The sequence below is a fragment of the Podarcis melisellensis genome (genome assembly GCF_964234715.1).
Source record: "Podarcis melisellensis genome assembly, chromosome: W".
NCBI lineage: Eukaryota > Metazoa > Chordata > Lepidosauria > Squamata > Lacertidae > Podarcis > Podarcis melisellensis.
The window spans coordinates 5,989,794-6,060,849 of record NC_138535.1 but is presented as its reverse complement, the minus strand read 5'-3'; the positions used below and the strand labels follow the sequence as shown (position 1 = coordinate 6,060,849).

General features: G+C 46.7%; 2 protein-coding genes across 6 annotated transcripts; one reads left to right on the top strand and one right to left on the bottom strand.

The window, feature by feature from the left end:
- Window positions 1–41,132: 41,132 nt before the first annotated feature.
- Window positions 41,133–53,474, top strand: LOC309361149 (myelin proteolipid protein-like). 3 transcript variants are annotated; one of them, XM_081896111.1, is made up of 8 exons: window positions 41,133–41,280; window positions 47,129–47,215; window positions 48,901–49,087; window positions 49,377–49,632; window positions 51,032–51,200; window positions 51,813–51,886; window positions 52,480–52,545; window positions 52,901–53,474. In XM_081896111.1, exons 1-8 carry the CDS (start codon window positions 41,277–41,279, stop codon window positions 52,970–52,972), a joined length of 915 nt encoding a protein of 304 aa, XP_081752237.1. In that variant the 5' UTR covers window positions 41,133–41,276; the 3' UTR covers window positions 52,973–53,474. The 3 variants fall into 3 exon arrangements, with proteins under 3 accessions (XP_081752237.1, XP_081752239.1, XP_081752238.1); XM_081896113.1 differs by having other exon boundaries at window positions 41,134–41,280; window positions 49,377–49,533; window positions 52,901–53,472; XM_081896112.1 differs by lacking the exon at window positions 47,129–47,215 and having other exon boundaries at window positions 41,135–41,280; window positions 52,901–53,471.
- A 3,593-nt stretch (window positions 53,475–57,067) lies between these two features.
- Window positions 57,068–62,152, bottom strand: LOC309361147 (ribose-phosphate pyrophosphokinase 1-like). 3 transcript variants are annotated; one of them, XR_014164356.1, is made up of 7 exons: window positions 61,910–62,152; window positions 59,980–60,163; window positions 59,372–59,470; window positions 58,888–59,012; window positions 58,413–58,586; window positions 58,039–58,241; window positions 57,068–57,548 (listed from the first exon to the last, which is right to left on the bottom strand). XR_014164356.1 is itself a non-coding variant. In XM_081896108.1 (7 exons), exons 1-7 carry the CDS (start codon window positions 62,029–62,031, stop codon window positions 57,456–57,458), a joined length of 957 nt encoding a protein of 318 aa, XP_081752234.1. In that variant the 5' UTR covers window positions 62,032–62,147; the 3' UTR covers window positions 57,068–57,455. The 3 variants fall into 3 exon arrangements, 2 of the variants coding, with proteins under 2 accessions (XP_081752234.1, XP_081752235.1); XM_081896108.1 differs by having other exon boundaries at window positions 58,039–58,198; window positions 61,910–62,147; XM_081896109.1 differs by lacking the exons at window positions 59,980–60,163; window positions 61,910–62,152 and having other exon boundaries at window positions 58,039–58,198; window positions 59,282–59,420.
- Between the last annotated feature and the right edge of the window lie 8,904 nt (window positions 62,153–71,056).

Here is a 71,056-nt window from a genome sequence, read left to right as displayed (position 1 = left end):
GGCAAAGCAAAAAGCTTCCATCACTTGCTCTTGTGATCTGCACGCCTAAATAGGACTTGACATCTACATCAAAATGGTTCACTTTCCAACCTCTCTGTGCTGCTATTGCCAAAAACGTTCTCAGAGTCTCTGCTCTTGAGGTTGGCGAATACACTTCCGTGAAGTGTACACCCTTTTTCTGTGTGAATCCTCGCGCCACTAATCTCGCTTTATACTGTGGTTCTCCTGCTTCTGTGGGTTTCAAACGGTAAACCCATCTACAACTAACAGCTTTTTGGTTAGCCGGCAGCTGTGTGAGTGAGAACACACCAAGAGAGTCCATTGAGTTCATCTCCTTCTGCATCGCCTCACGCCATTTGCTGGCTTCTTCCTGAGGCAACTTTTGAACATCCTCAAAGGATTCAGGCTCACATCTAGCCACACCAACCCAGACACTAGTGGCTTCATACCTTTCAGGTGGCTTTCCCTTGGTTGATCTTGCTGACCTCCTCAGCATGAATTCTGGAACTGCGCCTGATTCACCTGGATCAACTCTACTATCCTCTGTGTCAGAAACATCCCCCTCTGACCTGCTGCGCCGTTTCGGGCGTACAGCTGGTTCTGCTGGCGAGGATGGTGCACTCCTTAGCTCAGACTTGACAGAGACCTGTAGAGGGGTCCTGGGACTCCCTTTTGGAGAGCCTGGCACTGGACCCTGCGGCTGTGGACCGTGCACATCAGCAGCAGGTTCAGCCTCACCCTCCTCCTCTTCCTCATCTGAGTCTGATAGAACATCTGGGTTCCCGTGAAGACGTTTCCACCCACTCTGCTCGCAAAACTCAGCACTGCCGCTAATAAGCAGCTTAGACTGGTTGCCAGTAGGGTATGCGAAACACCACGCCTTTGAACCCGGCTCATAGCCCACAAAGATCATCTTCCTAGACCTTGGCTCACCCTTTCTGCGCATGGCCTTTGGAATGAGAACCCAAGCCTCAGACCCAAAAACATGAAAGTAGTGTACTTTAGGCTTCCTCTGATGCAACAAAAAAAACGGTGTGTTGCCTACACTGGAATTGTACACCCGATTTTGCACAAAGCATGCTGTCTTATAACTCTCAGCCCAAAAGCGCTGTGGCAAACCTGAGTCTGCCAGCATAGCGTTTGCAGATTCCTGTAGTGTGCGAAACTTTCTCTCTGCAACTCCGTTCTGTCTGTAGGGGGCAGACAATCAATGATTGATACCCTTCTGCCTGAAAAACGATTGCAGCGCAGAACCTGTGAACTCCCCCCCCCCCCCCCGTGCGCGATCAGATTGAAAGGAAATCACCCTGGTAGAGAACTGCAGCTCTATCGCTGTGATCCAATCCCTGATCAGTGCAGCTGCTTCCGACTTACATTTAAGCGCAAAAACCCAAGAAAACCTCGAAAAATCGTCAATCAGAACCAGAACCCATTTAGACCCAGCTAAAGAAGGTGTTGGCATGGGTCCTGACAAATCTGCATGCACAAGTTCAAAGGGTTTGCTAGTCCTCCACTCTGATCTGGGATATGGGCAAGTTGTGACTTTCGATTGCTTACAGGCTTGACAATCTAGGTATTTGTCACAAACCTTGAACCTACAACCAATGGTGTTTTCGGCAGCTTTTCGCACAAGCGACCATCCAGCGTGCCCAAATTTTCTGTGCCATAAGTGAATACAATCATTGTGTGGTGGGACGTTTGCACACTGCACATGGGCATCTTCAATGGACTCTCCATTAGCCCCATTTTCCACCAGCCCCATTTTTCCACCAGCCCCATTTTCAACAGGCATCTGCACCAGAAAGAGCCTGTCTGTTCTCTCAACGCTGTAGATCTTCTTCCCATCCCTGTAAAAAGAGCACAAATTGTTAGAGAACCGAACATCGAACCCATCATCATTTAGTGCTGGCACACTTAAAAGAGAGTGTGCAAGCTCTGGAACCACAAAAACTTGCACCCAATGATCCAAAAAAGAACAATAAAGAAACCCAGATTCAGTCAATGGTCTCTGAGACCCATCTGCTAATTTCACATAGCGTTTAGTTTTAACTGTCTTGCAGTCCCTCAGGAACTCTCGAGAATTTACGAGAGTGTGGGTGGCTCCCGTATCGATGATTAGAGATAGAGTCTCTCTGGCTGTTTTCCAAAGCTGCCATGGCATTGCTCGCACCCCCACCGGGGCCTCTGCCAGTGTCCTTCCTGGTTGCCATGGCCACAGCCTCCCCCCGATCAAGGCTTTTGCCTTTTCCCAGAGCCGCCGTCGCAGCTGTGAGGTGATAAGACGCCTTGTCTTTGTTTTTCTCCTGGACTGCCGCTTTCTCACGTCGCCGCTGAGAACAGGCCTTGGGAAATTGCTTTGTTGACATTCCACTGCAGCTGGTGTCCTTGGCAGCCTGGGCCTCTAGCGGATGCTTCCCAGCGCTGTTGGACGTCGCAGCAAAGCACAAACAACTTTCGGAGACTTTCGCTTTCTCAGAGCTCTTGGAACGGCTTGCCCCCCCCCACTCTTGGGTGCACAGCAGCCTGAGGAACAGCCTGCCACTGCCTTCCTCCTTTCAGCTCTCAGCTTTTCTCCAGCACACAGTCCATCACACAGACGTGTAGAAGCATCGCAACAGCTCCCCAACACTGTCCCAGCCCCCACTGGGCTTTCTGGGCATCCTTCAGCCCCTCCTGGGCTTCAGCATAGCATCCACAGCTGCTTGCAACATGCAAAGCTGCCTCTGCTCTTTCTCCCTCAGCATAGCAGTAGCTTGCGTGGGTGGGGCCGGCTCCTTCTGGATTGGACTCCAGATCCCTGTGGCGACAAACCACCCCCTGGCTCTTCTTGACCAGGCCTCCCAATTGGCTCCATGCAATTTTTCACCGGGGTAGCTCTCTTGGCTCTGCTGTGCCTGTGCAGCAGTCATTTCCTCCCCCCGGGGCTTCAAACGTACTCACTCTGCCAGCAAGCAGGTCCTCCGAAGCAGCAGCCGTCTCTCTTGGCTCTTGGCTCCGATCACCAGCATCTCCCACTGCCCTTCCTGGCAGGAGATCACAGCAACTCAAAGCTGGCAGCCTTCCTCCCTTCTCACACTTGTCAGGAAACACGTAACACCCATAACCTATGCGTATGAATATAAATCCTCCGTCCAGTCACGCTTCCTCTGGGCAGCTCTGCTTGGAAGCGCTGACCTGGCAGGATAGCAGCAGAGTAAATGCAGCGGTCCTGAGTCCATGTGAGAAAGGGATAAATTAAGTCCAAAGACAGATCGGTTCTTACCTCTAGAAGTGTTTATTTACAAGCCATAAATCAGTCTCTTTCCATCGGAAACCTCCGCCATTCCGGCATCTCTCCGTGCTTCCAAAAGCACACAGATTCACAGCCTCTCCGTTGAGCTGTGTCTCTCAGGCAGAATCGAAAGGAACTCTGCCTACAGGCTGTGACGCACTCCTTTGCGTCAAGCTCCTCCCAGATACAGGACACCACGGAGTTTTAACCCTGCTTGTTCCAAACGCCACACATTTGACTTCAAAAAACGGTCAATGTCCATTTCATTCTGAGGCCCTTGTGCATATAATTGTTTAAAATATTTCTGGAAACAGTCTCTAATCTCATTTGGCTTATAAATGTTCTTTCCTTCCACTTCTAAATTTGTAACCGTATTCAATTTTTGTCTTTTCCTCATTTGCCAAGCCAATAGTTTTCCACATTTATCTGCTGTTTCAAATGTCTTTTGTCTCATTTGTTTAATTTTCCATTCTATTTCTTGATTCATCAGTTCCATGTATTGTGTCTGGTATAATTTAATTTCTCTCAGGATCTCTTGAGATTTTGGTTTTGATCTTAATTTCCTTTCCCCTTCTTTTATTTTTTCCAAAATCTTGTCTTTTTTCTCATTTTGACTTCTCTTTTTAATTGCATTTTGTTGTATCAAAAATCCACGCATAACGGCTTTACTTGCGTCCCAGATTATTCTTTTTTCAACGTTGGTCTTCATATTTATTTCAAAATAGTCTCTCAAAGTTTTTTGGGCCTTTTTATAAACTTCTTCATCTCTAAATAAGGTGTCATTAATCCTCCATCTGAAGGAACCAGTTGCTAATTGTTTCATCTCCATTTTTACTGCGTTATGGTCGGAGCAGGTTTTTGGGCAGATTTCCACTTTCTTTATCTTTCGTGCCAGTCCTCTAGTAATCCAAATTTGGTCAATTCTGGTCCATGTCATCTTGGCTTAAGAGAAGAAGGTTCCCTCTCTTTCAAGGGGATTCTTAGTTCTCCAAATATCAATTAAATCCATATTGTCAGTCATTTCAAAAAAAGTTTTAGGTAGTCTTCCATCTTTAGTGATTGTCTGTCTTTGTGCTTTATCCATATTTGTTGAGACTACTCCATTCATATCTCCCATCAATATTAAATTGTAATCCAGATAGTCCAGCAAGATCTCATGCAACTTCTTAAAAAATTCTGATTTCCCCTCATTCGGCGCATAAATTCCTACGATCAAAATTTTTTCTCCTTGGACTTGAATTTCAATTGCCAATATTCTTCCTTGTTCATCTTTAAAAATAAATTTCGGTAGCAGTTTTTCCTTTGCATATATCCTCTTTTTTTTTACTTTGTCAGCTGCAATAAATTCTTGGCCCAATCTTTTATTCACCAATATTTTCCTATGTGACCTCATCACATGTGTTTCTTGTAGACAAATCAAGTCCAATTGTTCTTTCTTCAATATATGAAAAACTGCTTTCCTCTTTCGGGGCATGTTTAGACCATTACAATTCCAGCTTAGAAGTTGCAGAGCCATGATGGGACTATTTACTTACTCCTGTTGCTCCAAGTAGTTGGTCTTCTTCTATCGGTGGTTTCAATCCAAATGATAAGTTTGAAATGTCCAGTGTTCCTTTTCCTGGCGGCGTCGACTCCCCTCCAGATTCCACCTCCTTCACTAAGTCTTCTTCGTGATCTCTCAAAAACTTGTCTTTGTCACTCACTGTTCTTATTTTTATCTTTCTTCCTTTGTATTTAAAGGATAGGCCTTGTGGAAATTCCCACCTGAACAGTATCTTGTTTTTTTTCAGTAAAACAACCAAGTCTCTATAGTAAGTTCTTACGTCCAAGATATGCTTCGGAATATCTTTAAAAATCTCCACAAAGGAATTTTCTTTTTTTCTTTTTTTTAATAAATATTTATTACAGTTTTCCAATTTAATACAAAAAGAAAAAACAACAAACAAATACACAATTAAAACAAAACAAAACAAATATAATTCCCATTTCTTATTTCCATTACCTTATGTCCCGGATCTCCTCTCACCTCCCCCTTTTGTATTCCAGTTCAAATTCTAAATTCAGCAAATTCTTGTTACGACTTAATATAGCTTATTTTAAATTATTATTCCACCTTTACATTACAGCTGGTAACCATTTAATTTCCATCCAACATCATTCTAACATTCATTAATTTTACAATATTTCTGTAGATAATCTTTAAATTTCCTCCAATCTTCTTCCGCCAACTCTTTTCCCTGGTCTCGGATTCTGCCGGTCATTTCTGCCAATCCCATGTAATCGATCATCTTCATCTGCCATTCCTCCAGAGTGGGTAAATCTTGTGTCTTCCAGTATTTTGCGATGAGAATTCTTGCTGCTGTTGTCGCATACATAAAGAGAGTTCTATCCTTCTTTAGTACCAATTGGCCAACCATGCCTAGGAGAAAGGCCTCTGGTTTTTTCAAGAAAGTGTACTTAAGTATCTTTTTCAATTCATTATAAATCATTTCCCAGAAGGCCTTAATCCTTGGGCACGTCCACCAAAGGTGAAAGAATGTACCTTCAATCTCTTTACATTTCCAACATTTATTGTCGGGCAAATGGTAAATTTTTGCAAGCTTGACTGGGGTCATGTACCACCTGTAAATCATTTTCATAATATTCTCTCTTAGGGCATTACATGCCATGAATTTCAAACCGGTGGTCCACAACTGTTCCCAGTCTGCGAACATAATATTATGTCCAACATCTTGTGCCCATTTTATCATAGCAGATTTAACAGTTTCATCCTGAGTGTTCCATTTCAACAGCAAGTTATACATTCTTGACAAATTCTTTGTTTTAGATTCTAACAATTCTGTTTCTAATTTCGATTTTTCCACCTGGAATCAGATTTTTTTATCCAATTTATAAACCTCCATTATCTGATAGTAATGAAGCCAATCTCGTACTTTACTCTTTAATTTCTCAAAACTCTGTAATTTCAATTTGTCTCCCTCTTGTTCCAAAATCTCACAATATTTTGGCCATTTGGACTCCATATTAAGTCTTTTGAAAGCTTTAGCTTCCATTGGTGACAACCACCTTGGGGTTTTATTTTCCAATAAATCTTTGTATCTTATCCAAACATTAAACAATGCTTTCCTGACAATATGATTTTTAAATGCTTTATGAGCCTTAACCTTGTCGTACCACAAATATGCATGCCACCCGAAGGTATTGTTAAAACCTTCCAAATCCAATATGTCTGTGTTCTCAAGAAGCAGCCAGTCTTTCAACCAGCAAAAAGGCTGCTGATTCATAGTAAAGTTTGAAGTCCGGCAGGGCAAAGCCCCCCCTTTCCTTTACATCAGTTAAAATCTTAAATTTTATTCTGGGCTTTTTGCCCTGCCAGACAAATCTGGAAATATCTTTCTGCCACTTCTTGAAACAGTCCATCTTGTTCACAATTTGCAATGTTTGAAACAAAAACAACATTCTAGGCAATACATTCATTTTTATAACTGCAATCCGGCCCAACAAGTAAAGCTTCAAATTTGACCATGTTTCTAAATCTCTTTTCACTTCTGACCAACATTTTTCATAATTATCTTTAAATAAATTCACATTTTTTGCTGTCATCTTAATCCCCAAATATTTCACTTTCTTAACCACAGTCAAGCCCGTCTCATTCTGAAACCTTTCTTTTTCCATTGATGTTAAATTTTTCTCTAAAACTTTAGTTTTTGACTTATTCAGTTTAAATCCTGCCACTTGACCAAATTCATTAATTAAGTCTAAAACCCTTTTCGTACTAGATTCTGGCTCCTGTAACGTCAAAACTAAGTCATCTGCAAATGCTCTCAATTTGTACTGTTTGGCTCCGACCTGTATCCCTTTGACCAACTGGTCTTTTCTAATCATGTTCAGCAAAACCTCCAAAACCGATATAAAAAGCAATGGTGAAATTGGGCACCCCTGTCGTGTACCTTTTTCTATCTTAAATTCATCCGTAACCACATTATTTACAATTAATTTTGCTTTCTGTTCAGAGTAAATGGCGTCTATACCATTTTCAAACCCTTGCCCTACCCCCATCCCTTGTAAGTTCTTTTTCATAAAGTTCCAAGAAATATTATCAAAGGCTTTCTCCGCGTCCACAAATATAAAAACTGCATTCGTATTTATGTTCACTTCTAATTTTTCCAAAATGTCAATTATATTCCTCAGATTATCAGACAAATGCCTTCCCGGGAGAAAGCCCGCCTGGTCTTTATGAATCTCCTCCATCAAAACTTTTTTCAATCTTCTAGCCAAAATGTCAGCAAAAATGTTGTAATCCACATTTAGTAAGGATATGGGATGGTAGTTCTTGAGTTGAGTCTTTTCAGTCTCTACTTTCGGTATAAGCGTAATATATGCCTCTTTACACGACTCCGGCGCCCTTTTCCCTTCCAAAATCTCATTGCAGACCTCCTTCAAAGGTTGTATTAAGTAGTCCTTCAAGGATTTGTAATACCTGGAGGTCAGCCCATCGGGTCCTGGAGACTTGCCCAATTGCATACTTTGAATGGCAACTTCTATTTCCTGTTCTGATATTTTGTAATTCAGCATCAGTTTACTTTCTTGTGAAATTTTTTGTAATCCATTTGCCTTTAAAAAACGTTCTATGTCCATATCTTTCTGTGGCCCTTGTGAATATAGTTGTTTAAAATACCTTTGAAAACAGTTTCTGATCTCAGTTGGGTTATGTATATTCTTCCCTTCCACCTCTATATTTGTTATAGTGTTTAATTTTTGTCTTTTTCTCATTTGCCAAGCCAAAAGTTTCCCACACTTATTTGCCGATTCAAAAGTCTTTTGTCTCATTTGTTTAATCTTCCATTCTATTTCTTGATTCATCAGTTCCATGTATTGTGTTTGGTATAATTTTATTTCTCTCAGAATCTCTTGTGACTTTGGTTTTGCTCTCAATTTCTTTTCCCCTTCTTTTATTTTCTCTAAAATTTTATCTTTCTTCTCATTTTGGCTTTTCTTCTTTATTACATGCTGTTGAATCAAAAACCCTCTCATAACAGCTTTACTTGCGTCCCAAATCATTCTTTTTTCAACATCAGTATTCATATTTATTTCAAAATAGTCTCTGAGGGTTTTTTGGGCCTTTTTATAGACTTCTTCATCTCTAAATAAGGTGTCATTCATCCTCCATCTAAAAGAGCCAGTCGTTATTTGTTTCATCTCCATCCTTACGGCGTTATGGTCGGAGCAAGTTTTTGGGCAGATTTCCACTTTCTTTATCTTTGGTGCCATCCCTCTAGTTATCCATATTTGATCAATTCTAGTCCATGTCATCTTGGCTTCAGAAAAGAAGGTTCCCTCTCTTCCCAGAGGATTCTTTGTTCTCCAAATGTCCACCAAGTCCATATTGTCAGTCATTTCAAAGAAGGTTTTAGGTAGTCTACCATCATTGGTGACTACCTGTTTTTGTGCTTTGTCCATATTTGTAGATACCACTCCATTCATATCTCCCATCAAAATTAAGTTGTAATCCAAGTGTTCCAGTAAAGTCTCATGCAACTTCCTAAAAAAGTCAGACTTTCCCTCGTTCGGAGCATAGATTCCGACAACCAAAATTTTTTCTCCTTGATATTGAATTTCAACTGCCAAATATCTTCCTTGTTCATCTTTAAAGATTAATTTCGGTAAAAGTCTCTCCTTTACATATATCACAACTCCTCTTTTTTTTACTTTGTCTGATGAAATAAACTCTTGTTCCAATCTCTTGTTAATAAGTAATTTCCTGTGTTGTCTCATTACATGTGTTTCTTGCAAGCAAATCAAATCCAATTGTTCTTTTTTCAATATATGAAACACACTTCTTCTTTTTCGAGGAGAATTAAGACCATTACAATTCCAACTTAGGAGTTGCAGAGCCATGATGGGATTACTTCTCTTCACCTCCCACTGCTCCAAGTAGTTGCTCTTCTTCTGTTGGTGGTTTTCCCTTCTCAGGGCTAGGGAGTCCAAATGGTAAGTTTGCTATATCCAAGATTCCTTTTTCCAGTGTTTTTGGCACTTCTTCTGATTCTACTTATTTTTGAAGATGTTCTCCATAATCTCTCAAAAACTTGTCTTTGTCATTTACTGTTCTTATTCTTATTTTCCTTTCTTTATATTTAAACGCTAGGCCTTGGGGAAATTCCCACCTGAAGAGTATCTTATTTCTTCTCAGCAGAACCACTAGATCTCTGTAGTATGTCCTTATATCCAAGATATGTTTAGGAATATCCTTAAAGATCTCCACGAATGAGTCTCCAATTTCCAAAGTTCTTTGGTAGTGCAGATTTAAAATTTTGTCTCTTTCTTCTTTTGTTCGCAAAGTAATCAAGCAATCTCTTACCCTGTTCTTCTTCTGTCGTGAGCCAATTCTAAAAGCACTCACAATCTTGAATTCTTCCTTCCCCAATTCCTTTTGCCAAAAATCTGTAAATTCCTTTGTAAGAAAGTCCACGAAATTCTCCTTCTCACTTTCAGGCACCGCTCTAATTCTCAGATTTTTCTCCTTAGCCTGTAGTTCTATACAAGACAATGCCAAATCGTGATCCTCCAATTTCTTATATGCAGGTAAAATCTTCTCCTCAGCAGCAGATGCAATCTGTTTCGCTTCCTCAGCTACCTTCCGAGTCGTGGCTGATTCCTCAATTAATTTTTCAATAGATTCTGTATTAAAAGTCACTTTCTTTACCAAATCGTTGATACTTGCTGTATTCACATCAATTTTTGCTGATGCAGCCACAACCTGTTTTTTTGTGTCAACCACTTCTTTTGCTAAATTTTCCAAAGAGTCATTAATTTTGCTAAGTGCTTGGGTTAATACATCGTCAGTTGACATAATTTTCAATTTAGTCTGCGTGGCAGCTGCTCCTCCTGTTACTCCTGGGATTGAAGGCCTTTGCTGATGGTATGTTTTGCCTGATCTAGTATGATGTGTTGAGTCTAATTTTTCTTTACCATCTGCCATAGCCTTCTCATGAGAACTCAAGGTTAAACCCACGCCTGGGAGATTTGTTAGAAGTTTGTTTTGGGGAAAATTTTTTCCAGTGGCGTAGTTGTTATTGCAAGAGAGGAATTTTCCAGTGGCTGTTATTGCAACAATGTCAGTCTCCTCTAGGGGGATAACTTCAGCAACAAATGTAGTCTTTAGCAACAAATGTAATCTTTAAGGAGCCCCCCCAGCCCTTCAAAGCCACAATTTCAAAGTCCCAAATAGCTGCTGTAGGAGCCTAAAAAAGTTACTTAGATTCCGAAGAGTTCCAGAGACACTATCTTTTTCGCAGAGTTACATAGAGGTCTTAACTTTCCCCTTCAAATCAAGCTCCTTTCAAAAGGCAGTCCGTTTCCAGGGCTTTGAGACAGTGGAATTAACTTTCAAACTCCACCTTTCATGCAGGAATGTAGCTTAAATCTTCCCCCCTCCGCTCCTGCAAACTCGGGGGGAGACCACTTTTTGGTGTTGGATTGTAAGTCTTTTCAAAGAAGAATCTTTCAAGGTTTCCGCTTTAAAGGACTCTTTGCTTTGTTCTATCTACAAGCAGGGGGAAACAGACTTCCTGTTTATGCTTTCCCCTTTCAATCTCCAAAGTTTTTTGATAGTGCAAATTCAAAATTTTATCTCTTTCTTCTTTTGACCTTAATGTTATCAAACAATCTCTTGGCTTATTCTTCTTTTGTCTTATGCCAAGCCTAAATGCACTATCTTAAATTCTTCCTTCTCCAAACCCTGTTGCCAAAAGTCCAAAAATTCTTTTGTTAAAAATTCCACCAGATTATCTCTCTCATTTTCCGGAACTGACCTAATCCTTAAATTTCTCTCCTTCCTTTGAAGTTCAATCATAGAAAAAGTCAGGTCGTGGTCCTCCAGCTTCTTGATGACCGGTGGTATCTTCTCTTGAGTGGCAACAGCAATTTCCTTTGCTTCCTCAGCAATCTTTCGGGTTGTAGCCGAGTCCTCCAAAAGTCTTACAATAGTCTCTGTGTTAGAATTCACTTTCCTTCCTAATTCATCAATGCTTTTCGTGTTAAAATCAATTTTTGCAGAGACCTCGGCTACTTGTTTATTAGTTTCCGAGACTTGTTTGCTTGTTTCTGTTCCCTGCTTAGTTAAATGTTCCAAAGATGCGTTAATTTTACTAAGTGCCTGTGCCAGGGCATCCTCTGTTGACATTGTTTTTACTTTTGTTTGAGAGGCAGCAGCTGTTCCTGTGCCTCCACTTGTTGAAGCTCTTCGCTGGTGGGAAAAGTCAGTCTTGTATTGTCTACCGGATCTTAAACTTGCACTTTTTTCTTCTAGTTTCCCCTAATCATCCATAACACTCTCATTCAAAACCAAGGTCACGTCCCACACCTGTGCCTCTGTTTTTAAAGGAATTTTTCACTAGATCTTACTTCAAGTGGCTTAGTTGTTATTATTGCAACAAAGTCTCCACTAGGGGGAAAAGCTCCAACTTCACTTTACAATTTTTAGACAATGTCTCTTCAAAAAACCCCTTTTATTTTCCAATAAGCCACAGTTTCAATTCTGCCTTCAATGCTATTTTGTTTAAAAGTCTCTCCACAAGCAATGTATCTTTACAGAATGTATCTTTTAGCAGAGTTATTACTAGAAACAGTTTCAGAATGCTGACAGCTCACCATTCAGTTTCCCCTCAAGGCAGTCCGACTCCAGAAATCAGGCAGCGGATGTGCTTTTCAAATTTAAATTCATTTCTTCTTGCAGGCATATAAAGTTCAATTTTCCACCCCCCACCGCTCCTGCAAACCGGGGGGGGGGGGATGCTTTTCCAAACGATAAACTCCCAACTTCAGGAAAAAGTTCCCTCTTAAGTTACAGCTTACAGTCACTTTGCTTTAAATTATCTGCAGGGCGGACTTCCTTTTTGTACCTTTCCCGTGCTGGTGCCGAAATTCTTAAAATTTAAGTCCAATTTAATCCCTTAATCCTACTCACGAGTAGTTGTTTTTAAGTCCGAATTCTTGGGAAGAAATCAGCGCTCTCCGATCATGGCGACGCGGCTTCACTCTGCAGGCTGGGTAGACGACCCTCAGCACCGCGCCACTCACCCGCTACCGCTCCACAGCCTTTAAAAAGGCTCCTTTGCGGTTTGGGGGGCGCAAAAGGTGCCCGCCGGGTCTCCTCGTTCACAGGCTTCCGCGCCTGTGACTTTTGGGGGTCCCCGCTTCACCGTAGCTGCGGGACCCAAACCTGTGGAGCAGACTTCCCCCGGAGCTCGGAGGCAAGTCCGCCATTAATCGCTGGCGCTGACCGGAAGTCGCATTGGCTTTTTTAGCTGCCGCATCACACTGTTGGCTCATGCCAAGTTTGTGGTCAACCAAGACTCCTAGAAAAAGAAATAATTGATATAGCAAACTTATCTTTTGGACTGCACAGTCCAAGGAAAGAGGCGCCACCGACAGAACAAGAACAGTTACTCGGAGCAGTAGGATGTAAAGTGAAGTAACCCCATCATCATGGCTCTGCAACTTCTAAGCTGGAATTGTAATGGTCTGAACTCACCCCGGAAGAGAAAAAGTGTCTTTCATATATTAAAAAAAGAACAATTGGACTTGATTTGCTTACAAGAAACACATGTGATGAGGCTACATAGTAAAATACTTATTAATAAGAGATTGGGACAAGAATTTATTTCATCTGATAAAGTTAAAAAAAAGAGGAGTTGTGATATATGCAAAGGAGAGATTACTACCGAAACTATTTTTTAAAGATGAACAAGGAAGATTTTGGGCAATTGAAATTCAAGTTCAAGGAGAGAAATTCTTGATTGTATGAATTTATGCACCGAATGAGGGGAAATCTGAATTCTTTAAGAGGTTGCATGATATTTTATTGGACTATTTGGGCTATAACTTAATTTTGATGGGGGATATGAATGGTGTAGTATCCACAAATATGGACAAGGCACAAAGACAGGTAGTCACTAAAGATGTAAGACTACCAAAAACTTTCTTTGAACTGACTGACAATATGGACTTGATTGGCATTTGGAGAACAAAGAATCCCCTTGGGAGAGAGGGAACCTTTTTCTCTGGAGCCAAGATGACATGGACTAGAATTGACCAAATATGGATTACTAGAGGAATGGCACCAAAGATAAAGAAAGTGGAAATCTGCCCAAAAACTTGCTCCGACCATAACACTGTAAGGATGGAGATGAAGCAAATAACAACTGGTTCCTTCAGATGGAGGATGAATGACACCTTATTTAGAGATGAAGAAGTGTATAAAAAGGCCCAAAAAACTTTGAGAGACTATTTTGAAATAAATATGAAGACCAATGTTGAAAAAAGAGTAATCTGGGATGCAAGCAAAGCTGTTATGAGAGGGTTTTTGATTCAACAGCATGTAATAAAGAAGAAAAGCCAAAATGAGAAGAAAGATAAAATTTTAGAGAAAATAAAAGAAGGGGAAAAGAAATTGAGAGCAAAACCAAAGTCACAAGAGATTCTGAGAGAAATAAAATTATACCAAACACAATACATGGAACTGATGAATCAAGAAATAGAATGGAAGATTAAACAAATGAGACAAAAGACTTTTGAATCGGCAAATAAGTGTGGGAAACTTTTGGCTTGGCAAATGAGAAAAAGACAAAAATTAAACACTATAACAAATATAGAGGTGGAAGGGAAGAATATACATAACCCAACTGAGATCAGAAACTGTTTTCAAAGGTATTTTAAACAACTATATTCACAAGGGCCACAGAAAGATATGGACATAGAACGTTTTTTAAAGGCAAATGGATTACAAAAAATTTCACAAGAAAGTAAACTGATGCTGAATTACAAAATATCAGAACAGGAAATAGAAGTTGCCATTCAAAGTATGCAATTGGGCAAGTCTCCAGGACCCGATGGGCTGACCTCCAGGTATTACAAATCCTTGAAGGACTACTTAATACAACCTTTGAAGGAGGTCTGCAATGAGATTTTGGAAGGGAAAAGGGCGCCGGAGTCGTGTAAAGAGGCATATATTACGCTTATACCGAAAGTAGAGACTGAAAAGACTCAACTCAAGAACTACCATCCCATATCGTTATGAGAGGGTTTTTGATTCAACAGAATGCAATAAAGAAGAGAAGTCAAAATGAGAAAAAAGATAAAATATTGGAGAAAATAAAAGAAGGGGAGAAAAAATTGAGAGTAAAGCCAAAGTCGCAGGAGATCCTGAGAGAAATAAAACTATATCAAATACAATATATGGAATTGATGAATCAGGAAATAGAATAAAAAATTAAACAAATGAGACAAAAGACTTGAATCAGCGAATAAATGTGCGAAACTGCTGGCTTGGCAAATGAAAAAAAGACAAAAATTAAATACCATCACAAATTTGGAAGTGGAAGGACAGAACATACACAATCCAATCGAAATTAGGAATTGCTTCCAGAGGTACTTTAAACAATTATATTCACAAGGGCCACAGAAAGAAATGGACATAGACCGATTTCTGAAGACAAATGGACTACAAAAAATCTCTCAAGAAAGTAAATTAATGTTGAATTATAAAATATCTGATCAGGAAGTAGAAGGTGCCATCCAAGATATGCAAATAGGCAAGTCTCCAGGACCGGATGGGCTGACTTCCAGATATTATAGATCTTTGAAGGAGTGGTTATTACAACCCCTGAAGGAAGTCTGCAACAAAATTTTGGAAGGGAAAAGGGCACCAGACTCGTGGAAAGAGGCGTATATCACACTTATACCAAAAACAGAGACCGAAAAGACTCAACTTAAGAACTACCGTCCCATATCGTTATTAAATGTGGATTACAAAATTTTTGCTGACATTTTGGCCAAGAGATTGAAAAAAGTATTGATGGAAGAGATTCACAGGGATCAAGCGGGCTTTCTCCCGGGAAGACATTTGTCTGACAATTTGAGAAATATAATAGACTTTCTGGAAAAGCTAGAAGTGAACATAAACACTAAAGCCGTTCTGATATTTGTGGATGCGGAGAAAGCTTTTGACAACATCTCTTGGAGCTTTATGAAAAAGAACCTACAGGGTATGGGGTAGGCCAAGGGTTTGAAAATGGTATAGGTGCAATATACTCTGAACAAAAGGCGAAATTAATTGTAAATAATGTGGTTACGGAAGAATTTAAAATAGAAAAAGGGACACGACAGGGGTGCCCAATTTCCCCATTGCTTTTCATATCGGTCCTGGAGGTCCTGCTGAATATGATTAGAAGGGACCGGTTGGTTAAACGTATACAGGTCGGAGCTAAACAGTACAAATTGAGAGCATTTGCAGATGACTTAGTATTGACATTACAGGAGCCAGAATCTAGTACTAAAAGGGTTTTGGAACTAATTCAAGAGTTTGGTCAAGTGGCAGGATTCAAATTGAACAAGTTAAAAACTAAGGTTTGAGAGAAAAAACTTAACATTGATCGAAAGAGAAAGGTTTCAGAATGAAACAGGTCTGACTGTGGTTAAGAAAGTGTCAGGGAACTGCCATCAGAGCAAGAAACAGAGGCAGGGCTCCCGAGCGATGCCGGAGAGGGGACTAGCAGGGGGGAAGGATTTCAGCGTAACACCCATAAAGAAGAGAGGGAGATGGAGGAATTGGTGACAGGGCTCCAAGACCCTTCACCCGAAACTAGTGGAGAGAGCGCTGGGACGCCCCTGCCTTCCCCTTACTTGCACAGACGCGTTCCGCGCAGGGAACATAGGAGGAGACTCGGGGGTCAAACAGCTTTTATGCTGGAAGAGGTTCAAGAGACGCCCACTCTCGGATTCTGCAAGTGACTAACAGGTCACAGATGGCGAGCTCTGACCCTAAGCATGGTTGGGCAAGCAAACTAACTAAACTGAAGGCAATTTACGCACAAGTAACCCCTCACAACCATTACAGCAATCCGAGAGTCATTTACGTTACTTGTATGCAAGCAGTGGAAACATGAGCCAGACTGGAGGCACCGGGGCAGCGGAGCCAGCTGCAGGGGCACAGGACCTAATGAAGAGGAACCAGGAGCTGGAACAGCATGTAGCAATGCTGATGGCTGGACGAGAGGCGCACCCAGGACGCGCAGGTTAGACCCACCCCAGTGGCAAAGAAGGTGCCCGGACTAGTACACAAATTTGGGGGGGAGCCCCAGGAATATAATGGATTCCGAACGGAAATAGAGTACGCCTTGCAGCTGGAGCATGATGACTTTGCTGACGAGGCAGCGCTGGTGGCGTATATCGTGGGGCACCTTGAGGGCAACGCGAGGGAATGGGTTAGACCCCTGATGGCCGCGCAGAACCCCGCCATGAAGGACATTCGGAAGTTTTTTCAGGCAATGGACGCTATGTATTCTAGCCAATTGGGGGAGAGTGTGAACCAAAGGGAGCTGATGAGATGCAAGCAGGGGGACCTTTCCGTTAGAGACTACTGGTCCCGCTTTGCGATGCTAATACACCGGCTCGAATGGGATCTGGATAGCCCTCCCATACGGATGCTGTTTGAGGAGGGGTTGTCCCCAACCGTTAAAGATGAGCTCTCCCGCGCGCCCCGCCCGGAGACTATGGATCAGCTGACGAAAGCTGCGCTGGCGATAGGCGCTCGCCAGGAAGCGCGCGCTTTGGAAAGGCGGGAAGGGAGAGGAGAGCGTTGCCCTGACTACCGCATTCCTGAGATGCCAAAGCACTCTCCCGGTGACATGGTGCCAATGGAAATTGATGGGGCGCGCACCCGCGAGGCTCCGAGCGCCCACCAAGGAGTCAAAAGGGAGGGAAAGGCTGGGAGAAACACCAAGAACTGTTTCCTCTGCCAACGGCCAGGACACTTTGACAGGGTCTGTCCACAAAGAAAGGCTTGGCAAGGGATGGTGGGAGCCGCTGGAAGCGAGGAGGAGGGGGCAGAGGAAAAGGTGCAGGGAAACGCCAGCGCTTGACTGCCCACAGGGGGGCGCAGCAGCCAAGCGAACAGATAACAGAAGTGCCCCAACCAGACCCACCCAAGGCTTCCATAGCGATAGAGGTGGTGCTAGAACTCCCAAATGGACACCCACTCAAGGTGAAGGCAATGCTGGACTCAGGCAGCTCCTGTAATTTTTTTAGTAAGGAGTTTGCACTGGAGCACCAACTCCACCTGCTGCCACTTGATTTCCCACTCCAAGTGACCACGATAGATGGCAGGGAGCTGCTAAGAGGGGAGGTAACACATCAAACCCCACCCATGAGAATGAGTGTGTCCAGGCACACCGAAACCATTGCCTTTCACGTGGCCACACTGGTGGGACCCCCGATAATACTGGGCATGAGCTGGCTGGTGCTACATGATCCAGTGGTGGCTTGGCATCAACGGACAGTCACCTTCGGGTCAGCGCACTGTTTGGAACACTGTCTAGGGGGGGAGAAGCCCAGGGTGAGGTTGGCCAGAGTGGCAGCAACTACACTGAAGCAGAGAGTGGAGGTGCCGCCACAGTACGCGGACTTACAGGAAGTCTTCAGCGAGAGGGAAGCGGACAGGCTGCCGCCACATAGGCCCTTCGACTGCCAAATCAACCTACTCCCTGGGGCGCAGCTGCCGGTGGGTAAGCTGTATGCCATGTCGGACCGAGAGATGCAGGAGTTGCGGGACTTTATTGACAAAAACCTAAAAGGGGGGGGTTATAAGGGAATCTAAGGCAGTAGGGGGGAGCCCTGTGTTTTTTGTAGACAAGAAAAACACGGATCAGCTTAGGCTGGTCGTGGACTATCGAAAATTAAACCTCGTATCGGAACCCGTGACCTTCCCAATGCCCAGAATTGATGATATTCTGACTAGGGTGAGGAAGGGTAAGATCTTCACCAAGCTGGACCTCCGGGGAGCATACAATCTGATTAGAATGAGGAAGGGGGACGAATGGAAAACCACCATGTTCACCCCCCTAGGGGCCTTTGAGTACCTAGTCATGCCATTTGGATTACAATCGGGCTCAGCCTGTTTTCAAAGCTTCATGCACCACGTGCTGGGCCCCCTGCTGTACAAAAACTGCGTAGCATTTCTGGACGACGTCCTGATCTATTCGGACAATGAAAAGCAGCATGTCCAGGACGTCAGGGAAGTGCTGAAGAGGCTACAGCAGCACCAGTTGTGGGTCAAGCTGGAAAAGTGCCAATTTCACGCCAGAGAAGTGGAATTTCTGGGATACAAGTTGTCGGACAGAGGACTAGCCATGGACCCCGGCAAGGTGCAGGCGGTGCTGGAATGGAAGGCCCTCAAAACCCGGAAGGGTGTGCAGAGGTTCCTTGGGTTCAGCAACTTCTACCGGAAGTTCATCAAGAACTTCGCCCACTTGACCGCACCCATCACGGATTGTCTCAGTAGCAAGAAGAAGTTCATCTGGACGGAAAGTGCCCAACGATCCTTCGAAAGGCTAAAGAAGGCGTTCGCCTCGGAGGAACAGCTCCTGCACGTGGATCTGCAGAAGCCGATGAGGCTGGAGACCGACGCATCAGACAGAGCCATTGGAGCGGTGTTGCTGCAGCCGGGACGGAGCCAACACACCTGGAGGCCGTGCGCCTTCTTCTCACGGAAACTGAACAAATCGGAACAGAACTACACGATGTATGATCGCGAACTGTTAGCTATTTATGCAGCGTTTCGGCAGTGGAGACATCTCCTAATAGGGGCTCAGCACAAGATTCAGGTTTGCACTGATCACAAGAACTTGGAATATTGGAGAACAGCTCGAGTCCTCAACCAGAGACAGATTTGATGGGCACAGGAGTTTTCCAAGTTCTTCTTTGAGATCAAGTACGTGCCGGGGGAAGAGAACGTGAGGGCAGACGCGCTTTCCCGGAAGCCGGAGTATACAGGAGAAGGACCGCCGGAAGCTCGACACGTGTTCCCTGAGGAACGATGGGTTTGTGGGGGAGCGTTGGTTGGGAAACGAGAACTAACCGAGCTGATTCGCCAGGACGAATTCGCCCAAACCACAATCAGGGAACTCAGGGGAACTGGGGGAGACCAGGGAGGCTTTGAGGAAAGGGAAGGACTGCTGTATTACAAGGGAGCAATGTATGTGCCCGGGGAAGCCCTGCGGGAAAGGGTGCTCAAATAGCTTCACGACAACCCAACTGCAGGGCACTTTGGGCAACACAAAACTATGTTACTGGTTACTAGGCAGTTCTGGTGGCCAAGGGTGAGGGAAGATGTACGAGAGTATGTAAGGGGGTGTGACCGCTGCCAACGGGCCAAGGGGGAGAGGGCGGCCCCGGCAGGGTTACTGGAACCCTTACCCACACCGGGGAGACCATGGGAGGTTGTGTCGATTGATTTCATGACAGATTTACCCAAATCCAGAGGGAAGACAGCAGTCATGGTAGTAGTAGATCTGCTAACCAAAATGTGCCATTTTATAGCGTGTTCACATGCAGTAACGGCCGAGGAAACCGCCCAGTTGTTTGTGGATCACATCTTCAGGTTGCATGGGGCTCCTTCGAGGGTTATCTCCAACCGAGGGAAACAATTTACCTCGAGGTTCTGGAGGAGACTCATGAACTTATTGCAGGTGGAAGTGGGATTCTCGACGGCGCGACACCCGGAGACCAACGGGCAAGCAGAGAGGGCGAATAGCATTTTACAGCAATACCTGCGCTGCTACGTCAACAAGAGACAGAACGATTGGGTAGAGAAGCTAGCACTAGCGGAGTTTGCGTATAACAACGCTGAGCATGTGTCCACGGGGATGAGCCCGTTCATGGCTAATTATGGGTGTCACCCCAGGGCTTTTCCCGGGAGAGGGGAGGAAGGGTGGAGCTATGGCGAAATTTATGGCTATTGTGTAGCCTTTTGGAGCCCGGCACACTTCCTTGCGAAGCTTTGGTTACCGTCAGCTACGTGTAGCAGAGTTTCCGCAGCGTAGAAAACTGATGCAGTGCGTGTGTGATAAATCAGGCTACAGACGAGCGTTCTGGCTTAGCTCTCAGTTTTTAATCATGTAGAAAAACAACATAAATCAGACATAGATCAGACCCGGTGAACGCGCCGACATCTTGCTGTTCACCGTCAGAGAACGGAAGAACAAACTGAACACACAGACAAAGAACACTCCCTTCTGTGAAAACTGGCCACGCCTCAGGAATGTGAGACGTCACTCAGAACTTCTTAACCCTGTAAGTTCTGATTCTCTCCACAGGAGCGTGCCCGCCGCAGAGCAGTTCGTGGAAGAAATGGAAGCCCTGCACCAGCAGCTTAAGATGAACCTGGATAGGGCCAAGGAGGTGTACAAGAGACAAGCAGACAAACGTCGCCGGGAAGGGGAGACCATTAGGGTGGGAGACCGGGTGTGGTTATCCACACAAGGCTTACCCTTCAAGGGCGGGTGTAAGAAACTGAGGCCAAGTCGGCTGGGACCATTTGAGGTGACACACCAAGTGAACCCGGTGGCGTTCCGGCTCAAGTTGCCAGACAGCATGAAAATCCACCCGGTATTTCATAGGTCGCTGCTCTCACCATACAGAGGGGAGCGGAGGGTCCAGGAGGCAGGAGGGGAAGGGCTCACACACCCGCTAATGGAAGAGAGGGAACGCCACCACGAGGTAATGGAGATCCTGGATCCGCGCTGGCGAGGGCGGCAGGTGGAGTACCTAGTGGCTTGGGAGGGGGAACCCGAGTCAGAAAACACGTGGGTTCCTGCGGGGGAAATAGATGATGGATATCTGGTGGAAGAGTTCCACAACAGGTATCCGAGGAAGCCCAAACCCCTTGAGAGATTCTGGGAGGAGCAATTTGCCACCACCGATGAGGAGGAGGAGGATTTCGTGGGTTTTCCGGCTTCCCAGGAGGAAGGAGGAGAATCGTCAGGAGAGGAGGAATCAGATTGGGAAGCCCCGCCCGTGAGAAATTGGAGCAGGTGGGAAGCGGGGTTTGAGTCCACGGACGACGACAGCAGCTCCTTTCGGGGGTTCCCGGCATCGTCGGCTGAAGAAAGGGACAAGGTCCCGTCACAGGGTCAGGCCGGGGGTGGAGGGGGACCTGGGGATGTCAGGGAACTGCCATCAGAGCAAGAAACGGAGGCAGGGCTCCCGAGCGATGCCGGAGAGGGGACTAGCAGGGGGGAAGGATTTCAGCGTAACACCCATAAAGAAGAGAGGGAGATGGAGGAATTGGTGACAGGGCTCCAAGACCCTTCACCCGAAACTAGTGGAGAGAGCGCTGGGACGCCCCTGCCTTCCCCTTACTTGCGCAGACGCGTTCCGCGCAGGGAACATAGGAGGAGACTCGGGGTCAAACAGCTTTTATGCTGGAAGAGGTTCAAGAGACGCCCACTCTCGGATTCTGCAAGTGACTAACAGGTCACGGAGGGCGAGCTCTGACCCTAAGCATGGTTGGGCAAGCAAACTAACTAAACTGAAGGTAATTTACGCACAAGTAACCCCTCACAACCATTACAGAAAGTGAAATATCTGGGGATCAATATGACAGCTAAAAATGGGAACTTATTTAAGGATAATTATGAAAAATGTTGGACAGAAGTGAAAAAAGATCTAGAAATTTGGTCAAATTTGAAGCTTTCCTTGTTGGGTCGAATTTCAGCTATAAAGATGAATGTATTGCCTAGAATGTTGTTTTTGTTACAAACATTGCAAATAGTGGACAAAATGGACTGTTTCAAGAAGTGGCAGAAAGATATTTCTAGATTTGTCTGGCAGGGCAAGAAGCCCAGAATAAAATTTAAGATATTAACTGATGCAAAGGAAAGGGGTGGATTTGCCCTGCCAGACTTCAAACTTTACTATGAATCAGCAGCATTCTGCTGGTTGAAAGACTGGCTGATTCTTGAGAACACAGACATTTTGGACTTAGAAGGTTTTAACAATGTTTTTGGGTGGCATGCATATTTATGGTACGACAAGGTTAAAGCACATAAAGAATTCAAAAACCATATTGTCAGGAAAGCATTGTTTAATGTTTGGATAAGATATAAGGATTTATTGGAAAATAAAACCCCAAGGTGGTTGTCACCAATGGAAGCAAAAGCTCAGAAAAAGCTCAATATGGAGGCCAAATGGCCAAAATATTGGGAAATTTTGGAACAAAAAGGAGATAAACTGAAATTGCAGAGTTTTGAGAAATTAAAAAATCGAGTGCGAGATTGGCTTCATTATTATCAGATAATGGAGGCATATAATTTGGACAAGAAAATTGGCTTCTAGGTGGAAAAATCAAAATTAGAAACAGAGCTGTTAGAACCTAAAACTAAGATTTTGTCAAAGATGTATAACTTGCTGCTGAAATGGAACACTCAGGATGAAACGGTGAAATCTGCTATAATAATAATAATAATAATAATAATAATAATAATAATTTATTATTTATACCCTGCCCATCTGGCTGGGCCTCCCCAGCCACTCTGGGCGGCTTCCATAGAAACCAAAAATACAGTAAAATATCACACGTTAAAAACTTCCCTGAACAGGGCTGCCTTAAGATGTCTTCTGAATGTCAGGTAGTTGTTTATCGCTTTGACATCTGCTGGAAGGGTGTTCCACATGGTGGGCGCCACTACCGAGAAGGCCCTCTGCTTGGTTCCCTGTAGCTTTGCTTCTTGCAATGAGGGAACCGCCAGAAGGCCCTCGGAGCTGGACCTCAGTGTCCGGGCAGAACGATGGGGGAGGAGACGCTCCTTCAGATATACTGGACCGAGGCCGTTTAGGGCTTTAAAGGTCAGCACCAACACTTTGAATTGTGCTCAGAAACGTACTGGGAGCCAGTGTAGGTCTTTCAAGACCGGTGTTATATGTTCTCAGCGGCCGCTCCCAGTCACCAGTCTAGCTGCCGCATTCTGGATTAGTTGTAGTTTCCGGGTCACCTTCAAAGGTAGCCCCACGTAGAGTGCATTGCAGTAGTCCAAGCGGGAGATAACCAGAGCATGCACCACTCTGGCGAGACGGTCCGCAGGCAGATAGGGTCTCAGCCTACGTACCAGATGGAGCTGGTAAACAGCTGCCCTGGATACAGATTTGACCTGTGCCTCCATGGACAGCTGTGAGTCCAAAATGACTCCCAGGCTGCGCACCTGGTCCTTCAGGGGCACAGTTACCCCATTCAGGACCAGGGGATCCTCCACACCTGCCCGCCTCCTGTCCCCCAAAAACAGTACTTCTGTCTTGTCAGGATTCGACCTCAATCTGTTAGCCGCCATCCATCCTCCAACCGCCTCCAGACACTCACACAGGACCTTCACCGCCTTCACTGGTTCTGATTTAAAAGAGAGGTAGAGCTGGGTATCATCCGCATATTGATGAACACCCAGCCCAAACCTCCTGATGATCTCTCCCAGCGGCTGCATGTAGATGTTGAAAAGCATGGGGGGGGGAGGACAGAACCCTGAGGCACCCCACAAGTGAGAGCCCAGGGGTCTGAACACTCATCCCCCACCACCACTTTCTGAACATGGCCCAGGAGGAAGGAGCGGAACCACTGTATGACAGTGCCCCCAGCTCCCAGCCCCTCCAGACGGTCCAGAAGGATGTTATGGTCGATGGTATCAAACGCCGCTGAGAGATCCAGCACAACTAGGAAACAGCTCTCACCTTTGTCCCTAGCCCACCGGAGATCATCAACCAGTGCGACCAAGGCAGTTTCAGTCCCATGATGAGGCCTGAATCCCGACTGGAAGGGATCCAAATGGTCCGCTTCTTCCAGGCGTGCCTGGAGTTGTTCGGCAACCGCTCGCTCAATCACCTTGCCCAAGAATGGAAGATTTGAGACTGGGCGATAGTTGGCCATCGTGGCCGCATCTAAAGATGTTTGTGCTGGTCCCGGGGGTAGGTACCGTGGGTGTAAGCAGAGTCCACACGAAGAGGGGCGAGGTCCAAGGCGGAGAGCCGGGCGGGGAACAGGAACGCTGGAACAGGAGGCTGAGCAGGGAACAGGAGCACCGGATAGTCAGGAACAGGAGGCCGAGCAGGGATCAGGAACACCGGATAGTCAGGAACAGGAGGCCGAGCAGGGATCAGGAACACAGGAAGGTCCGAAGCCAACAACGACGTTGCTCCCGCAACCTGGGGCCAGGCTGACTGGGCTTTTATCCTCTTCTAAGGCCGGGGGCGGTCCCGGCCCCCAGGAGCCCCGCCTCCTCTGGCCTTAAGGCGAGCACTCCTCCTGGGGGCAACCAGTTCCCTTCGCCTCTCTGCCCTAAGCCTCTGCAGATCAGGAGAGGCCGAAGGGTTACTGGGCCCTGGAGGAGGCTCACCTGTGGCCACTGAGTCGTCAAGCCCCTCTGGGGCCAGAAGGGCTTCACCTGGGGCCAGCTCCTGAAGCTCTGTCACAGGTGCAGGCTCTTCAGCATCTAGGCCTTGCCCCAGTTCAGCCGGCCCTGGAGGCGGGGACTCCAGTGCAGGCTGGGATTCCTCTGGTTCATCCTCTGAATCGGAATCCCAGGCCATCACACCATCCCCCCTCCCAGGCCCCCCCCTCAACCGAGGGTCCGGACCCGGCTTGCCGGGGTACGTCGCATGGAACTCTCGGAGGCAGGCAGGTGCGTGGACATTGGCCGCTGGTTCCCAGGAACGGTCCTCCGGTCCGTACCCCTTCCAGTCAATGAGATACTGCAGCTTTCCCCTGCGGTATCGGGAGTCCAGGATGCGTTCCACCTCATACTCACGCTCTCCCTGAACCAACACCGGCTGCGGTCGGGGACGGTTCGGGTGGAACTCGTCGGGTGGGGCCACCGGACTCAGAAGGGACCTGTGGAAGACCGGGTGAACCTTCAGGGTTGCGGGTAACCGGAGGCGGAATGCCACAGGAGAGACTTGGTCCACGATAGGGAACGGGCCGGTGAAGCGGGCGTCCAACTTCCGCGAAGGTCGAGAGGGGTGGAGTTGGCGAGTGGAGAGCCAAACCAGGTCACCGACGCGAAGCTCCGGCCCCACCTGGCGGTGGCGGTCAGCCTGGGCTTTGTACGCTTCCTTGGCCTGGTGCAGTTGCTCCACCAAAAGCTGTTGCTGGGACTGGAGCTCTTGAAGCCACTCCGTCACCGCCGGGACCGCGGATGCCGGCAGCACATCTGGAAACAGCCGTGGATGGTAACCGTAACTGGCCTGGAACGGGGTCTGCTGGGTGGACGCATTCACCGCGTTGTTGTAGGCGAACTCCGCCAATGCCAGGTGGTCGACCCAGTCATCCTGCTGGTAGCTGCAGTAACACCGGAGGTACTGCTCCAGCACCGCGTTCGCCCGTTCCGTCTGGCCATCGGTCTGTGGGCGGTTTCCTTGGCTGTGGGTACAGATGGGCAGGGGGTGCAGTGCACCATCTTGGTGAAATGATCGGAGAAAACTAGAAGGCAGGTACAGCCACGAGACGGAGGTAAGTCCACTACAAAGTCCAACGAAACCGTGTGCCAAGGGCGCGGTGGAACTGGCAATGGCTGAAGTAGGCCGGGGGGTCGCCCGGTAGGGCCCTTGGCGCGCCGGCAGACTTCACAACCAGCAACTTAGCGAGCCACGTCAGCCTTCAGGCGGGGCCACCAAAGCTCACGACTGACCAGATGGGTGGTCCGATACCGTCCAAAGTGCCCCGCTGCTGGGGCATCATGGGCCATCCGGAGAACCTCCAGCCGCAGTGGCCCTGGCGGGATGTACAGACGGCCGTGGTGCAGCAGAAGGCCCTGATGCAGGACCAGCCCCGGATACTGTGGGCTGGACCCTTCAGCCAGCTCCCGGAGTCGTTCCTGGGCCCAAGCGTCGATCCGCTGCTGTTCCCGCACCCGAGCCTGCAGTGGCTCCGCCTCCTGGGTGGCCAGGAATGCAGCTGGAGGTAGGATCGTGGTGGGTTCTGCTTGCTGTACCGTGTCTGCGTTGTCTTCAGGTTTCCGGGACAGGGCATCCGCCTTCTGGTTCTGAGAGCTAGGAATGTAGCGTATCCGGAACTGGAACCGGGAAAAGAACAACGCCCACCGGATCTGTCTTTGGTTCAGCTTGCGGGTGGTCTGAAGGTACTCCAGGTTCCGGTGGTCGGTTCTCACCTCCACCGGATGTCGTGCCCCCTCAAGATGGTGGCGCCAGACCTCAAAGGCCACCTTGATGGCCAGTAGTTCCCGCTCCCACACAGTATAGTTACGCTCCGCTGGTAGGAGCTGGCGGGAATAGAAGGCACAGGGTAAGAGTGGCGCTTCAGGTCCATTCTGTTGAGACAAGACGGCACCGAGAGCCGTACTGGAGGCGTCAGTCTCCACCACAAAGGGTCGAGAGGGGTCAGGATGTTGTAAGATCGGCGCCCTCTGGAAACAGGCCTTCAACCCCTGAAACGCCTCCTCTGCCTCCTTGTCCCAGGAAAACGGCATCTTTGGGCGCAGTAGCTGGGTCAACGGGGTGGTGCGAAGAGCATAATCTGCGATGAAGGTCCGGTAGTAGTTGGCGAACCCCAGGAAATGCTGTAGGTCCTTGCGGTTCCGGGGTGCCGCCCATTCTCGAACCGCTGCCACCTTCCCAGGGTCCATCTGCACCCCATCTGGAGAGAGCCGGTGACCAAGGAAGTCCAGTCCGCTGATGGAACTCGCACTTGCTGAGCTTTGCGTACAAACGGTGCTCACGCAAGCGCTGCAGCACGGTCCGGACATGTCCCACATGGCGAGCCGGGTCACGGGAGTAAACCAGTATGTCATCCAAATACACCACCACGTACTTGTCTAATAAGTCCTGAAACACGTGGTTGATGTAGCGTTGGAATACAGCAGGCGCGTTGCACAAACCGAAGGGCATAACCAAGTATTCGAACTGCCCGTACCGGGTCCCAAACGCTGTCTTCCACTCATCCCCGGCTCGGATCCGAATCAAGTTGTAGGCCCCCCGGAGGTCCAGCTTGGTGAACACCTGTGCCCCTTGCACCCGCTCCAGCAACTCCAAAATAAGGGGCAAGGGGTACCAGTCTGGGATGGTAATTTTGTTCAGGGCTCGGTAATCATGGCAAGGGCGGAGTTCCCCACATTTCTTCTTAACAAAGAGCACTGGTGCCGCGGTAGGCGAGGTGGAAGGCCTAATGAACCCACGCTCGAGGTTCTTGCGCAAGAAGTCCTGCAAAGCCTCGCGCTCTGGCTCTGTTAGAGAATATAAGCGACTCACTGGTAAAGGCGCTCCGGGTTGGAGGTCTATGCCGCAGTCAAAAGGCCGATGCGGCGGCAGCTGGTCCGCCCCCCGTTCCTCAAACACGTCCTGGTAGTCCTGGTACACGGCTGGGAGCGTGGGTGCTGCCTGCTCCGTGGGCGCGGCCGCCAGCGTCTCGGATTGAGCATGGGAACATGAGTCTGGGAAGTGCACAGTCCGTTTGACCCAGTCAATCTGAACATTGTGAGCTTCCAACCAGTCCATCCCGAGCACGAGGGGGAACCGGGGCATAGAGGCAATGTCCAAAGTTCGCAACTCCCGGTGCTGCTGGAGACACAGGACCAGGGGCTGGGTCTCCTGAGTAACGGCTCCCGAACGTAGAAGCCGTCCGTCAATTGCTTCCACCTGGACCGGTTCTGGCTTGTTCCGAAGTGGCACCTGATGATGGGCAGCAAAAGCAGCGTCCATATAAGAACGGGTTGCTCCTGAATCCACCAAAGCATGGGTAAGAATCCAGGGCCCACCTGGAGGGTATAAACGTACCGGAACCATAAGATGTTGCAAGTCTATTGGTGCGGGCCCATTCTGCGCTGTTTGGGACCCCCGGTAGCTAGGGCCATCAGCTACTGGGGGTTGGCGGTTTCCCTGCGGCCGGCGTTTCTCAGGGCAGGACCGAGCGTAGTGTCCACTTCCGCCACAGTAGAGACATAGATTCCCCTCCCGACGCCACTCCTTCTCTACAGGGGAAAGGCGTGGCCGCACTGCCCCGAGCCGCATAGGCTCCTCCGATAACTTAGTTGTGACCGAGGGGCTGCCGGAAGAAACTGGTGCCGAGAACTGGAGGTGTCGTCGGCCCCGGGCCTGGCGACGATCCTCCAGCCGGTCGTCTATCTGTAGACTCCGTTGAATGAGAGTGTCTAGCGTGGTGGGGCGTTCCATCGTGGCCAGCTGGTCCAGTATCTCGTCCGAAAGCCCTTCGAGATACTGGTCCCGCAGTGCCGAGTCGTTCCAGGTCAAATCCTGTGCCAACAGCCGAAACTCCGTGGTATATGCGGCTACCGTGGACTTGCCCTGTTCCAACCGCCGAATCGCCCGGTTGGCTTGACTCCCTTTCAGGGGGTTGCCGAACGCGGCCTCCAGGAGATTGCAAAACCCCGTATAGTCTGCCAGCAAGGGGGAGTCTTGCCTGAGTAGCGGCAACGCCCACTTGGCCGCCTGGTCCTTTAACAAACTAATCAAAAAGTGCACCTTGGTGCGGTCGTCAGGGAAGTTCCGGGCTCGCCCCTGAATATACAGCTTGGCTTGGGCGAGGAACATGGGAAAGCTGGCCGGGGCCCCATCAAATTTCTCGGGCAAAGCCACTGGGTACTTGCCAGGAGCCGGTGGGGCTTCCAAGCGCTGCTGAAGAGCCGTCACCGCGTCGCTGAGCTGCTGCATGGTGTGGGTCAAGGCCTGGTTCTCCTGGGCCAAAGCCTCCAGCGCAGCCGCCTGGTCAGCCATGGCCTCTGGCTCTTCCCGAACGCACCCCAACGAAGGGGGAGTGCGGGTGTGGCGGGAGCAAACTGTGCTGGTCCCGGGGGTAGGTACCGTGGGTGTAAGCAAAGTCCACACGAAGAGGGGCGAGGTCCAAGGCGGAGAGCCGGGCGGGGAACAGGAACGCTGGAACAGGAGGCTGAGCAGGGAACAGGAGCACCGGATAGTCAGGAACAGGAGGCCGAGCAGGGATCAGGAACACCGGATAGTCAGGAACAGGAGGCCGAGCAGGGATCAGGAACACAGGAAGGTCCGAAGCCAACAACGACGTTGCTCCCGCAACCTGGGGCCAGGCTGACTGGGCTTTTATCCTCTTCTAAGGCCGGGGGCGGTCCCGGCCCCCAGGAGCCCCGCCTCCTCTGGCCTTAAGGCGAGCACTCCTCCTGGGGGCAACCAGTTCCCTTCGCCTCTCTGCCCTAAGCCTCTGCAGATCAGGAGAGGCCGAAGGGTTACTGGGCCCTGGAGGAGGCTCACCTGTGGCCACTGAGTCGTCAAGCCCCTCTGGGGCCAGAAGGGCTTTACCTGGGGCCAGCTCCTGAAGCTCTGTCACAGGTGCAGGCTCTTCAGCATCTAGGCCTTGCCCCAGTTCAGCCGGCCCTGGAGGCGGGGACTCCAGTGCAGGCTGGGATTCCTCTGGTTCATCCTCTGAATCGGAATCCCAGGCCATCACAATGTTTTTTTAAGAAGCGGTTTAATAACCGCCTCTTTCAGCACGTCTGGGAAGGCTCCCTCACGGAGGGAAGCATTCACCACCCCACGAAGCCCATCGCCCAGTCCTTCCCGGCTAGCTTTTATAAGCCAGGATGGGCAAGGATCCAGGAGACAGGTGGTTGGTTTCACTCGTCCAAGCAGCCTGTCCACATCCTCGGAGGTAACAGATTGGAATTGATCCCACTCAACCTGACTAGACAGAACTCTAGCACTCTCCCGCCCCGGCCCTGCTCCCACGGTGGAGTCTACTTCTTCCCGAATCTGAGCGATTTTATCTGCAAAAAACTTTGCAAAGTCATTGCAGGAGAACATGTGGCCCGTACTGGGCCCCGATGTTGCAGGTGGTTTCGCTAAATTGTGAACCACCTGAAAAAGTCTCCTGCTGCTGTTTTCTGCAGATGCAATAGAGGCTGTGAAGAAATTCTTCTTCGCTGTCGCTATCGCCACTTGGTAGGCTCGACGTTGAGCTCTAACCTGTGTCTGGTCAGATTCGGAATGAGTTATCCGCCACCAGCGCTCTAGCCGTCTTAACGATTGTTTCATTGCCCTCAGATCCGTGGAAAACCACGGGGCTCTCCGGGCTCCATGCAATCGGAGAGGGCGCTTCGGAGCCAAACAGTCAATAGCCCTGGTTAACTCCACATTCCAGCGGGCCACCAGGGAATCGTCTGAAAGGCCATCAACATGGGATAAAGCATCCCCTACCACTCTCTGGAAACCATTTGGATCCATTAAGTGGCAGGGGCGGACCATCCGAATCGGTCCCACCTCCCTGCAGAGGGGATGGGTCGCAGAGAAGTCCAGTTGCACCAGGAAGTGATCTGAACATGGCACTTCTTTCGTTTCACTTTTACTTAGTGTTAGATCACCAACATCCATAGAGGTAAACACCAGGTCCAAGGCATGTCCGCGGCTATGGGTTGGGCCAGACTTATTCAGTGACAGCCCCATGGAGGCCATGCTTTCCACAAAGTCCCGAGCGGCCCCTTGTAAGGTTGTGTCGGCATGGATGTTAAAATGCCCCAGGACAACCAAGCTAGGTGTCTCCAGGAGAACATCCGCCATGACCTGAAGCAGCTCGGGCAGGGAATCCTTGGTGCAGCGGGGAGGTCGGTACACCAAAAGGAATCCTGTACTGCCCCTATTGCCCAACTTCCAGAACATGCACTCGGAGAACTGGGTCTTCCCAATAGGACGCCTGGTGCAAACTAATGACTTCCTAAAAATCACTGCAACCCCCCCTCCCCACCCACATGACCTGGGTTGCTGTGCGTAAGAGAAACCTGGTGGACAAGCAGCGGCAAGGACAGGCCCATCTGCTTCATCCAACCAAGTCTCTGTTACACATGACAGGTCAAGTCCTCCATCCATGATCAAGTCATGGATGGCAGTGGTCTTATGAATCATTGACCTGGCATTGCACAGCAGCACCTTCAGGTCATGTGGTTATCCCTTGCTGATTCTAGTATCCATCCGGTCAGGACCAGTCCTCAGACAACGACTAAACCTGCCCCCTCTGTAATGACATGGTCTAGTCTTAGCGTAACTCCTCCTCCTACCCGTGATCACTGAGATCGGTGGTCCCAGTGCATTCCCCCCTGTGGAACATGCCCCAGCCATTTTGTGGGCTGGGGACCACTCCCCGGCAGCCCTGACCCCTCCCCCTAAGAACAAAATAATACCTTAAGCAAACAAACAAAACCAATAAAACAGTACAAAGAAAAATGTAAAAATTACAAAAACATCAAAATAAAAAATAACTCCCCAAGCCCAACCAAACATCCATCCCACCCCCACCCCCCACATACAAAAAATCAAAAGAATTTTTTAAAAAAAACATTTTAAAAACACTCTGTGCCCCTCTGGCAGTAACAACTGTCCTAGTGAGGCCTGTCAGGCCCCGCCCTGGGCCAGGTGGTAAGTGGCAGGAAGGAGCAGGGCCCTCAGGCACTCACTCAGGGGAGTCCTCCTGGGGAGCAGCAGCAAGCACCAAACAGTCCTTGTGAGGCTTCAGGCCCCGCGCCAGGCCAGATGGTAAGCGGCAAGAACAGGGCCCTCAAGCACTCACTCAGGGGAGTCCTCCTGGGGAGGAGTACAAGATGTTGGACACAACATCATGTTTGCTGACTGAGAACAGTTATGGACCACAGGTATGAAGTTTACAGCATGTAATGCCTTAAGAGAGAATATTATGAAAATGATTTACAGGTGGTACATGACCCCAGTCAAGCTTGCAAAAATTTATCATTTGCCCGATAATAAATGTTGGAAATGTAAAGAAAATGAAGGTACATTCTTTCACCTTTGGTGGACATGCCCAAGGATTAAGGCTTTTTGGGAGATGATCTATAATGAAATGAAAAAGGTATTTAAATATACCTTCCTGAAGAAACCAGAGGCCTTTCTCCTGGGCATGGTCGGCCAATTGGTGCCAAAGAAGGATAGAACTTTCTTTATGTATGCCACAACAGCAGCAAGAATACTTACTGCAAAGTACTGGAAGACACAGGATCTACCCACTCTGGAAGAATGGCAGATGAAGGTGATGGACTATATGGGATTGGCAGAAATGCCTGGCAGAATCCGAGACCAGGGAGAAGAGTCGGCGGAAGAAGATTGGAAGAAATTCAAAGACTATTTACATTTATTTTTTTTTATAAATATTTATTGGAATTTTTAATAAAAGAAATACAGAAATAATAAACAACATTGCTTTGTTTTTACAAGATTTCATAACATCTTTAGACTTCCTCTCGTCTCCCGCTCCCACTTACATCATTAATGAATTTTTATCAAGCAAATTATCATCTTATTTGCAATTTTATAACCACTTATTTGAATACAATATAATAGTTCTCCTACAAATTTTGTTTCTCTTAATCTCTCTTATCATCAAATTCTAATCCAATTTAGTGATGGCCAATTATTTATAACCAAGCATCCTTCTTAATATTCCACTAAATCACAACATTTCTGTAGATAAATCTTGAATTTCTTCCAATCTTCTTCGATCCTTTCTTCTCCCAGGTCTCGAATTCTGCCAGTCATCTCCGCCAATTGCATATAGTCCATCAGTTGCATCTGCCATTCTGACTATTTACAGAAATATTGCAAAATCAATGAATGTTAGAACGATGTCGGATAGAAATTAAGTGGTTTCCAGTTGTAATGTTTTAAGAGAATATGGAAAAAAAGGTTTAGAAGCAGGTTAAAACTTATCAATAAGGATTTGCTGAACTAACAATTTGAATTGGAATACAAAAACAAATACAAAAAAGGGAGGTATGAGGCGGTCTGGGAAATAAGTTAATGGAAAATAAGTTATGGAAACTTTGTGTGTTTTTGGTTATTTTTATTTTTGTATTTTTGTTATTTTTTCTTTTTTCTTTTTTGATTTTTATTGTATTAATATTGAAAATTTTAATAAATATCTTTTTTTTAAAAAAAGAACTATGGATGGAGGCTCATAACTTTATACAGGAGGCAGCAACGAAAACCATCCCAATGAAAAGGAAATGCAAGAAACCAAAGTGGCTGTCCAATGAGGCCTTACAAATAGTGGGGGCGAGAAGGCAAGCAAAATGCGAGGGAGATAGTGAAAGATACAGGAAATTGAATGCAGATTTCCAAAAAATAGCAAGAAGAGACAAGAAGGCCTTCTTAAACGAGCAATGCAAAGAAATAGAGGAAAACAATAGAATGGGGAAAACCAGAGATCTGTTCAAGAAAATTGGAGATATGAAAGGAACATTTTGTACAAAGATTACCATAATAAAGGACAAAAGTGGTAAGGACCTAACAGAAGCAGAAGACATCAAGAAGAGGTGGCAAGAATACATAGAGGAATTGTACCAGAAAGATATGGATGTCTCGTACACCCCAGGTATTGTGGTTGCTGACAGCCAGACATCCTGGAGAGTGAAGTCAAATGGGCCTTAGAAAGCACTGCAAATAACAAGGCCAGTGGAAGTGATGGTATTCCAGCTGAACTATTTAAAATTTTAAAAGATGATGCTGTTAAGGTGCTACACTCAATATGCTAGCAAATTTGGAAAACTCAGCAGTGACACGACTAAACAACAAGAACAACAAATATTAGCAAGACAAAGGAGATGGTGTTGGAGTTTCGGAGGAAGAGAGGGGAACTAGCCCCATTGTGTATTGGGGGGGGAGGGTTGTGTAGAGCGAGTCTCTTCCTTTAAATTCCTGGGAGTTTACCTTAGTGAAGACCTCACTTGGAAAAACAGTATAACTCAGGTGGTTAGGAAGGTCCAACAGAGACTACATTTCCTCAGGGTCTTTGCGAAAGAACAATGTTAAACAACAATTGATGACCTCCTTTTACTGGTTCACAATAGAAAGTGTCCCCTCATATTGTATCAGTGTGTGGTACGTTGGCTTGACAGCCATGGACAGAAAGTCTCTACAGAGGGTGGTGAACACAGCACATGATATCATGGGCTGTCCCCTGAGCCCGCTAGATGACATTGCAAGGGATTGTTGCCTTAGGAGAGCGAGAAAAACCGAGGGAGGCTCGGTTAATTTCATTGTACACAGGTTGTACATTGACAATAAAGGTATTATTATTATTACTACATATTTTATTATCTATTTTTTATTTTTAGGTGTTTTATTTTACTATTATGCATTTTATTATTTATTTTTAGTTTTATGTATTTTTTTATGCAATAGAAGGGACACCCAGAGTCATCTAGTCCAAGCCTCTGCAATGCAGGAATCCCCATAAAAAAGGGACACCCAGGGTCATCCAGACCAACCCCCCCAAAGCAGGCATCTCAGTATAGAAAGATCTAATCCACCTCACACCCCCCCCCCCAATGAATCAGATCAGATAATGTGGGAGTGCGGATCTCAAACCCGCCACCTCCATCCTCTCTCCTGGGAAGAAGAACATGCTGTTCTCTTCCCCTCCTCTCCTGATCCAAATTTCTATTTATTTCTATTTCTCCCTGCTTGGCAGGACTCCCAGTCCCCAGCCGGCCGGCATGTCAGGACATGAACCCGGGGCGGGAATCTCAACATCAAAGCATGAAGCTGGAAGAGGCACCCAGGGTCATCCAGTCCAACCCCCTGCCCTGCAATTGTGCATTTTAATTTTTATGTATTTTTAAATGTATTTTTATTTTTATGTCTTTTCTTATGTAATAGAAGGGATACGCAGGGTCATCCAGTCCAACTCCCTTCCGACGCTGCAATCCTATGATGTCTTCTGTCTTCCCCGGTTTTACACAAAGGCTCAACCTTGCTGACACCACCTTCCTATTGACCAACCCGGCAAATTCAGTTCTGGAATCATGACATAATAATAATAATAATAATAATAATAATAATAATAATAATAATAATAATTATAATTATACCTCACCTATCTGGCTGGGTTTCCCCCTCCTTGAGCCCAACTATTCTATGATTTCATGATGCTTTGCTTGGGATTTGACTAGATGACCCCTGGTAGCCTCCATAGGCGCCGACTCCATGGGGCCTGAGGGGCCCGAGCCCCCTCAAAAATTCGTTTGGGGGGGGGCAGAGCCCCCCCAATAATTTAAGAAAATTATTACCATATTTTTCCCTCTATAACACACAGATTTTTTCTTCTAAAAGGGAAGGGGAAATGTCTGTGCATGTTATAGAGCGAATGTGTGGTCCCTGGAGCCGAAAACCCGTGCGTCGGAGAAGGGAAACCTGAAAAGAGGAAGCGGCTGCTTTCCTGCATTCTGCCTCAGGGTCTTACTGCCCACCCTCCTGTTTCCTTGCTGTGTTTGCTCAAACGGAACAAAGAGCAGGGAAAGCCCCTCCCCTCCAGGCAAGGAGAGGGGAAAGCAGAGTGCTGCTGAAAACATGAAGGGAGAGAGATTGAAGAGAGCGTGCGAGCTGGCTGGCTTGGGTGGGTAGGTGAGGGAAAACTTTTGCCTTCCTTTCCTCCCTGCCGTTATACCCCTCTCCTGCATTCTTAGCCAGCTGCTTCTCTGCACACCCCTCTCGTGCTCCTTGTCCGTTCTGTGTTTTTCCTTCCCTCCCCACTTAAAATGTGGTTAAAATGCATGGATCCACATGGATCCTCAGGATCTTTGCATTGGGTCATCCCAAATTCACCAACAGAGCACATAGCATGTCCATGGCTACAGCCTGCCCCCCAAAAATCACACACCCACTGTTGCCTGGGGCTGCAATGGTGCAAAAACGTGGTTACAAAGCATGGATCCACAGGGATTCTCAGGATTTTTGCATTGGGTCACCCCAAATTCACCATCAGATCACATGTCTGTGGCCACAGCATGAAGCACAAAAATGATACATCATTAACATTCACCGCCCACGGCGGCAGCCAATCGGCTGCCGCAAAGGGCAGGCCCTCACAGGTTCACTTAAGGTTGGGGCAGCCCGGGGCTCGCCCCTTTCGTTCCCCCAGCAGCAGCGGTTTGGAGGTCTTGGGCCCCCCCCAATATTTTTTATAAGTCGGTATGGGCCCCCCCAATATTTTTTATAAGTCGGCGCCCCTGGTACCCTCTGATTCCACATTCCCGTTCCTCAGGGGATCTTCCAGCTGCTTCTGGGCCCCGACGTGCGGAGACACGTGTGGTAAGGCATGCCCAGACACACTCACATGACATGTGTCAGCTCGCACACTTCCTATTGTTCCGGGGAAGCGTCCTCCCAGCCACAGCCAAGGAGGCAGAACCGAAAAGAAGGATGGAACCATCAGTGGTGGCCATCCAGCCCCAAGCCACGTCTCTCAGCTCCAGCACCCAGGAAGGTGGTCCTGGTCTGGGGTGCCACCGAATGCCCCCCTCACCTCCCTAACAACACCCACCTGCGGAAGAACAGCAGGATGGAGAGGAGGGTCCTGTCGGTGGGCCGGTAGAGGTTCTTCTGGCAGACCAGCTGCACCAAGGCTTGGTTGGTCGTGATCATGGTGAGGTTGCCCCTGGGGCTACACTGGTAGCCCTGCCATGGGCTCTCCTCCTCGGGGCTGGTCAACGGCTCCACTCCTCCTCAGAGAAGGTCAACATGGCGCTGGGCAGTACTCAGCAGAGGTGAGGAACCACCAGTGGAGATAGCAGTGGTGGCCCACCACGGTCCAGGAGAACGGGTCCCGCTGCTCTCAGCTAAGCGCCCGGCCAGAAGGAGCCAACCAGTATATCTCAGAGGGTTCCTGAAGACCTGGCCACCACTAACCCTGCCAAGATGTTCACCACCAAGCTCTTCCTCTTGCCCCAGCTGCCCCCAACCAGGAAAGGACTCTTCTGAGCCAGGAGGACCCAACCGGTAAATCTTGGAGGGTTCCCTGAAGACCTGGCCGCGTCCAACGCTGCTGAGATGTTACCACCAAGCTCTTCCTCTTGCCCAAGCAGTCCAGCAGCTGCTCCTGAGCAGGACAGGTCTCCTCTGAGCCAGAAGAAGCCAGCGATCTCCTGGGCGCAGCCAACTCTGCCCAGATCTCCGAGGTGCGCCCGCTTCCCATGCCACTCCAAGCCAGCCAACCCGCTGTCTCCGTGGTTCGGGAGCCAACTCCTCCTTGGCACCCCCCCAACCCGTTGGAGATGCCACCACCAAGCCTTCGCCCGAGCTGTCCAACAGTTGTCCCTCCGTGGCATCCAACCAGATCTCTAGATGGTGGCGCTGCCCACTTCGAGATAGCTCGCTGGGGGAGGCGGCCCATGGGGCGGAGACGAGCACACGGGTCGGGTTGGAAAGGGGAGGACCCGGAGGAGCCACCAGTAGTGCCACCAGTAGCACAACCGCCGCACCGCCCAGAGGCAGGCAAGGCAGGCAAGACTTGGTGGTAGTGGTGGCATCTCGGCAGGGCTGGGTGCGCCGGGGAGGTCGCCCTGAAGCCCTCGAGATAGACACTAGTGCCAGGGAGGTCGCTATGGAGCCTCCAAGATAGCCAGATCGGCGGGGTATAAATAAAATCATGATGATGATGATGGCCATCAAAGCTCTCCTTGCAAATCTCCAAGGAAGGAGAGGATAGAATGGGAGAGTTGAAAAAGACCCCGAGGGACAGGCGAGACATTTATCCAGGAAGCCTAGAAATATCGGTGGCAGGCGGTCCGTGGATAGTGCGATGCAGCAGGTTGAATTATTATTATTATTATTATTATTATTAGTGCTTTCCCCCCCTAGAAAAAAACCCCGTTTAGGGCTACTCTCCTTTTCCTACTCCTATTGAAATACAGCCCTTCGATTCGCAAAATGTTTAGGGGTATGGGTCCCCCCAGAAAAAATACAACTACTTCTTTGTCTTCTTCTTCTAAAATGCACATTTAAAACGGCACAATTGACAAGAGAATAAAATGTTATCGTAAGCATGACCCATGGGATCCCTGCAACTCGTTAGTACGATCCAGTCTTCCAGGGAAGCCTCCAGGCAAGCCTCTGAGCGCGTGCAGAGCACCGTTCCCAAGGTCCACTGCGCTGGGCCACGAGAGGCTCCTTCCTCCAAAAGGAGGACCTTTGGAGGGAAGGAAGAGGGGGGTGCAGAAGGAGCTTGGGGTAGATGGCTGAAGGGGCTTTGCCTGGGCAGGGCCTTCTGCACATGCTTAGGGTCGCCCTCGCTTCCTATCATCTCCGGTAAAAAGACTCTGGCAGGCGAGGAAGTGAGGGCAAAAGGAGCCATGGTAGCGGACGGGCGAAGCCGGCCCGGCCATCTTGGACGAGGGCAGGCAGAAGTCCATTAAAGCGCGGCGGAAGCGAAAGGGCCTGAGGACGGAAGTGGAGGTTTAGGGGAGGGACTGAGGGCGGAAGTGGCTGCGGAAAGGGGGCAGTGAAGGCGGCGCCGCCATGTTTGACGAGGGCAAAATACTCTTTTAAACAAAAGTGCTTTTCCCTTAGGAGAGGAATTTAGGTCGTTTACATTTAAAATCTGTTGTCATTTTCTGCAACAAAAGTGTCCCGCCCCCACAGTAAGTATGTTTAGCATTAGAGTAGCAGATGCAAACCCCATTTTATTCCTGTATTCACGATGCTTTAAGCCAGTTTTTAAAAGATGCTAAACCTCATATGCTCAGAATTTTTTTTTAATATATATATTTTTTAACATTTTTAAAATCTATTTTTTAAGGGTTGGCATGTAACAACCTGTTTTTATTTTATTTTTAGTATTTCTACATGAGAATCATAGAACTCCTGCTGAAAGATGGCCACACCCAATTCTATCTATAAAATCTTTTTTTATATATTGCCTTGCAGGGGGTCAGAGTGGACGACCCTCGGGGGTCCCACAATCATGAAAAACGGGTCCAGACTGCATACAACTCCACATTATTGCTTTTGACTTTCCGCCCAACAAAAATATGAAATTCATTTAAAATTCAGCTGATGAGGTCACTAATGAAGCATTGATTTGTGAGCCGCCCTGAGACCTCCGAGTATATAAATTCTAATGAACATTATTATTATTATTATTATTATTATTATTATTATTATTGCAAGGCAGAGTCTTTATACAAAAAAAGGGATTTCAGTTGATGGGGTTTAAATCAAACCTCCCCTGCTCACCCTCATTTCATTGTTATCGGTGTATGTCTTCTGGGTTGGTCAAGATGAAGGGGATGCCAGCAAGGCTGAATATTTGCGTACAAAGGGAAGAAATCGGTGTTGGAAGGGGGGTTGGTCTGAATGACCCTGGGTGTCCCTTCCAACTCCATGCTTCAATGTTGAGATTCCTGAGATTCCTGCCCCGGGTTCATGTCCTGGCATCAGTCATAAAAGACGTAAGAACAATAATACATTCTGAAACACATAATCAAAGAAATGCACGATAAAATACATTTTTAATAACATGAAATACATAAAAAAATAAAAAATATATAATAAAACACGTAAAAAGAATACGTTCTAAAATAGGGGATGCCAGCAAGGCTGAGGGGGAAGGAACCGTTGCCTTGCAACATCGGAAGTGGGGTTGGTCTGGATGACCCTCAGGGCTCCCTTCCTTCTCCCCACAATGCCTCTCCTTGTTTGCTGAGGGACAAAGACCTCTCTGCCCTCCTGCTGGAGGATCTATGGTCCTCTTTGTTCGGATTTTCTCCATTCTCCATTGTTGGGAATCGACAAAGAGGGTCTTGTTTTTCACCCTGGGTGGCTCTGCCAGCCGGCTCCTCTCCGCACTGGCCCTGCTAGGCGGCCCCCAAATCCTGAAGGAAGCCATAGAGGGCCAAAGGCACCCCTTGCAACACCTGCTGGGGGAACTGGGCCAAACTGGGGAGGATGGAAGGATAGGATATAGAAGAATAGAATCTTCTTCTTCTTCTTACGGTGAGTCCGTAAATGACTGTGGAGGCCAATTCTGGATCCGCATGTCCTTCCACAGTGGGGTTTCCCGGTGAAGGTTCCTGCCTCTTAGCCCATTTCTCCTTTGCGTCCCGAGTTCAAGTGTCTCCAAAGCCCAGGACACCTTTGGTCAAGGCAGTTCTCCAATAGAAGAATATACCGTATTGGCCCGGATATAAGCCCTATTTTCCTTGGAGAAAGACCAGATCCTTCAAGTATCCCTATTTCCCAGGGACGTCTCTGATTTAAAGAAGCCGTCCCAGTTTCCGATCACCTTCCGATTGACAAATCCTTTTCTTTTTTACACAAAGACTCAGCCTTGCTGGTATCACCTTCCTATTGACCAATCTGGCAAATTCATTTCTGGAATAGTAACTGATTTGCTTCTGCTCTTAGGAAGACATAGACTTATCACAATGAAATTGTGGTGAGCAGGGAAGAATCTCCCATGTTTTTCTAGAAAACCAGGTGTCCCCTATCTTAGATCTGGTAACTCCTCCCTCAGTGCAGACCCTGACCTTCCTCCTCCTTGAAATTCACTTGGTGAGACTGATATGAAGCTGGCGGTCCACCAAGACCCAGACCCAGATGTCCACCACCCTTCTATTGCTCCAACTGATTTTCCCTAAATGCAGAACCTGACCTTTTGTCCCTCTTGAAATCCATTGGGTTGGACTCAGGTGAAGATGAGGTCCACCAAGACCCTGAGAACTTTTTCCTTTGCCCTGCTCGCCAGTTGGTGGTCCACCAAGACCCTGAGTCCACCCTCAGAATCCATGTGATCCTCCCTAAATGCAGGACCTGGTCGTTGTCCCTCTTAAAATCCATTGAGTTGTATTCATGTGAAGACGGAGCTCCACCAAGCCCCTGAGAACCTTCTCCCATATCCTGGTGGCCATCTGGTGGTCCACCAAGACCCTGAGGTCCACCATCATTCTATTGGTCCACCTGATTCTCCATAAAGGCACAACCTGACCTCTTGAAATCCTTTGGGTTGGACTCAGATGAAGATGGGGGGGGGGGTCTACCAAGACCCTGAGATCCTTCTCCTATGCCCTGCTAACAAAAGTTGGTGGTCCACAGAGACCGTGAGCCACGTTCCTACAGCCTGAGCTCAGAGCTTTCCACCAAAGCTCCCACAGATCTTAGGACTTTCCATCAAGCAGATCATGTCCATCTCAGAGTTAACAGGGAGGAGAAGGAGGAGGAGGAGACAGGGCTGGCTTCTCCTTTAAGGGGCATGGCTCTACACAACAGAACCCTTTTTCTTTGGAGGATCTGAGGGAGCAGAGAGAAATCCAGTGAAGTGAGGAGGAGGAAGAGGAGGAGGAGGAGAAGACGACGACTGGGTTGTCCTAGCTGAAGAAGAGAACAGTTGCGACTTCACCTGAACCCCAAGACGATGGGTGAGTTGGACCAGGGGAAAACTTCTCAGTATCTCCATCACCCATTAATTTGGCCAAGGTGGATCTCAGGGATTTGGGAAGCCATCCCGGGTTCCGATACCACCCTGGACTGTACCACTTGTTCTGAGACCTTTGAAATGTGACGTGTTTCTGGGGACATCAGGGTGGGAAAGAGGACCTCCCTATTTTCATTGGAGACATATTGGGGGGCTGGAAGAAGGGGGTCTCTATTTTCCTTTTAGGGGATAGAAGAGGAGGTCTCTATTTTCATTTTAGGGGGTAGAAGAGGAGGTCTCTATTTTCCTTTTAGGGGATAGAAGAGGAGGTCTCTATTTTCATTTTAGGGGGTAGAAGAGGAGGTCTCTATTTTTCCTTTAGGGGATAGAAGAGGAGGTCTGTATTCTCACAAGGGAAATATTTGGGGGACAGAATAGGATGTTCCTATTCTCATTTTAGGGGATAGAATAGCAAGCCTGCGTTTTCACAAGAGAAATGCTGAAGGGATAGAATCGAGTGTTCTTATTTTCATTTTAGGGGGTAGAAGAGGAGGTCTGTATTTTCACAAGAGAAATATTGGGTAGGTGGGCTAGATCCCTCCAGCTCCTCACCTCCCTTTCACAACGACTGGGCCAGGTAGGTCTCGGTCAAGAAGCGAGGGGATTCGAACCCAGGACTCTAACTGCTACACCGCCAGAGAGATGGGAACTATAGCCAACCGGAGGGAATGGGACCCAGGAGATTGGCTTGGCAGTTGGAAGGGACCCTGAGATTCATCCAGGCCTGAAAAAACCCCGGAAAAATTGAAGGGGAAAAAAAGGGTGTGGAATATTCAAACTATATCAAACTATTTTTTATTTCCAATTTTCCTGGTTTTATCCTAGGCCTTCCCATATCTAGGCAGGACTACCGTATTTTTCGCACCATAGGACGCAGTTTTTCCGTCTTAAAAACTAAGGGGAAAAGTCTGTGCGTCCTATGGAGCGAATGCAGGGGGGGAGGCAAGCAGGAAAAGCCCCCAAGAGCCACACACAAGCTTCGCGCGGCACTTGCAGGCTTTTCCCCAGGAGGGAGAAGGGACTGACGCGGCCAGTCAGTCCCTTCTCCCTCCTCTAGAAAAGCCTTGCGCAATCTCTACAGTCGTGGGAGGCTGTGCAAGGCTAAAGAGGAAGCCTTGGCAGCGAGCGTGATCCATCCCGCTCGCTGCCCGGGCTTCCTCTTTAACCGTGCGCGCCTCTCCAGCCGTGGGAGGCTGTGCAAGGCTAAAGAGGAAGCCCGGGCAGCGAGCGCGATCCATCCCGCTCGCTGCCCGGGCTTCCTCTTTAACCGTGCGCGCCTCTCCAGCCGTGGGAGGCTGTGCAAGGCTAAAGAGGAAGCCCGGGCAGCGAGCGCGATCCATCCCGCTCGCTGCCCGGGCTTCCTCTTTAACCGTGCGCGCCTCTCCAGCCGTGGGAGGCTGTGCAAGGCTAAAGAGGAAGCCCGGGCAGCGAGCGGGATGGATCGCGCTCGCTGCCCGGGCTTCTTCTTTTGCCTAGCAGCCTCTCTAACAGCCTCTCCAGCTGCACAAGGCTAAAGAAGCCAACTTTTTAAAAATCTCTCTATCTCTACCTCTTTTTCTTTTTTAGTCCTTTCTCCACCCCCTTATTTTCCTCTGGATCAGTGTTTTTATCTAGATTAACGTTTTAGTTTGGAAGGGGGGGGAATATTATAAAAAAGGAAACTTTGCAGCTTTTATTTTAGTATACAATAAAAACAGATTAAACAAAACACAAGAGAAGGAACTAGCATAGAAGAAGAAAAGGGAAAGAGGGAGGATACAAAGCCATTTACCAGAGGTAGATCTTAACCCTTGCCTCACCTGGGAGCTTCTCTGGGCAGGAATTCCCTCGTCTTAAGTGTGGTGGGGGAAGAGTGGCAGGTAGGGGGGTACCTACCTAGACAGTGAAGCCACATGTCTCTCCAATGAAAATTGGGAGTGGGCATTGTGTGAAGTGGCTGTGGATCTCCTGCCGCAGAAGTGTAGGACTATAGAGTTGGGAGGGTCACCCGAGGGTCATCTAGCCCAGCCCCCTCACAATGTAGGAATCACAGCTAAAGAACAGATGGTCCCCCAACCGCTGCTTAAAAGGCTCCAGTGGTGGAGACCCCCAACAACTTCCGAGGTCACAGAATTGCAGGGTTGGAAGGGAACCCCAGGAGTCATCTAGTCCAGCCCCGGTGGACAGCGGGCACGATCCATCCCATTGTGCAAGGCTAAAGATGCTGCTCAAGGCTAAAGAGGAAGTGTGCAGCCTGTCCGTTGCTCTTTGGGGCTGGGGGGGGGATAATATTTTTTCCCTTGATTTCCCCCTCTAAAAATTAGGTGCGTCCTGTGGTCCGGTGCGTCCAATACGGTAATCTGTGCCATATATACCGAATAAAAAACGATGTTCCTGTGAAATAAAACTGTCCATTAATGGGCCCCTGAAATTCCTAACAATTTACACCATCTGAATCCAATTTCCCATGTTTCTTTTTGCAAAACTGCCGTGACATTCCTAGGTCAGGCTGGATGACCACCGGGGGTTCCTTTCAGCTCTGGTGTTTCCCGTACCAACCGGGGCCGCTCTCCTGGAGGTGCCATGAAGGAGGGCATTGTTTCGAACTTGCAGCCCATCCCTTATTGTCCATTGTCTTCAGGACAATGGGAGCCTTTTTATCTCTCCGCTTTGCTCTGTTCCACATTCCCTCCATCCATCCCACCCCCGAGATGAAGAGGCGAGGAATGGTCCGGTTAGAGTCCTGGGAAGAGGGCCCCGGGTTTAAATCCCCGAGACCTTCCTGGCAGGATGAAAATAGAGACCCCCAATTCTATTCCCTAAAATGAAAACAGAAACCTCCTATTCCATCCCCTAAAATGAAAATGGAGACCTCCTATTTCATATTTTTATTTTAGGGAATTTTGTTTCCCATAATTCCTGGCAGGAATTAAAAAAAGTTTAAGAGAGTCTTTATGGAGAGTTGCCGCCAATATTTTAATCGCAAAAGGTGGGAAGGGAGAGGATATCACAATCAAATCCGACTGGCAAAATCAATTAAATAAATTAAATCAATTTAAATAAAAAAAGAAAGAGAGGATGTCAAACTAGCGAGACTATCAGCAAGGTGATAGACGAAAAATTTACCAGATAATGGGAAATACACAGAGTCTACATAAAAGAACATGGTCAAAATATCAGGTTTCGACAGTTTCTGTGTGTAAAAAGGAGAACCTTATCAAATTTAAAGTCAGTGAAGTAATGGGGAGGAAATAAAGTTGTGTGTATTTAAAGAACCTAATTCAAGAACAAAATGGAAAGATCGGAGGTGTTGTAAACAAAAATATGCCCTTTTCCCTTATGGGGTATCCAAGAGCTCATATAGAGTCCTTACATAGGCTCCCTATTGGTAGGAGAAAATAACAGAGGCCAACCAGAGAATATTGAGAAGCAAAGCAGTTAGTAAGCTTGATCTTTATTGATCTGTTGCAACAGGGTGCTCCCCTCACCCGCAGGAAAGGAGGACCACCCCCAAAATTGCTGTGCAAGGGCTTATAAAGACTTTTGAAATTCCCATCCTGTAGATCAAGACCACCCCCAGAAACATTATACATACATCACAGAAGGGGTGTAACCTAAGACCACCCCTCAGATACATCACAGAAAAGGTGGTCTTAAAACAGAAATTTCAATATTGTTTTTCTCTTATCCTTGTTTATTTCCTGTCTGGCAGGTTACTTGATTGGATTGCCTGAGGAGCCTGGTCAGTCTTTTATAGTGATAAATAGTTCCTGGGCTAGGTCACAGGCTCACACCCTTATTCAAACACAGACATACCCTTAAGACAGGATTTGTGAAGGAAGAGACAATGGGGAGGCATTTCCATTTTGACCATGCAGAGAAACATTTGCTCAGTTTAGGGAAAAAAATAGCTTCAGGTCAGTCTTCCTGTGCTTGATCTATGTACGTGCAGTTATGAACATTACCATATAGCTAGACCTCAAAATTCCTATCACATTATCCCCCTTTGGGGCTAGAATTTTTCTTTAAAATTTTTGCCCCACAAATAATAACATCGTATGTTGTAAATGGATGCCTTTGTGTAAATATATCATATAGTGGTCTATGGTTTACATTTAGCAGGAAGGTGCACTACTGACTGAAAAATGCAGTTTGCTTTTTAGCTCCGCCGTTTTTTGTGTTCTCAGGTGTCAAAATAGCTCTTCTGCGGTCTCACACTGGCATAGTGGTACAGCAACACATCCTGGTGAATCCCCTTGGGGCTTTCATATCAACCATGTCGCCTGGCATTCACCATAGCTGGCACAGGTTTAGGCATGTCATGAGAGAGATGTCTTTGCCTTGGCCATTCTATGGGAGTTTATTATTATAGGCTCTGGTCTTGCACTCATGGGAAGCTGCTCACTTGCTCTTAAAGGACCAAAAAGCTAATTGCAGCCTGGATATTGAAACTGAGTCCAATTTGAATTTATATATGCTCATGGTTTTCAACTTTTCAAACCAATCTGTTAAAACAAAACCATTCTTAAAAGGGCACTTGTCCAAATTAGTTAATTTAACTCTTTAAAGGATCATTCCTGCTAAATCAAGGCATATACACTTTTCTTGTTATCTGGGCTTTCATGGATCCTGAAGCTTCTCCTTGGTCAGTCTTCCTGTGCTTAATCTATGTACGTGCAGTTATGAACATTACCATATATCTAGACCTCAAAATTCCTATCACAGAGGTCATGCTAATTAATGTACAAAACAAGTATCCATTCAGAAACGAAGGATTTTAACATTTCTTGATTACAGTGGTACCTCAGGTTACATACGCTTCAGGTTACAGACTCCGCTAACCCAGAAATAGTACCTCGGGTTAAGAACTTTGCTTCAGGATGAGAACAAAAATCGCGCAGCAGCAGCGGGAGGCCCCATTAGCTAAAGTCGTACCTCAGGTTAAGAACAGTTTCAGGTTAAGAACGGACCTCCGGAACGAATTAAGTACGTAACCAGAGGTACCATTGTATTTCTCTTGTACAGTTTTATAATGAAGAAAGCGTTTTTTAAAAAAATCATTTTAGGGGATAGAATAGGAGGTCTCTATTTTCATTTTAGGGGATAGAAAAGGAGGTCTCGATTTTCATTTTAGTGGATAGAAAAGGAGGTCTCTATTTTCATTTTAGGGGCTGGAATAGGAGATCTCTATTTTCATTTTAGGGGATGGACTAGGAAGTTTCTATTTTCATTCTAGGGGATGGAATAGGTGGTCTCTATTTTCATTTTAGAGGATAGAATAGGAGCTCTGTCTTTTCACCAGAGAAATATTGGGGGGATAGAATTGGGCAGGTCCCTATTTTCACCCTGCCAGGTAGGTCTCGGGGATTTGAACCCAGGGCCCTCTTCCCAGGACTCTAACCGGACCATTCCTCACCATCCCTGGGGTGGGATGTGGGGGCAACGTGGGATGGAGATATCAAGGCTCCATTGTCCCAAAGACAATGGACAATTGAGGATGAGCTGTGAGTTTGAATCCAGACCTGACACTGTTTCTGGCATCTCACAGCTGCTTGTTACCAGCAGAGATTAAGCAGAACATTGGACCAATTGACCGTCAGGGTCAAATCCAGATTTCTGCTCCTATTTTGAAATTCCTGCCTTGTCAAGGGGTCCGATTTGACAACCCTTGAGGGGGGGTTTCAGCATTCGGGGAAACCCAGCCAGATGGGTGGGGTATAAATAACAAATTATTATTATTATTATTATTAGAGAGGAAGGAGCCGTGGGGAGGCCTGCCTGTCCTGCTGACCCTTGTATTTTTCACAATGTAGATAATGTTAGCGGCGGGCCCGAACCCCAACCAACCGCGGCTCCGCAGAACTCGAACCCGGATACAGTACCCCAAGCCAGTTCTCCAGGTAGCCATCTGAAGCCTGAGATACCCAGGGCCTGCCTAGCAGGGCTGGGTTGCCTCCCGATGCGAGGCCACGTTGAGATTCCCACCTTTCTGTGGTGGGACTAAGTAATAATAATAATAATAATAATATCGTTCAACAACATCAGTTAACATTGATACATATGCTATCATGTTATTGTTTTAATGAAATAAATGGTTTAAATGGTTATGATGGTTTTTTTCCTTCCAATCAAGTCCAGCAGAAAAGTGGTCCCAATAGAAACGTCTTAAACTTCACCAGAATTTCATCATTATCGGTCTATGTATTTCTAATAATGGAACCAAATCAGCCATTTTTGATGTATGTGTGAAAACGAATTTATGATTCCCAAAAAGAAACCTTCCTCTGGTGGTCAATATTCAGAGGATGGCAGCAAGGCCAAGTCTTACTGACTAGCGATTTCAATTGTGATTTAAATTGTGACTGAAACTGATTTGATTTCACCCCACTGGGAAGCAAGTTTAAAAGACTTTCCTTACTGATCCCAAGGTCCGGCAAATGCGTTTCAGGGCCAGATTGAGGCTCCTGAAGGTAATGGGGCCATTTCTATGTCCAGCTGTCCTTTGTCCACAACAAATTGTTGTTTTGTGTGTGTGTTGAATATATGCTATATGGTCATTGATGGACCTCATAGGTCTCTAAAGCCATATCCACATGTTGCCAGGCAACCAGTCCATGCAGAATGTCGGCACCCTATATATAGAAAGGAGGTGTCAGCGAAGCTCAGAAGCTGACAGGAGGAGGAGAAGCAGGCACAGAGAGAGGACAGTTAACAGCAGAAAGCAGAGAGGAGGGGGAGAGCAACTGTAATCTGAGCTCTGGCCAAAGGGACAGACAGATGTGTGAGAACTCTGATAGTGGGCAAGACGTTGGAATGCATGGAATGCAGGAAACACTCTCTGCCAAATCTTGTAGGATACTGAAAGAGAAGGTGGGGGCTTCCATGCTGGGGAAGGGGGAAGAGCTCAGTCCGGGCAACTCCATCTTCTGGGGAGGAGGATGAGTAGAGGAGCCCTGTCCTAGTTTGTTGTTTTTGCAATAAATCTGAAATAATTAACAGCCAGAATTGTCTCCTGTCTGTGGGAGAGACCAAGCTGTAACAGGAGGAAACCAGGGATATTTTAGGGAGCAGGCGGGGCCCATGACTTACATTACAGGAGCCAACACAACACAACACACTGTTGCTGCATGTCGGTTTTATTTTATTTGCTTTTTCTTTTCTATTCTGGAAATGTACACCCAGAGTTTTTCCCCTTTTATATTTTTTGGGGCCCCCAAGAGAGGGGGGGCCCTAAGCTACGGCTTGTTGAGCTTAGATGTAAATCCGGCACTGGTGCCACCTGTGATTCGACGCCAAGATTGCTGCCTGACCGGGGGCTGGACTGGATGACCCTTGGGGTTAGGGATAGGGGTTAGGGATTAGGTGTAGTGGTTAGGGTTAGGGACAGTGGTTTAGGATAGGGAAAGGAGATAGGAATGGGGGTTAGGGATAGGGATCGGGGTCAGGGATAGTGGTTTGGGATAGTGGTTAATGATAGGGGTTAGGGAAAGGGTTTAGAATAAGGATAGGGGTTAGGGATAGGGGTTAGGCAACTCTTCCTCAAGAGGTCTCTATCCTGCCCTCCTTCCTTTCTTCCCCTCTGCAGGTCTGTTAGAGTGCTGTGCCCGCTGCCTGGTGGGGGCACCCTTCACCTCGCTGGTGGCCACGGCCCTGTGCTTTCTGGGGGTGGCACTCTTCTGCGGCTGCAGCCACGAAGCCCTGACCGGCACCGAGCACCTGATCGAGACCTACTTCTCAAAAAACTACCAGGATTACGAGTACCTGGTCGATGTGTAAGCGCCTCCAAACGTTTCTTTTCTCCGCCGCCTTTGTTCGTTCCCTCGCTCGTTTTCTTGTTTGTTTACCGGTTCGTTCCCTCATTCATATTCTGCAATCCTTTTCTCACTGCATGTCCACATCAAGTTAAACTACGGCCACACGACCTGTCTTCTATCAAAATAATATTCTGCAATCCTTTCCCAACTGTATATCCCTCCTAGCTCTGGTGGGGGGACAGACTAGATGACCCTTGGGTGCCCCTGCTGTACTGATGGCCCCCGTCTCCTATTTTCTCCCCTGCAGGATCCACGACTTCCAGTACGCCATCTACGGGGTGGCCGGCTTCTTCTTCCTCTTTGGTGCGCTCCTGCTGGCCGAAGGCTTCTACACCACCAGCGCTGTCCGGCAGGTCTTCGGCGACTACCGGGCCACTGTCTGCGGCAAGGGCCTGGGCGCCACGGTAGGCCACAAGGGGAGGGGGCCCCGAGGACACCGGCCCGGCCACTCCTGGGAGCTGGTGTGTCACTGTGTGGGAAAATGGCTGGGCCATCCCGATAAGGTGATCTTCTCCTCTTTCGCACCTGATGCCGGCGCCGTTCAAACCCGGGGCATGAGACTGCCGATGGTGGGGGGCGTTAGGAACAGGATATATTGAATAAGTGTTGTCCTTCCTTCACTCACACTGGTTGTCCATACTGAGAGGATGCCAGCAAGGTTGAACCTTTCTATAAAATGACTTTATCCTTCCAAAAAGGAAACCTTCCTCTGGTTGTCCATATTAAGAGGAGGCAAGCAAGGCCGAACCTTTCTGTAAAAGGAGGATTTTATCCAGGGGTCAGCAAACTTGCCATGCCTCGGGCCGGTGTCTCCAGTGCCAATTGCGCGTTGGGCCGGAGGGTGGGGGAGCGCGTGCCCAGACACGTGCGCACACCCTATTTCCGGCACACTTCTGAGTTGGAGGAGCACCGGAAATAGCTTGTGTGCTTGTGCACAGGCCTCCTCCCACCCAGATGTGCACCGGAAATAACTTGCGCATGCGCAAATAATGCTTGCGCATGCGCACAAGCTATTTCTGGTGCTCCTCAGACCTGGAAGTGGGCAGCCGCGCAGTGCAGCACGGGTAAGAGCGGGTGGTGGCAGCGGGGTTCACCATGGGCTGGATAAACGAGTCCCTCGAGCCTTATCCGGCCCACGGGCCTTAGTTTGGGGACCCCGATTTTATCCTTCCAAAAAGGAAACCCTTCTCCGCTTGATTCTTGGAGCAGTCATTCGGAATGGCTTTACAATTCCAAGGTTTGCTGCCTGTGCTGTCGCAGGTGGCATTGGTGGAAAAAGGAGGAAATTCCACGTCTAAGGAATCCAACAGGGCACTTTTAGTCCCTTCCTGCCCTATAAGTACCCTTCGGGCCTCCATCCCGGAAGGACGTTCCTGCCCCAAAAGGCAGCAAGGTACTTGTACTTGTGACCCGTGGTGCAATCAGAAAACCACCTGCTGTGCCTATGGAGGTCCCCAATCCCGGGCCATCCGAGTATCCCTGTTTTCTCAGTCCCAGATTTGACTTGTGAGGGGTGGAAGAAGCGGTGGCTATTATCATTTTACGGAATGGAATAGGCAGTCCGTATTTTAATCAGATAAATATCTGTGGGATGGAAGAGGAGGTCTGTTTTCATTTTAGGGGATAGAATAGGAGGCCACTCTTTTCATTTTAGGGGATGGAATAGGAGGTCTCCATCATCACCTGAGAAATACCCAAATATAAGCTGCCCCTGAAAATAGGATATTAATGGATCATAGGAATAGGGACCTTTCAAGTTCTGCCCACCCCTTGTGGGAATATCGGGAGGAAAGGTCCAAGTGGCTGGGAGTTCCTCAGGTCCCAAAGGTCTCCAGTCTCATGCCCCGTCCTCCAGAAGCTCCCGGCCCATCGCTGACACTCGTTTCTTCTCCCTCCTTTCAGTTTGTGGGCATCACCTATGTCCTGACCGTCCTCTGGCTCCTGGTCCTGGCCTGCTCGGCTGTCCCCATCTACGTCTACTTCACGGCCTGGACCACCTGCAACTCCATCGCCAACCCCACCAAGACGGCCGCCGGCATCGGGAACCTCTGCACAGACGCCCGGATGTATGGTGAGGAAGAACCTAGTTTACTGGGCCACCTTGGGGAGGAAGAACCTCATGAGGGGTCTCCCAGTAGGACCTGGGAGGTTTTTGAGGTCTTGGTTGACCACCAAGCTTGGAAGAAGGATCTTGAGGTCTTGATGGAGCACCAAGCTTGGTAGCAGGACCTGGGAGAAGGTTCTCAAGGTCCTGGTAGAACACCAAGCTTGGTAGCAGAACCTGGGAGAATCTCAAGATCCTGGGGGAGCCCCATCTCCCCACGGGTCTCACCCCAATGAATTTCCAGAGGGATGAAGGTCAGGAAGGACCTCGGGGTCTTGCCAGCTTGCTATCAGGACCCGGGAGAAAGATCTCAGGCTTGGTGGTCCTCCAACATCACATGAATCAACCCAAGGCATTTTCAAGTGGCGGAAAGGTCAGGTCCTACGTTTAGGGAGAATCCGATGGACCCTGATGGTGGGCTCAGGGTCTTGGTAGACCACCGGCTTGCTATCAGGATCTGGGAGCAGGTTCTCAGGGTCTTGGTGGACCTCCAGCTTCACATGTCCAGAGGGGTCAAGGAGGTGGGGCGAGGTGGCCCTCCAACTCTCAACCGTTCTGTGTTGCGGTGCCCTGACACAGGTGTCCTGCCGTGGAACGCTTCCCCGGGAAGAGTGTGTGGCCAGAGCCTTCTCTCCATCTGCAAGACATCCGAGGTGAGTTCTCAGTGGTCAAGACTAGAGGACCTTCCTGGACCTTTCTACCATTCTGTGTTTCTACATTGAGATGCTTCAATGAGTGACCCATTCTCCTCCTCCTCCTTCCTATCCTCCCCATTCTTCTCCTCCTTCTCTGGTGACTGGGAGCGGCCGCCGAGACCACATTAACACCGGTCTTGAAAGACCTACATTGGCTCCCAGTACGTTTCCGAGCACAGTTCAAAGTGTTGGTACTGACCTTTAAAGCCCTAAACGGCCTCGGTCCAGTATACCTGAAGGAGCGTCTCCACCCCCATCGTTCTACCTGGACACTGAGGTCCAGCGCCGAGGGCCTTCTGGAGGTTCCCTCACTGCAAGAAGCCAAGTTGCAGGGAACCAGGCAGAGGGCCTTCTCGGTAGTGGCGCCCGCCCACCAGATGTCAAAGAGAACAACAACTACCAGACTTTTAGAAGACATCTGAAGGCAGCCCTGTTTAGGAAAGCTTTTAACGTTTGATGCATTACTGTATTTTAATATTTTGTTGGAAGCCGCCCAGATGGGCGGGGTATAAATTATTATTATTATCATCATCATCATCATCATCCTACAGTTCCAGATGACGTTCCATTTGTTCATTGCGGCCTTTGTGGGAGCAGCGGTCACCTTGGTGGCTCTGGTAAGGACGGCTTCCCACAACTCTTCATCTCTGGGTGGAGGATTTGAGTCACACGTGGGGCAAAGGATGGGAGGGAGGTCTCTGACAGAACCCTGGAAAATCAGCAGGACTCCTTCCGATGGGCCTGTGGGAGACTGTGCTTGATGGTCTCCTCAAAGCTGCTGAGATATTAGGGGAACCAGGAGGAAAGAGCAGGAGACCATGCTTGATGGTCTTCAAAGTTGCTGAAGTATCAGGGGAATCAGGAGGAAAGAGCAGGAGACCATTCTTGATGGTCTTCAAAGCTGCTGAGATATCAGGAGAACCAGGAGGAAAGGGCTCTAGCAATTCTGCTTCTCTTCCCCTTCCTCCATAGGTGACATTTATCATCGCGGCCACCTACAACTTCGCCGTCCTGAGGCTGATGGGCCGAGGAACGAAATTCTAACCCGGCACACTCCTCCCGGGCGAAGAGACTCACTCCCTCTTCATAATAATAATAACCCTCGTATTATTTGCACCCTGGGCTGGTCTTCTAACCGCAAGGCTCTAACCAGTCGGCCGCCAACCTCCTGCTCTAACTGCCCGTCAGCCAGTTGGCTTGTCCCGATCCGCCAGGGTTGGACTACATAACCCCGGGGTACCTTTTCAAATGCAACCATGATTCTATGATCTCACTTGACCCAGCCGGACCCGAAAACAGGATTATTCCCGGTCTGGGAATTTCGTCAGCGCGGGAAACCAACGTCGGAGCGAGAGAGAGGTCCTACAACCTGTTAGTCCTTCTTTTTCGAGGAAAAATCACTCCGTCCCTTGAAGTTTCCAAAAAGAAAGTCATTTTTTTGAAAAAAATAAGTGCAGTTTTATGCTCAAACGGCGGGAAATTATTCGACGAGATAACACCATTTTTTTTGTAAGAGGCTAATAAAAACGTGTGTGTGTGTACACACACACACACACACACACACACATATATATAAAAATGTGAAAATTGACCGTTCTTAACATGGCGTGCAGAAATCCGAAATAACGAAGGATAATATTGAAATAAAAAGGGTGAATTTCATGAGAAGAGCTTGTCGGTTTTTTAATGCTTCGCTCCATTTCGGTGGGGAAATCAGATGGAACTACCGTACTGTCAGGAATAAAAGCCTCCCTTTCCCCCCAAATTCCAACCAGGAAGTTTTAAAAGTGGCACATATTCAGGCCAATACGGTACCGATCCAACAATCCGTCAAACACAACGAAGAAAATGCAACAAATATTGTGGCGAAATCATACCCAAAACCTCTCTTCTGATTACATTTCCAGCAACAAGGATTACAATTCTAGTTTCCTTGGTTTGAAATAAAGGAATATACTGAGATATATATATATATTTATATATATATGCTATCATAGATACAGATATTTACATATACACACACACATTTATATATATGTTAGCTTATATAAGATATACACCGATATTTATATTTTTATATATGTATTTTTATCATATCTATCTGTGTCTGTGTATATCAGACTTTAAATTATTCCCGATGAATATTTTAAAAATATGCCTCATGAAATCAAACCAAAAACCTCCCTTCCAATTACAATTCCAACAACATGGATGACGACTTTTATTCTTTATACACCACCCATCTGGCTGGGTTTCCCCAGACACTCTGGGCAGAATAGCAACAACAACAACCACCACCACCACCCTATCCCTACTAATACTACAGTGGACGCTCGGGTTGCAAACGTGATCCGTGTGGGAGGCACGTTTGCAACCCCCAGCATTCGTAACCTGCAGCGGGTCACAATTCAGCACTTCTGTGCATAGCGCGACTTAGCACTTCTGTGGATGCGACAAAACCCGGAAGTAACCCGTTCCGGTACTTCCGGGTTCTGCGAGGTGTGCAACCCAAAAACGTGCAACCTGAAGCGGCTGTAACTCGAGGTATGACTGTAATAGCTTTATTTCTACCCCACCCATCTGGCTGGCTTTCCCCAGCCACTCTGGGCAGCTTTCAACAGGACAGAAATAAAATTATTATTAATAATTATTTTTAGAAAAATGGTACTGGAGCTCCTTCCTTCTTTTCTATGGTGCAAATAGGGACGCCCCAATCTGTCCCCTGCGACATTTTTAGGGCCTCTCGAGCGTCATGCAGTCCAGGCACTTGCAATAATAATAATAATAGTAATAATAGCACCTCTAAACAGTTATTAGAGCCACAAATCCCTTTATGGATGTCTCCATTAGAAGCCCATGCACTTAAAAAACTCAATATGAATCCGAACTGGGCAACATATAGACAAATACTGGAAGAAGACCAAGGAAAGTTAAAATTAAAAACATACGAAGAATTAATACAATATGGGATGGATAATTGGCAATATATACAATTAAAAAGTGTCTTTAATGCAGATCAAATAAAAGGTTTTGCCAAAGAACAAACACTATTTAGCACCATTATATTACAAAAGAATAGGAATTATTATCAAAAATTTACACTCTTTTATAGGACTATGATTTGATGAAGAGGTAAAATAAACAATGGGCAAATGGGCACAAGATATCGGCCACGCTATATATTTAGAACAATGGGAGAAACTCTGTCGCGAGGATATCTGCTTTACCGCCTGCTATACGATAAAGGAAAAGTTTGTTAAAATGTTTTACAGGTGGTATTTAACACCAGTCAAACTCGCCAAAATATATAAATTAAAATCCAACATTTGTTGGAAATGCAACAAAGAACCTGGAACGATAATTCTTATGTGGTGGGGTTGCAAGGAAATAAAGAAGTTTTGGGGAATCATACATGAGGAACTTAAGAAAATGTTAAAAATCCCCTGATAAAATCGCGAAGCTTATCTGTTAGGGTTGGTGGGCAAAGATGTACCACAAATGAAAAAAAGCAATCTTTTTATATGCAACAACAGCTGCCAGGGTAGTACCACTAATTGCCACTAAATGGAAATCTCAGGACACCAACAAAGGAAGCGTGGATTTGTAAATTAAGTGAGTATATAGAATTGGTAAAATTAACTTCAATTATAAGATATCAATCAAATCAAAAGTTAAGAATGAAGTGGAAGTATTTCGAAGATTATATGTCAAAATATTGTTCGAAAAATGAGATGCTAATAGGCTTAGAATAAAAAATGTAAGCAATAACAAAAACAACAAAGAAGGAAAAATCAGAATGTAATTTATTATAGAATGCAAGGAAAAAAGGTAGAAAGAAATTTAAAGAAGTAGAATTGCTGTGGAGAGAAGTAGAGGGTGGGTGGTGGGTTTTATAATTAAGTAGCTGTTGTAAATTAGATATTATATTTTATGTGAAGGAATCATTGGGAATTTTGGCTATTATGTATATATGTTAAGTTTTAATAAAAATCTTTGGAGGAAAAAATAAATTAATAAATAATAATAATAATAATAATAATAATAATAATAATAATATATACCCTACCCATCTGGCTTCCTGCAAAATATTTATTTTATGCCGCCCTATACCCGAAGGTCTCATGAACACAATAATTCACCAAATATAAAAAGCTTCCCTATCTCAAGGAAACCATAGAAGAGGAAGAAACTACAACTCCCAGCATGCCGAGCTGTGATCCACTCACCCCGCAAATGAAGAAATAGAGATTTTGGGCTTTTAAATGAGAGTTTATTATTCATTCATCGATCACCAGGACTCAAACCTGGAACGGGGGGGGGGGGGGGACGGGACAGAAGCTCCAGGAGTCTATAATTCTCAACTGGGCACCCAAGGGTGAAGGGTTTTCTGAGTGGGGAGAATTGCAGCAGCGATTTTCCCCTCTGAAATGAACAGGACACACCCCATATTACCGCATTTTTCGCTCTATAAGACGCACCAGACCACAAGACACACCTAGTTTTTGGAGGAGGAAAACAAGAAAAAAATATTCTGAATCTCAGAAGCCAGAACAGCAAGAGGGATCGCTGTGCAGTGAAAGCAGCAATCCCTCTTGCTGTTCTGGGTTCTGGGATAGCTGCGCAGCCTGCATTGGCTCCATAAGACGCACACACATTTCCCCTTACTTTTTAGGAGGGAAAAAGTGAGTCTTATAGAGCATAAAATATGGTATATTAACCGCAGGTTAATATAATTTTTTAATTTAAAACACGCTAGAATTCCCACACTGCTGCCCAGGAACAGAGACCAGAATCTGAAAAAATTGGGTGGGTGGGTGGGGAAATAATGGGGATCAGAGGTGAGATTGGATGAAATGAATAGACTCGAGGGCAGGGAATTCAAGTGCAAAATTAAGTGTATTCTGGGGGCGATAGGAGACAGAACGAAATGAATGGGGCTTAGGGGAGTCATAGCACCGCCGGGCGCCTAGGGGGAATTCTAGTACCTGGATCCAAGTTCGAAATTAAGTGTACTTGGGGGGGGGGCGACAGGAGACAGAATGAAATGAATGGGGTTTAGGGGAGTCGTGGCGCCACTGGGCGCTTCGGGGAAAATTCTAGGGCCACCGCCTGGCGCCCTGATTCCTGAAAAATGGTGGGTTTTGGGGGGGAAGGAAACAAGCATGGCATACCAGAAAAGAGGGGAACGAATGGGATTTGGGGCTGGGAGCCATAGCGTTGAAACCCCAAATCAAGGGGCGGGGAATTGTAGCGCCAACACCAAGGGATTGGATCGCCCCGTCGGAAATGAACAATAAATACCGCATTTTAAATTCCGACCACCAGACGCCCCCAACTGAAAGGGTGATTTCGGGAAGGGAAAGAACCAGAGAAACGAGTGGATAAAATGACCCCCAAATTAGACCCGCGCTAAAATTCCCACCCACCAGTCGCCCTGAATCGAAAAGTGGGGAATCGTGGGATAAAGCCAACTCAGCACTCTGTACATGCACAGAGGACTGTTGAACTTGTGTGCCAGGATCAGGAACTATAGCGGGACGTGGCTGAACAGGTAGGAGACGGATTCGCCGTTGTGGGTGCGGCGGATGGCCTCGGCCAGGATCATGGAGATGTCAATCACCTAGGGGGGAAAGAGAGGGAGAGGCAGGGTTAACTGGGCGCCGGGTTATAGTGCGCGATATGAATGAATATTTGCGTCAGCCCTTGGCCATAGCAAAAAAGACGAACGAATGAATGAATGAATGAATGAATCTTCACCAGCCAGTCAAGCTTTGAATGAATGAATGAATGAATCTTGATTTGCGCCAGCCCTCGGCCATCACAATAAAACAAGACGATAGACAAAGAATAGAAATTAAAAGTCACGGGATGCGGCAAGTTGGCACAAGGAAGGGGCCAAACGATCTGGGACAGACCAGAGAAATAATAATGATAATAAATAATAATAATAAACAATTGACATTGGAAGATGTGAGAATGACCAGAAACGTGCCAGAGATTATAAAAATAATTAATAATAGTAATAAATGACGAAGCTGATGGAAGATGTGAGAATGATCAGGAAAATGCCAGATAGATAATAACAATAACAATAATAATAATCCCCCTACCTGAATTTTGGGGCAGTGCTTCATCTTCTCCTCCTGCGGGATGGTGTTGGTGACGACAACAGCCTCAAACCCTGCGCCGTTAATCCGGGAGATGGCTGGGCCGGAGAAGATACCATGCGTCAGGATGGCGTAGACTCGGGTGGCACCTGCCGAGAGGAGCCTGCGGGGGAAAGCGGGTTGGGCTGGATGACCACAGGGGTTGCCTTCCAAGCAGGGTGGGTAAAAATCGATGATTTTTTAAAATAATAATAATCTGAAGATTTTTTATCAATTTAAATCAGATTTTTTAAGCATTTAAATCAGATTTTTTAAGCATTTAAATCAGATTTTTTAAATTTTAAATTAGATTTCCCCACCACTTAAATCAGACTCACTTGTCGGCAGCGTGGCAGATGGTCCCACAGGTGTCGGCCATGTCGTCCACCAAGATGACCGCCCGGTCCTTGACATTGCCCACCAGGACCATGTGGTCGACCTCGCTGGCCTTCTTGCGCTCCTTGTGGATGAGGGCAAAGTCGACGTTCAGGTGGTCGGCGATGGAAGTCACCCTGGGAGAAGGAGGTTCTAGGTTGAGATGTCTTGATTTAAAATACTTTTTATTATTTAAATCCATTTTTATGGAAAGATTCAGCCTTGCTGGCACCCTCTTAATATGGAGAAGCAAAGGTATTAATTATTATTATTACTATTATTATTATTAGAATGGGAGATTAATAGGATGGAGCAGCTGGGAAGGACCCCGGGGGTCATCCAGTCCATCCCCCGGCAAAGCAGGAATCTCAATGCAGAATCTCCGAATGGTAGAGTTGGAAGGGACCTGTGACAAATTTTGGGAAATTCTGGGGTCACCTTTTGGCCCCCCCGGCGTCCGGCGAGACGATGGTGCAGTTCTTCCACTCGGCGATGTTCTCCTTGATCCACTTCATAACGGCCGGCTCGGCATACAGGTTGTCGACAGGGATGTCAAAGAAGCCCTGGGCCAGGAAGCAAGCAAGCAAGCAAGCAAGCAAATAAATAAATAAATAAATAAATAATATACCCCCGTCCATCTGGCTGGGGTTCCCCATCATCATCATTATTATTAATCTGATAAAAGCAGTTGGAAAATGTCATAAAAAGCAGACCTTAGTAACATAGTCAACGTAATAATACTGTATTGGCCTGAATATAAGCCTCACTTTTCCCCTCCAAAAAAGCGCTCAAATATTTCACAAAATCAATAATAATTAAAATTAAAAAGTACATTATTAACATAAGTGTTGAATAGTCATAATATTCAGAAAGTTCACACGTGGCTATGCGGGCTGGACTAGATGAGCCCCGGAGGCGCCACCTGGATCTGAGAGGCGTGCAGGTCCATGGTGATGATGTGGTCGGCGCCGGCCACCGAGAGCATGTTGGCGATGAGCTTGGCGGAGATGGGCGCCCGGCTCTGCAATGGAAAGGGGGCCGTTGAACTGGGCGCCATGCTACAATTCCCATCAGGCCTAGCAGGCAGGATCCCACCTATAACCCAGCATAGCTAGCAGGACTCCAACTCTCATCCTACCTAGCAGCTAGGATCCCAGCTACAATCAGGCCTAGCTAGCCAGACTCCAACTCCCAGCATGCCTAGCAGGCAGGTCTCCAATTCATCCCACCTATATATAACCCAGCCTTTCCGTGAAATTTCCGTGCACTGCTCTGGTTTCACCAGAAGTGGCTTAGTCATGCTGGCCATATGACCCGGAAAAAGTGTGTCGGCTCCCTCAGCCAGTAAAGCAAGATGAACGCTGCAACCCCAGAGTCGTTCACAACTGGACTTAACTTTCAGGGGTCCTTTACCTTTACCTTTATAACCCAGCTTAGCTAGCAAGACTGGGGCATGGCTGCCCTCAGCCCAGTCCGCTCGGCAGCTTCACCCCCTCCCTGGTGCGCCAGTAATCCCGTCCCCCCAGAAACCTTGTCCTTCTTGTCCTGCCGGGCGTAGGGGAAGCAGGGAATGACTGCTGTCACTCGGCTGGCAGACGCAATCTTGCAGGCGTTGATCATGATTAGCAGCTCCATCAGGTGGTCATTGATCTCGCCGCAGCCGCTCTGGACGATGTAGACATCCTCGCCGCGCACGCTCTCACCGATCTCCACACTGCAGGGAGAAAGAGTCAAGGATTCTTTTTTATTTTATTTTTAAAAATCAGATTTATTTATTTAATTAAATCAGTTTTTTTCCAATTTAAATCAGACTCCCCCCCCCCCCAATTTAAACTGGATATTTCCATTTATAGGGGTATTTTTGATTCAAACTGGATTTTTAAATTAAACCACTTTCTAAAAATTTTCTCTTTGAGATATGTTCTAGTCCAAAGGCTATTGAGCGGGAAATAAGGATTTATTATTTTGATTATTTTGTAACTAGTTCAGTTGTAGCCTATAATTGTTGTTGTTATGGTTAAAGATAAGGGTTAGAGACAGCAATAGAACTTAGGGATAGGGATTAGGGATGATAATAATAATAATATATCAGGAAATAAGCTTTTCATTTGTGCTAAAACAGTCTTTGTTTAAAAAAATTGTGGAATCACACCAGTTAACAAACATGGATCCATATGCTATCATGTTATTGTTTTAGTGAAATAAATTGTTTAGATTGTTATTAAGGCAATGGTAATTTTTATCTTTCCAATCAAGCACAGCAGAAAAGTTGTCCAAATGGAAACCATTAACTTAATAAACCTCACCATAATTTCATAATTATCTGTCAGCGTATTTCTAAGAGTAGAACCAAATCAGTCATTTTTTATATAACTGTAAAAACGACTCTGAAAATTTATCATTCCTAAAAGAAAACCTTCATCTGGTTGTCAATAGAAAGATTTTACCAGCAAAAATGAGTCTTTCTGTTAAAAAATGATTTAAATCAAGTCTTACTGACTAGGGATTTAAATCAAATCCACCTTTCGGAAAACTACAATTCCCACAGTGCTGCCCATCTCCTTAATGGAAAAATAGAGTTCTCAGAGTGGTGCTCAGTGTTTCTTTCGTGGAAAACTACAGTTCCCAGAGTTCTGTCCCATCTCCTGCTTGGAGAACTACAGTTTCTGTAGTGATCAGGTGGGATTGCTATGAGGAATTATAACAAATATAGAGTAAGCCATCTGTGTCAGCAATGAAAGTATAGCGTTGACTGGGTTTAAACTATTTTGATATGATTCTTGCTCAATCTACACCTCTGCATCCCCGTTTCATTCCTCTCTCTTCACAAGTCACGTACACAGCCCAGTTGCTTTGGCAGGCAGACTGCTCCCCCTCTCCTTCACAAAAAACTAGAGTTCCCAGAGTGCTGTCCCATCTCTTTCACGGAAAACTACACTTTCCAGAGTGCAGGCCCCCATCTCCAAAGAAAACTATACATCCCAGAATGTTGCTGTCTCCTTCATGGAAAACTACACTTCCCAGGCTGCTCCCCATCTCTTTCATGGAAAACTACAGTTCCCAAAGTGCTGCCCCCCCCCAATCTCCTGCTTGGAGAACTACAGTTGCCGACATGCCCCCAATCCCCTGGAGACGCAGCATTACATCAAGCCTGGGGGAACTGCGCAATCCCCTCAGACCCACTGGCTCGGTCGCCTCAGAGAACTACCCTTCCCAGACTGTCCCGTGGCCGCGCATGCGCTCAACCCACCACGCCCCTTGCGGGAACCACAGCTCTCAGCCTGCCCCGCGCGCTGCCCGCGGACCCATTGGCTCGGCCGCCTCGGAGAACTACCGGTATCTTTCTCAGCATCCCCCCGCGGCCGCGCATGCGCCCAACCCACCACGTACCTCGCACCCAGCATGGAACCACTACCCTTCCCAGGCTGCCCCGCGGCGGCCGCGCATCCGCGCAACCCACCACGTCTCCTGGTTGGAGAACTTCTTGGTGACCACCTTGCCCAGCTCGAGGCCCAGACGGTCGGCGATCCTCTGCGACAGGTCCTGGTGCGAGGAGCCGCTGAAGAGCTTGATGTTCGGCATCCTGCTGGCCAGCGACGCCGCCGGTGAGAACGACGAACCCGAGCGCGATGTCGAGGCCTCGCCCTCTTCCACCCCGGGGACAGGCCCGCCGGCGGCGGCCCGCCGCTCGCTCGCCTCGCGCCGCTCCAGCAGGCCGAGAAACGCGTCCGGGAGCGGGCCTTTATATTACCTCGGGCGGCGCGCCAGGCGCGTCACGCCAGAGGCACGCCCACTCAAGACAGCTGCGCCTGCGCAGAAGCAGAGACGGGCCCGCTTTCGCGAGGGCGAGAAGAGAGGCGGCGAATAGGGCCGGGAGCCGCTTGCGCAGAAGGCAAAGCACGCCCCTCCGCCAAAAAATGTGCTCTTGCGCAGACGGCTCCTTGAAATGGCGTCTCCTCAGTGGTCGCCCTGCAACGCGCACCTCTTCCGCGAGTGAGACACTCCCCCACGTGCGACGCGCGCCTGCGCAGAGTTCAGAGGTTTCCAGTGACAGTGTGCGCTGGAAGCGTCTAAGAGTGGAAGCGGCCGCCCTGCGCGGCTTCGAGGGTCCCGTGTGCGCACGCGCGGACTCTAGAAACGAGCCAGGCAGCAATCCAACCGGTGCAGCTTGCAACGTGCTGAGCATCCATTATTTGGGGGTACTTTTCTGGATGGGAAAGTTATTTTCCGGGAAAATAACGGAGGAATAAACCCCACCAGCGCCTTAATTCTCCCAGTCTTTTATTCTTTTTTTTTATATATAAATATTTATTAGGGTTTTTGAATAAAAGAATACAATAATAATAAACATGTTTTGACAAAATTTCATAATATCCTTGAACTTCCTCACGTCTCCCGCTCCCACTTACATCATTAATAAATTTTTGTCCAGCAAATTATCATCTTATTTCCAAATCTGTAACCACTTACTTAAATACAATAAAATAATTCTCCTGCAAATTTGTTTTTCTTAATCTCTCTTATCACCAATTCCTGATCTATTTTAGTGATGGCCAATTATTTATAACCAAGCATCCTTCTTAACATTCCACTAAGTCACAATATTTCTGTAGATAAATCTTGAATTTCTTCCAATCTTCTTCAATCCTTTCTTCTCCCAGGTCTCGGATTCTGCCAGTCATCTCCGCCAGTTGCATATAGTCCATCAGTTGCATCTGCCATTCTTCCAGTGTGGGTAGATCTTGAGTTTTCCAGTTCTTAGCGAGTAATATCCTTGCTGCTGTTGTTGCATACATAAAAAATGTTCTATCTTTCTTTAACACCTTCTGGTCGACAATGCCCAGAAGAAAGGCCTCTGGTTTCTTGGTGAAGGTATACTTAAATACCTTTTTCAACTCATTATATATCATTTCCCAGAAGGCCTTCACTTTAGGGCAGGTCCACCAGAGGTGAAAGAATGTTCCTTCACTTTCTTTACATTTCCAGCATTTGTTGTCAGACGAATGGTATATTTTGGCAAGTTTAACTGGGGTCATGTACCATCTGTATATCATTTTCATTACATTTTCTTTCAAAGCATTACATGCAGTAAAGTTCAACCCAGTGGTCCACAACCTTTCCCAGTCCTCAAACATAATGTTATGCCCAATATCCTGTGCCCATTTTATCATAGCCGACTTAACCATTTCGTCTTGTGTATTCCATTTCAACAGCAAGTTATACATTCTTGAAAGTACCTTAGTCTTAGGTTCTAACAGTTCTGTTTCCAACTTCGATTTCTCCACCTGGAATCCTAACTTTTTGTCACTTTTAAAAATTTCCTTAATCTGAGCGTAATGTAACCAGTCTCGCACTTTATCCTTCATTTTCTCCATACTCTGCAATTTCCAATTATCCCCATCTTTTTCTAACAGTTCCCAATATTTTGGCCAATAGGCTTCCATATTGGGTCTTTTCCAAGCCTTAGCTTCCAAGGGTGAAAGCCACCTTGGAGTTTTATTTTCCAATAAGTCTTTGTATTTTGTCCAGACATTAAACACTGCTTTTCTGACAATATGGTTCTTAAAGGCCTTGTTGATCTTAGCTTTGTCATACCACAAATATGCATGCCAACCAAAAGCATTGTTATAACCTTCCAAATCTAACACATCAGTGTCTTCGAGAAGTAGCCAATCTTTTAGCCAGCAGAAAGCTGCGGCTTCATAGTACAACCTTAAGTCTGGCAGGGCAAAGCCCCCTCTTTCCTTTGCATCTGTTAATATCTTAAACTTGATTCTGGGCTTTTTGCCCTGCCAGACAAATTTGGAAATATCTCTCTGCCACTTCCGGAAACACTCCATTTTATCCACAATTTGCAATGTTTGAAACAAGAACAACATCTTTGGCAGCACATTCATCTTAATCGCAGCAATTCGGCCTAACAAAGAAAGCTTCAGTTTTGCCCAACTTTCCAAGTCTCTCTTAATTTCAGACCAACATTTTTCATAATTATCCTTAAATAGACTCAGATTTTTAGCTGTTATATTAACCCCTAGGTACTTTACCTTTTTTACCAATGATAATTCTGTTTCTCTCTGAAACCGTTCTGACTCTGTATCTGTCATATTTTTCCCCAACACCTTCGTTTTTTGTTTATTTAACTTAAATCCTGCGACCTGTCCAAAATCATGTATCAGTTGTAATACTCTTTTTGTACTAGATTCTGGCTCCTGCAATGTCAATACTAGGTCATCTGCAAAAGCTTTAAGTTTATATTGTTTCGCTCCGACCTGAATCCCCTGCACCAGCCGGTCACCTCTAATCAAGTTCAGGAGCACCTCCAGAACTGAAATAAATAACAGAGGGGAAATCGGGCAGCCTTGTCGTGTTCCTTTTTCAATTTTAAATTCTTCCGTTACCACATTGTTAACTATCAATTTGGCTTTTTGTTCTGAATATATTGCGTCAATCCCATTTTGAAAACCCCGCCCCGCTCCCATTTCTTTTAAATTTCCCTTCATAAATTTCCAAGAGATGTTGTCAAAGGCCTTCTCCGCGTCTATAAAGATCAAAACTGCTCTAGTGTTTATATTTGTTTGCAAAAGTTCCAAGATATCAATAATGTTCCTTGTGTTTGCAAACATGTGCCTACCTGGGAGAAAGCCGGCCTGGTCCTTATGAATTACTTCATTCAAAACTCTTTTGAGTCTGTCTGCTAAAACATCAGCAAATATTTTGTAATCCACATTTAGAAGGGAGATGGGGCGGTAGTTCTTCAGTTGTGTCTTTTCAGTTTCTGATTTTGGTATCAACGTGATAAAAGCTTCCTTCCACGATTCCGGCGCCTTCTTTCCCTCCAGAATTTCATTGCTGACCTCCATCAAAGGTTGAATCAAATAGTCACTCATTGTCTTATAATACTTGGAGGTCAAGCCATCTGGTCCTGGAGATTTGCCCAGCTTCATGTTCTGAATGGCATGTTCAATTTCTTGCCGTGTTATTTGACTATTCAGGAGTAGTCTGTTTTCTTGTGAAAATTTTTTAAGACTGTTTTTTTTTCAAAAATTGTTCAATCTCAACCTCATTTTGCGGCCCTTGAGTATATAGTTTCTTGAAATATTTCTGGAAAGATTTTCTGATTTCCACGGGGTTCTGAATATTTCTTCCTTCAATTTCCAAATTTGTTACTATATTCAACTTTTGTCTCTTCTTCAACTGCCAAGCCAGCAGTTTCCCACATTTATTTGCCGATTCATACGTTTTTTGTTTCATTGACTTAATCTTCCATTCTATTTCCTGATTTATCAGTTTAGAATATTGTGCCTGATAAAGTTTAATTTCTCTCAAAATCGGCTGTGACTTCGGATTTACTCTTATTTTATTATTATTAGTAATAATCTATAGCGATCCCTTGACATTCCTTAGTCTGCAGGACCCCTACAGAGCGCAAGTGTAAGTGAGAAGAAGTGAAAGGAACTTGCAACATCAGGTCGAGTTGATTTACAGATAATAATAATAATAATAATAATAATAATAATAATAATAGTTTTTGCTGTTGTTAGGGCTAGGGATGAGGGTTAGAGATGGGAATACGAGTTATGGATAGGATTATTATTATTATTATTATTATTCTGTTGGGAGCCGCCCAGAGTGGCTGGGGAAACCCAGTCAGATGGGCGGTGTATAAATAAATTATTATTATTATTATTTAATAAAAACTTGTTTTTTCCGATTATCCCACGTTTTTCCCCAAGCCTTCCCATCTCTAAACCTGAGATTATTATTATTAGGGTTAGAGATAGGGGGGGGAAAGGTAAAAGGTGGATCTAGACGGATCCTCGTGAATTCATATGATTTTTTTCATTCAAATTAAATAAAACCACCATGATACTGTAGACCATGTCTTACTCTGTAGACAGCATCAAAAAAATCATGCACCCACTATTTCGTGGTGTAGCACCCTGCTTGTGGTTAACGCTTAGCTGGAATGAAATATTCAACGCAGCAATAGAGAAATTAAAATAATAATTTATTTGTCGGACAAATAAATGAGAGGCACAGTGGTATATGGTTACCAAGCTCTGGCCTGCCCTCCTGCCTCTCTCTTTTTTTTTTAAAGTAATATTTATTAAATTTTCCATTAAGAACATACAAATACAAAACAACTACAATAAAAACAAACACAAACAAAAAACAACAAGTATAATTTCAAAACTTATTTTCTCAACCTTATTTCCCCGACTTCCTCATACCTCACCGTTTTGTATTCTAGTTTCATTATCCCATCAGCAACTCCATTCCCTTATTTCCCAAAAGTTTCTTATTAATTCCATTCCTTTTCCTACTCTAATGTCTCTGAAAACCAATATTTTTAAATCCCCCTTTCTCCTCCCTTGGCTGTCTCTGTCCAATCAGCCTGGTTGAAATTCCTATTGGCTGTTTACTAGAACCAATCATAAAAGATACACCCATTTCCTATTACCTTTTATGGGAGTCAGAGAGCTATATTTTCTTCTATTTATAAATGGCAAACAAGTAGCCATACATCTTACATTAGCCTCGACCAGGCACCTTAATTACCAGATCACCTTTGCCCCCTTCATTCTAAAATAGAGCAGATGGCTAAAGCAGATGTGGGGTATTTTTATCTAAACAGATCTTTTGTTCACCTTTTCACACACAGCATCATCATAAATGAAAGATCTCCTTTTTTTGGAGGTCTTTAAGCAAAGGCCTGACAACCATATGTCAGGAGTGCTCTGATGGTGTTTCCTGCCTGGCAGGGGGCTGGGCTCGATGGCCCCTGTGGTCTCTATGAAATAAGAATCTAACATAAGAATCTAACATTTCTTACTTTCTAAATCCTTTGCATAATTACATTTAAGCCAATATATTTCATACATTAACATAAGATAAATAACTTTTTAAAAGGAAAAAAAATTCCTTCCAGTAGCACCTTAAAGACCAACTAAGTCAGTTCTTGGTATGAGCTTTCGTGTGCATGCACACTTCTTCAGATACACAGATTCTTCAGATTTCTTTTTTTAAAAGGAAAAGACCTTTGCAGAGTAAAAAGTCTCAAGTTTAAAAGGAACAAGGAACAGCTTTAAAAACGGCTCTTTACTCCCCCTCTTGCCAGCCAGATGCTTTGACCTTTTGGCTCTATATCTGATGAGAGGCCAAATGGTATTATTTTCTGTTAAACAATAAACCTTACTATTTACCAACTCTTAATTTAGCAGCTTTTATTACAGCTTAATTATATTCTGTAATATGTAGGGTCAGTGACATTTTGCTCTCAGCCTTTTTATGACCGCAATAAACCAGAGGGGCCCTCTGCCCAAGAGCTTACCAGCTGCCTGCTGGTTTCCTGCCTCGAAAGAAACATTTGTGAATTTAAGCTAATTTTTAAGATACAACCTTGATCAAAAAATATAAGCCTTGGTCAAGAATACAGGCTTTGATCAGATGCTTCAGTGGGGCCGCAGGGGCGCAAAAACATGGTTAAAAAAAACGGATCCTCATGGATCCTCATGATTTTTGCACAAGACCAGCCCAAAGTCACCATCAGATCAAACATCATGGCCAGGGGCACAGCATCCACCACAAAAATCATGGATCCACGGCTTCCTGGCCATACCGTGGCCCAAAAACGTGGTTTCGAAGCACGGATCCTCATGCTTTTTGCATTGGGCCAACCCAAACTCACTGTCAAATCACAGATCATAGCCAGGGGCACAGCCTACACCACAAAAAACTCGGATCCACGCCTGCCTGGCCATACCGTGGTCAAAAAATGTGGTTTCGAAGCACGGATCCTCATGGATCCTCACGCTATTTGCATTGGGCCAACCCAAACTCACTGTCAATTCACATATCATGGCCAGGGGCACAGCCTACACCATAAAAAACTCGGATCCACGCCTGCCTGGCCATACCGTGGCCCAAAAACGTAGTTCCGAAGCATGGATCCTCATGGATTCTCATGATTTTTGCACAAGACCAGCCCAAAGTCACCATCAGATCAAACATCATGACCAGGGGCACAGCATCCACCACAAAAATCACGGATCCACGGCTTCATTGTGAAACCGTGCCCCCAAAACGTGGTTCCGAACCACACATCCTCATGGATCCTCATGATTTTTGCACTGGATCAGCCCAAAGTCACCATCAGATCAAACATCATGGCCATGGGCACAGCATCCACCACAAAAATCACGGATCCACGGCTTCCTGGCCATACCGTGGCCCAAAAACCTGTTTCCGAACCACGGATCCTCATGGATCCTCACGCTTTTTGCATTGGGCCAACCCAAACACACTGTCAAATCACACATCATAGCCAGGAGCACAGCCTGCACCACAAAACTCACGGATCCACGACTTCCTGGCAAATCCATGGCCCGAAAACCTGGTTTCGAACCACGGATCCTCATGGATCCTCACGCTTTTTGCATTGAGCTACCCTAAACTCACTGTCAAATCACACATCATGGTCAGGGGCACAGCCTGCACCACAGAAAACTCAGATCCACGGTCATCTGGCAACGGCATGGCCCAAAAACGTGGTTTCGAAGGTCGTATCCTCACGGATTCTAACGCTTTTTGCATTGGGCCACCCCAAATTCACTGTCAAATCACACATCATGTCCGGAGGCACAGCCTACACCACAAAAAACTCGGATCCACGCCTGCCTGGCCACTCCGTGGCCCAAAAACATGGTTTTGAATCATGGATCTTCACACTTTTTGCATTGGGCCAACCCAAAGTCACTGTCAAATCACACATCATGTCCAGGGGCACAGCCTGCACAACAAAAAACTCGGATTCACGGGTTCACGGTCATACTGTGGCCCAAAAACGTGGTTTTGATGCACGGATCCTCATGGATCCTCACGCATTTTCCAGTGGGCCAACCCAAACTCACTGTCAAATCACATTTCATAGCCAGGAGCAGAGCCTGCACCACAAAAATCATGGATCCACGGCTTCCTGGTCATACTGTAGCCCAAAAACGTGGTTTTGAAGCACGTATCCTCAAGGATCCGCACTCATTTCACACTGGGGCTACCCAAACTCACTGTCAAATCACAGCCTGCACCACAAAAATCATGAGTTGCACTGCAAAGATCACAAAAATGCCCTTACCTGCACTGTTAATGTCACCACTGCAATATTATTATTAGAGCCGATAGGAGAATATATGATTACCGTATTTTTCGCTCTATAGGGCACACTTTTTACCCTCCAAAATTAAGGGGAAATGTGTGTGCGTCCTATAGAGCGAATGCAGGCTCCTTGGCTTCAGAAATAGCAGCACGAAGCCCCCGAAGCGCAGAGGGAGCGCTCCCTCCGCGCTCCAGAGGCTACGTGTTGCTTTCGCTGAAGCCTGGGGAGCGAGAGGGGTCGGTGCGCACTGACCCCTCTCGCTATCCAAGCTTCAGGGATAGCCGCCTGAAGCCTTTGGAGCACAGCGCAAGTTCCCGCTGCGCTCCGAAGGCTTGCGGATAGCTGACTGAAGCCTGGAGAACGAGAGGGGTCGGTGCACACCGATCCCTCTTGCTCTCCAGGCTTTGCTTCGCTGGAGAGGTGCTGAGCGGATAGGGGGAGAATTCCCCCCCCCCCCGTTCTCCCCCTCCTATGGTTCAGTGCGTCCTATGGTCCGGTGCGTCCTATAGAGCGAAAAATACGGTATATATTGTACCAAGATATGGTTCATCTTCAAGAACAGATCAAATACATGCCAAAGCATTAAAGAGGAGAAAAAATATGAAACTGCTTACATACTGTCAACTAATATACAGATTCAAGAAAGACTGTATGGCAAACATTTAAATCAATGAAAAGACAGAATTTGAGTCCATCATAACAGAGTTCTACCTTTTGGGTAAAATTTATAAACTATTACTCAAATATGACACCAAGCCTGAACAAGAAAAACCTTATATGACAAAATGGATGCAAATATTTTAAGAGCAGTTCACAGTGGAACAATGAGAACAATTATGAATAAAGGAATAAAATTTACTGCAAGTTAAGCCCTAAAACAAAATTGGTACAGTGGAACCTCGGGTTGCAGACATAACCCGTGACTGAGGCACGTCCGCAACCCACAGCGTTCGCATCCTGAAGTGCCACGTCTGTACAGGCACCGGTGCAATTTGGCGCTTCTGCGCATATGAAAGTGGCGAAACCCGGAAGTAACCCGTTCCGGTACTTCCAGGATTCCTGCGGTCCGCAACCCAAAAACACGTAACCTGAAGCGGCCGTAACATGAGGTAAGACTGTACAAAAATGTTCTTTCAATGGTATATAACTGAAAATTATACAGAAGATGAATAATGCAATGAATGGACATTGCTGGAAATGTGATAGACCTTAAGGAATCTTCTTCCATTTATGGTGGACCTGTGAAAAGACCAAAAAGTTTTGGAGGAAAGTTCATTTCAAAATGAAAAAATGTAAAAAAATACCCTAAATTTGCATTGGACCCCAAAACTACCGGTATGCTGTTGGAAATGACTCCTTCAGCTACTGTATTGTGAAATCATCAGTCGAACTATTTAGTTATATGACCACAGCAGTCAGAGCGGTGTTGGCCAACATACGGAAATCTGATATATG

Bases quoted from the DNA above. Each gene is read 5' to 3' on its own strand.
- LOC309361149 (XM_081896111.1), top strand. The intron at 47,216-48,900 runs GTAGCCATCTGA...TCCCCTCTGCAG, and splicing joins ACCCCAAGCCAGTTCTCCAG to GTCTGTTAGAGTGCTGTGCC. The intron at 51,887-52,479 runs GTGAGTTCTCAG...ATCATCCTACAG, and splicing joins CCATCTGCAAGACATCCGAG to TTCCAGATGACGTTCCATTT.
- LOC309361147 (XM_081896108.1), bottom strand. From the start codon at position 62,031: ATGCCGAACATCAAGCTCTTCAGCGGCTCCTCGCACCAGGACCTGTCG. The intron at 59,471-59,979 runs GTTTCTGGGGGG...TTTCCATTGCAG, and splicing joins GGCAGGACAAGAAGGACAAG to AGCCGGGCGCCCATCTCCGC. The intron at 58,199-58,412 runs GTGAGTCTGATT...TTTCCCCCGCAG, and splicing joins ATCTGCCACGCTGCCGACAA to GCTCCTCTCGGCAGGTGCCA.